Source organism: Ischnura elegans, chromosome 2 (assembly GCF_921293095.1).
Source record: "Ischnura elegans chromosome 2, ioIscEleg1.1, whole genome shotgun sequence".
Taxonomy (NCBI): domain Eukaryota; kingdom Metazoa; phylum Arthropoda; class Insecta; order Odonata; family Coenagrionidae; genus Ischnura; species Ischnura elegans.
In genome coordinates, this window is record NC_060247.1 from 92,518,013 (window position 1) to 92,590,101 (window position 72,089).

The 72,089-nt window shown below is 37.8% G+C and overlaps 1 protein-coding gene across 1 annotated transcript; it reads left to right on the forward strand.

Annotated features, from left to right (window-relative positions):
• The first annotated feature begins 4,617 nt into the window (after positions 1 to 4,617).
• LOC124153209 (alpha-2B adrenergic receptor-like) lies at positions 4,618 to 58,496 on the forward strand. The gene is made up of 4 exons (XM_046526308.1): positions 4,618 to 4,704; positions 49,067 to 49,521; positions 51,418 to 51,859; positions 55,680 to 58,496. Exons 1-4 carry the CDS (start codon positions 4,618 to 4,620, stop codon positions 56,106 to 56,108), a joined length of 1,413 nt encoding a protein of 470 aa, XP_046382264.1. The 3' UTR covers positions 56,109 to 58,496.
• Positions 58,497 to 72,089: the final 13,593 nt, after the last annotated feature.

Here is a 72,089-nt window from a genome sequence, read left to right on the forward strand (position 1 = left end):
GGCCTCTTTATTCTCCAGGTCAAGTCCCAGTGCGGATAAGGTACTTTAGTGTGTTCCTCATGCGGGATCGCTGCTCGTTTTTTTTAGAGTTTATCCGTCGCTGCTTTCATGCTCAAATAAAGTTTATCTCTAGGCATGCGCCGCTGATAACATTTGTGATATCAAAAGCCTGAAAATAGCTGCAAGATATCCTAGAGAGGCCTTTTGATAGGGGCATAATTTACTCCCCTGGGTGAACGTTTAGCAGGAATCAATAGCGTAGTCTACTTAAAAAAAAAAAAACAATTTACTTTTCAGGCCTTAAGGCCGTTGATTTTCCTATACCGCGTTATCTATATGAAGTCGTAGTAAAAATTGAAAACCAAGAATTCTTTGCCTTCACAGATATAAATCCGAGTACTTGCAATTAGGTGAGATATAACAGGTGAAACGATTCCTCTTGTCATATGAACCAATATAGTAAATACAGCCGTATAACTAAAACATGAGTACTAAGCCTCATGTGTCTCAAAACAGTTAATTTCAGCGTACTAGAATTGCTTTCATTACTCTATTGCCTGGCACTTGAACAGGACCATTCAGTGCTTACGAAGAGACAAAATTTGAAAAGGTTGAATTACAAGAAAAATTGTGATCAGCTGTGGTTGCACATTGAAGTTCTAATACCTTCTGATATTGAAATAACCACGTTGCTATCAGTGAATACTCTTTTCTTTACTCACTTTCAAATTCGTAAAATTCTCATAGTTTAAAATTATAAAACGTACAAGCACATGCATATTGAAAATTACCTTGCAAATTCTTTTGAATACCATCAATCGAAACGTTGGGATAAATTTTTAACCCCGCTTTAGACTAAAATCTGCACAAAATCTATGCAATTGTTTTTCTTATCTATATACCTTTTTCATGTTAACTTTGTTCAAGTGAAGCTGTATGAGCTGAAATTTCCCTAAAACTATCGCATTATACTTTTTTTCAATGTTGTGTGCTATTTGATGCATTTCATTCCAAAGGATAATGCATTATCCTTTGAGGAGTTATTCCACAAGTTTTAATAGGTCACGGAGAATAAAAACACAAAAAAGTCAGTTTCAGTCCGTTTTCCTGTGTTTTCGAACACTGGAAATTTAGTACAGTGACTTCATTGGTACACACACGACTATTTTTGGCAGTCAATTTCTCCTTTTTGAAACTTTAAAACTTTCACTTTTAAAACTTTCCATCTTTTTCCTGAACAGAATTTTAGCTGAGCATATTTATAGCTCATATAACCCTATTTTTGACCTTTATATCTTTAAGAAGAAACGTTTTATTAATTCTAATATAGAAATTGCTCAAAAATTTTCATCTAAAGTTGGGGTTGTTGTCCATGTTAGTGCACCCAATCTCTTCCAAACATTTTTATCGTTCTTTTTAACTTAATTCGATCGAAATTGGCCTTTCAAAAAATGCGAACTTTCCACCTCATTTTGGGTTTTAAATATTTTGAATGCTTTTGTTGCAACATTGGGAGAGGGTTTATTTTCTCTTCGATTAAGTATTAATGAGCGTTATTGCTTGTCTGAATAGCTCTCCACAGTGAGATATGAAAACATTAACATCCTGTCATCTGCATCGCGTTAAGTGGATATCTCAGTCTTTATTCTCTTTCTGCGAATATTTAAATCGAAAAATCCTTGCTTGCATGAAAACATTCTAGTCAGTTCCCAAGACTGGAAGACACCTACTGATAAAAAAGGGAAAATAAACATCAAGACACCATTTTAAGGTATCAGTTCAAGATATATTTTTAAGTGTTTACATCATCAAAATAGAAATCGTTAGTATGGAAAATCCGTACACTCCCTATGTTTGTCGTAATTTGAAATGTTCTATAAAAATATTGGCCGGAGAGAAAATTTGATGCAAGCTACTTTTACTTTAGAAGTATTATAAAAGATAAATGAGAGGGAATATTAGTATTTAAAATTGAAAATTTGGAAATTTTTTGTGTGTAGGTTGTTATTAAATAAAATAAAATATTCATTGAAAAACAGGTTGACATTGAAATGTTGTGAAAACTTGAAGAATTCATAATAAAGTAGGATTATTAGTGAATGAAACATTTTATTTCGTGATTTTATGCACCATGACGACGCGTCGCACTTGACATATACCCTAAACCACGTTAGTGATAAGACATTGACTTCGATTGAGGAATCGGCTATGATTTTGCCATATCTAATTTTAAAGGTCACTTTTTCATCAATACTGAGTTCCGTTAGAGGATTTAAAAAATCGATTATTCAGAAGATTCCATCACTCACTATTTCTACTCTTCGTGTAATAATAGCAGTAAATTCACGTCCATTTTCACTGTACAGCTGTGTACAGTGTGCACTTTAAATGGTTCCCATTGTGATGGATAGATATCAGGGTCATTCAATTTTCCTTCGTTTCACCAACCTCTCATCAGACATCATCGTTCGCGGCTGGCGTTCCTGGCGTGCCTCTTACACATGAATACAGTACAGCGTGAGCAAATTCTTGCACGCCTCTTCATGAGTTACATCAGAATTGTTTTCTTTTTAAATATATTCCTCAACTATTTCTCACATATTAGCTGGAAACACTTTATAGTCACAGTCTTTTCCATTTTCACGTAATGGTTGAGAAAATACACACTGCATAGTGTGAATTTAAGGAACCTTACCTTCTAACAAGAATAAATAAGGCAGATACTCGTGGCTGGTAATTTAATTGCTAATTTATTGTTTGAGGTTTTTCAGCAACAGTAACTTCTCTGAATGTTTTCAGTCTAGTTACAACATATTAGCCTCAAAGACCATACAGCCACGAGGTACGGCATCATTACTTTTACTTTTTAATACTTTTCTTACTTCCATTAGCTCTCCAACGCATACAATCATAAGACTTATGATGCATTGCATCAAAATGCAACCCAAGACTATAATGCTGCAATAACTAAGATTGTGGATATATTATTACATGCTGATACACATAACAATTGGAAAAATAATTCCAAAGCTGGTGTTCCAACTCCAAGTAGCTCTCCATAGTGTAATTCATTCCGCTTTGTTTTTTGAATTTCACGAATTTGGCCACCAGTCTTATCAATATCAGTCTTCGACACGCTGGCTCCCGGGAATCCTCAGGTACCGGCGAAGTTGCGGCCCGTTGGGCGCCACCTGCGAGCACAAAGTCGATTCGTCCTTGTTTAGACTTTCATTTGGATCCCAAAGAAAATCCAAAGGTCACACTGGATTGCGAGGGCGTAAAATATGTGGTGGTTTCTCTGCTGACCAGGGAGACTGGGTTGGAAAGAGAACGTGCTCTGCAAGGATAGGGGAGATCTATGATCCGCCGGATGAAGCTTAAGGAGAAAGAACCCTTCGACCGCTTCGGCACTCGCACCATTGGCTGGTTCAGGATTTTCACCCACCGCCGCATAGTGGGCCGATATGGAAATAAAAACCTGGCCGAAAATATTTGTAGTCGTAATAATTGATAATTTAATCGAAATATCTAAGAATTATCTATTCAAAGGATGCATGTAAACTTATTAGGGTGAGCTAGAACATATTAACAGATAGAGGGGCACTAAAAGCTAAACAATTGCCTTAATTGTTGCGGGAATGAATAGCTGAAGTAAAGAGGGAAGTATAACAGTGGGATTTACATTATGAATTTATACCTACTGAAATAAACTACTACACCGAATTTTTTTTTAAGGGACAAAAGATCGGAGCGGCACGATGTCTAATGTTGTACCAGTATTCGTCTTATTTTTAATGTGGTAATAACGTTAAGGTAATTATGCGTAGGAGATGATGCTATTTTTTTTAAACTTATAGTTGAAATGAAGTTCAAAAGCCGTCGTTTATTTTTCTTACTACATATCCTCGAACATTTATTTACAATTCATTATACATGGGTTACCCAGTTGTTTACGATTGGCCTGAAATTATATTTTGGGCTGGCAGCATTGCGTCTAAGGGGGTTGAGATCTTGTAATTATCAAGTTTTTGCACTACAATTATGCGCTATATACATCATCATTGAATAAAAGCAGTTAATTTTGACAGTTTTAAAACGAGATGTGTTGGTTGAAGAGTTTTAGCCGTCCCACGATCTCCGCACTTGGTAAGATCCATGACAATTTCATGGCTTTTTCGACAAATATTTACCACGTTTTAGTGTATCAAAAATGACCACCGGAAATTGAAATTTTTAGCAAGAAGAATATTTCCATTTCTTCTACAAGTTACAATAACTATTAAATAAGCCCAAAAGAACAGAAATTTTTTGCTCTAAGTTGTTTTTCGCACACGGGTATGACAAAGTTTTTCAGTTCTTACTATCAGTCAAAGTGGCATCTTGATGACGATTTCCACTAGGCTACCCAAATGATTGAACCCCCCCAAGGTGACTGACTCGCTCGCATACTGCTTGAAGCTAGGCCTGCACACACCCACAGATACTCCTCCCACCCTTCCTGTACAGATAACTCTCCCATGCCTCCCAGCCGCCAGTGAAAGTTTCAGGAAGGGAGAACGTAGGCTTTTGGGGTTAAGGTTCGGGCGCCCAACCTCGATGTCGGATGGGTGATCCATAATGGAAAGGCGAGTTGGCATCGAAGTTATGAAGGGCGGGAGGGGCGCTGGAGGCGGAAGCAAGCAGGAACTGGGCTTTAGGGGGCAGGTGAGGTTTGAACGGCGGTGGAGATGGCTTTCGGGTCAGGGTTGGGGAACGGAAAGGATGGATCAAGGGTGGCACATGTGCAGACCCGGATAAAGCCGTAAGCTAGTAAGGTAATGCGGGAGTATTATCAGGGTAAATATGAAGGAAAGCGATCAAGATAGCTGGGCAGTAGCGAAAAATACGTTGAAGCATACGTTTAAAGTCCGATATTTAAGTCCCCCAATCTTAGTACAAGCATGGTGAATGGAAATAAGTTAGTACGCGAAATACGTAATAATTGGTATTATTAAATTCCTGATATTTCTCTTCCTCTTTTAGCGTTAAATATTATGTAATTAATATTTTTAGTTGAAAGTTTCAATACATAAACAAACTATAATGTTCGAATTAGCTAATCAGTAATCAGTCTTTATCAGAGAGAAGGTCATCTGGCCAGACTTTGCCATTACTATCTTGGTCGCACGAGCAGAGAATAAATTTCCTCTATTTAATATTTATTCAGGGGAAAATCCATGGTTTTAGGAAATTAAGTAATGTATTTGAAACAGTAACGAACTGTAGAATTTCATTCGAACCCCTAAAAGAGCAACGAATACCTCAAAAAAACAGCTGGCGTTAGAAGAAGACTGACCGTTTTACACGCTGATTCCTTAAATTATAATAGACGATGCTCACGTATAATAAGCAATGAATACGTTTGAAAGAATGAAAGCGCATGATTTTGTAATTATTAAAGTCACTGCGGTATGTAATCTGTTCACGATCGAACTTGAATATATGTCCACATAGTTTGACAGGTTGATACGTTTAAAATAAAATCATTTTATTTTCAGAATAAACTAAAGCAAGCTTCTCTGAAAAGTTGGGAGAATAGTAACATTGAACACGATAGTGACAAGTAAGAAACGAATTATACTGCGTTCACCACAGATAACCAAATTTATGGCAGAGAATTTCCTGCCATTAAGATTCATCTTCTTCGTCAGCTTGTCAAACCTTTAAAAATTAAAAATGAAGACATTTTATGAGTATCATCAAAGTATACCAAAAAAAGACTTTCCTGAATTGAGAAATTCACGCTAATGATTCGAGTCACTTTCGTTTTCTTAAAAACTAACCGGACATAAAATTTAATGAGTTTCTCTTCCGTTTAAAAGTTAACCAATTTCCTCTAAAAATTGCTTTCATAAGTTTTAATCACTTTTATCATAAACCAATCCCTTATCAAGTAAGAAAGGCATTGCTTTTCAAGGAAGTGATTATTAAATAGAGGGTAGATTGAAAATTTGATTTGATTCTTAAGGTTTTTTTTAGTTTCCTCGGTCCCTTAATATCTCCGAGGTGAATGGTTTTACTTCAACTCCGGGCCTTTTTTGAGTTAGACCTGGTGAACCCGCACCAAAGGCTCTAAAGATAGCTGAATCCGGTTCTGAATGTGGAAGATGTGAGGATCCTCTCTCTAAAAACGAAGGTACGGAAAGTGGCGCTGAAGAGGAAGACTCTTCCGAACAAGTTACAGTGGAAGGAGTTGCAAGGTGACGACGTGGCATCCCTTCCCAACATTCGCCCTCTAATATTCCGTTTAAGCGAGGCGCATCGCCCTCGTAACTTTCCAACCAGTTTGGGCGTGTGAGCTTTTATTCTGCAAAGTCAAAGTGACTTGACGGGCTTGAGTAAACTTAGAGCGGCACGAACTTTCCGACATTCGAATTCATATTTAACTTAAGAAGACTGTAACTCTCTGGATTGCGGAGTTAAGACTCTCCAAGTGTGACCTCAGCATGAAGGTCTCAGCAACGATGATTACATTAAAATGCTTGATGTACATGTATTTTTCCTGGTAAACTATAAATAGTTACCCGCTTCTTTACCTATCGCCAATGAAGATGTAGTAAAAGTAAAGTTAATGTTGTCCGAATTTGGTCTTCAGGCTAAAAAAAATAACTTCAACCTCAAAAAAAATTTATTCTCAGTTTTAACAGATTCATGTCAATCTCGGATGTTAAAATCAACAACCAACAAAGCATATAGTAGTTCATAAAAGAGAAGGAAGAAAAACGTAAAATATAATAATACTTCTGTCCAAGAAAAATAAAAATAGAAATTGCACACATAAGCCAATGTAGTTAATGTCCTAATTAGTAGCAGTGATGTTGAAAATTCTATCGGTGACAATCATTTGACTTCAAATGGACTCAAGCTGGGATTCCTAGAAATAGCACCGTACTTTCTACCCCTTAAAAAGGCCCATTAGAACTCGTTCAGGTAGGCTTTTTTCTTGGAGTTCAACATCTACTTAAGCTGAATTTTAAAATTATAATTCGAAGTTCCAGGCAAGTTTTTCCAGGCATGATTTATTCATTTTTTTTTTTTAGATTTATGCGAATAGACATTGAAGTCAACTAACGTTTTGGACACGTAAAGAAACACGTCACGACAAAAAAAATACAGACAAATGATCCGGAGTCTTGTGGTCCCATAAGGAAAATTTAGGGATTTTTGTTAGTGTTTGAAGTGCTATAACTCGTCAAAAACTCTCTATTTTTTAAATGCCTGTGCAAGTTTTACCACTCATTCCGCAGACAAATATTCCCAAACTAGTATTACACTCTATGTGATGGAGATTTTCTCTCACTTGCTGGTTAGAAACTACATTACAACGGCTACGTAGTTAATGATATCTCTTGCCATCTCTACAGAAAGGTACCGTGTGCTGTTGAAAAAGTGGTAATGATATTCCGTTGCTGTTATTGTGATTTTAGAAAATAATAGCTGCGCGAAAGCAGTTCGAATGCACTTTCGCCGACATTCGGTTCGCGAATTCAGAGGGCTTGCACTGCGAGAGCATTGTGAAGAGCGTGTACTCCCGTGCACAACAGAGTGGGAGCTACAATCCCATCGAGGAGTCAATGGGTACGTGAAACCCACGTTTCCCCGTGTTCTACGCGATCATTTGACGCGCTCGAGTTCACAAAATGTTAAGCGACGTCAAACAGGAATTACCTTCCCTCGTTCAAAATCCTCGTCGGCGAGCGATCTCCGCATTAAAAGGCTTATGAATGTTCGCCGGAAAGTATCAACCCAGCCGTTGGTGGTTATGTATTCGTGGAAAATTATACGGCAAGGAAATGTCCCTGCGTTGTGTGGTGTGAATATAATGTCATGGATGAAACATTTCCTAATGAATGACATTGCAACTTTTCATACAGTTGCGCTCATAAATTGACGCTTCGCCCATTGGTGTACCTTATGAAGATGCTTGTCGCTAATTTTCAAGCAAAGAATCACGTGGGAATAGATCTATATGGAAACGAAATTACTGCAGGATTCATTAAATTAATATTATTGACATAGCTTGGCCAGTGTATAGGTAACATGTTTTTAAGGGTAATCATTCTGTAAGAATCTAAGGAAATGTTACTTTTCTGGTAAATTCTTATTATTTGTGGATGAAAATATATTTTCTGTTCATTAAAGACAATAAAAAACATGTGACATCATGCTTTATGATGTAATACGCTCCATAATGACTCATTTACACCATAAGTGAAGACATCAATGAATACGTAATAGTAATTTAATGCATTCAACCTTTAATGCTTCATTATAACATAGGTAAATTTTGAAAATGAATTTAAATATTTCATTGCAAGAGTAAAGAATTGTCGAGGAGTTTTTCCCGCAGTTTTAAATCCTCATCAATATTCCATAATAAACTTTTAAAACAAAAACATAAATGCATGGTTACTTACGTTTTCTGTGCTGGCGACAGTAAATTTCCTTCCGGAAGTTCATGACTGCGCTTAAATGAATTAATATCGAAAATAAAGCAAACTTACGTCCTAATTAATATTTTGCAAGCTTTAGATAGAGATTTGTATTCTAAAATTATTCATACATTACTCAAGGTATAATTACGTCTTAATTAAAAATATTAAAGACATTTATTTTTAGTGTAGATCTATTCCTTGCCATATGTCGTGGTTTTTTAAATTTTTAGTCCTAACTTTTTCAATGCTTTGCGGGTGAGCGAGAACGCATTGTAAGGTATAGTATGAAAATATCCGCCAAGTAATCTCAGAGCTGCTAATCAATTGGTCACAATACGTTGTAATGAATTGACAATGAAACATTCATTTGCATTCCTATTTATCAAAGATATGACTATGACGTTATAACTATAACTTGAAAGGACATATTTGCTTAACAGCAATGTATCCCTAAAATTCAGCTTCCTTGTAATTTTTATAATTAATTGCACGCTTGATGTATTCCATCACAACCAGTATTGAGCAAGAAGGGACGTGATTATAGATGACGCTTCCGATTACCGCGGTCTAAATCAATTTGACATTAAAATATTGAGTTAACAGCTAAATTAATGATTTCACAATTCTTCGGCTGTCATTCGTACCTGACTGTGAAGTTTTGTATTCATTAAAATATGCACGAGATTTTACCGCGCAGAGCCCTCTCTCATTAATTATCTCACACTCTGCCCGTAATGATCACGACTCCTCTCGTCAAAATCCATTTCTCTTGATATGTTTTTTTATATCCTTCCTGTTATAATGTTGAAAAGACGCTGATCTAATCGGGAGCTTTTAGGTGAAGTTTTAACTGTTTGCCATTAATATGATTCTAAATGAAAAGCTGGCCTAATGCTTTCTATCAATTTATCAAATATTCTTGAGAGAAAATTATGTATGGGCAATGACAGTGGCTGAAACAGTTGTAAAACGTTTGCAAGGCAGTTATTAATACACTACCATCTGTAAATTTGATAGCCCTAAGGGTGGGGGTGTTTAGGGGGCTCTGTTTGGCCTCATCCACCACAGACTATATAAAATTTATTAAGCCCTCGCCCCTTGAAGTAATAGTACTCTCAATGACCCCTGATGAGCTAAATGACTGAGAAGAGAATTAGCTTTTCTTCAAACGAATACCGACGTATTTTTGCTCATTTTTATGAATAAAAGTGGCTATTTTTCCTGTGATAATATTTTTCTGAATAACTCACTAAACTTATAGAAAAAATTTAGCTGAATAATATGGAATTTTTCCATGGATGCTCGGTGATGGGGCTTCATAGCACTCTTGGGTTTGAACGACGGCTGAGTGATGAAAATTAGAGAAAAACTAACAATTTAAGAAACAGATAATTTCAAAAGTATATAATTTTGGTACCTTAATACCTCACTTAATCTGGATTTATATTTGAACGCGTACCAATGCTCTCATTTTTTCGCGTAAAATGAGCTATTTAATGTATGTACGATAATAAGTTTGGAATGATCTATTAAAATTATTTTTAGAAATAGAGTTTCATAGAATTGAATTCTCCCATGGATAACAAATAATGGGATTTATTCCCTGTCCTGGCTGCAAGCCGTAAATTGAACTGCGATTTAGTGGTGTAAGTAAGGTGGGAAGGAATAAGTAAAAGATAACTTTATTAAATATTTACTTTACTTATTTTTTTTTAATTTAACCTCTCCATTTAATCCGGATTAATATTTAACCGTATAATAATGCTAATGTTCTAATTTTTTTGAAAAATTACCTATTTTTCATGTGATAACAAGTTTAGAATGACCGAGTGAACTTCTTTACTGGAAGTAGATTGGAATGGAATTCTCCCTTGAATAACAAATAATGGGGTTTAATCGTCTTGGCTGTAAGCCGTGAATCAAACAACGGTTGAGTGGTTGAAATATGGTTAGAAGGAACAAGTTAGGTAAAAGAAAAAATATTTAAAATGTTATCCACTCCACTAAATTCGGATTGATATTTAGATGTGCATCAATTCCATGGTTTAATAGCTCATTTTATCAGTGTAATGAGAAATTTAACATGTGATAATAAGTTTATAATGGCCAAGTAAAATTCTTTACCTGAAATACAGTTGAATTGAATGGAATTCTCCCTTGGATAACAAATAATGGGATTTCATCCCCTTCCTGGCTGTAAGCCGTGAATTGAACTACGGTTGAGTGGTGGGAATAAGGTGAGAAGAAACAAGTTAAGTGGATTTTCAAGAGGGGGAGGCACTTACACGGCCCAAAAGAGCCCAAGCTGACCTCCTTAGCCCTCGTCCCAATTCCCACTCGTTATCCACCTCAGCTGCGTCTATCCACCTGAACACTCCCCTTGCCCTCAAGTCACATACACGGTTAGTCAACCACCGAAGAGGAGAGAGAAGAAAAAAAGACGGCGGAGAAGCGAGTGTCTCCACTCGTAGCCAAGTGAGCAGCGGTCAGCGTGAGACAACCCTCCTCCACCCTCCCCCCCTTCATCTTAGCTGTGGAGAGAGACTCAATTCTTCGTAATTACGCCACTAAATGTAAGATACCACCACCTGCACTACCTGCATTTCTGCTTCTGAACCCGCCTCTTTCGCTTCATTCTCGTTTTTAATCATTACTAATTAGCGCTCATTGTACATGATCCATTAATTAAGAGAATGCAATTGTCGTTCTACCGGTCTCTCCTTCTCGAAGTCTTAAGAGTTTAAGTACTAAATTATCATTTCAAAGTTTTAGAATATATAGAGTTTGCCCTTATCAAGAATTATTTGTCGAATATTCGGTATTTAATAGAATTTATTTCCATTTTTTAACATATACTTTACCATTCCATTCTTCCTACTAATATCGGCATTATTAGGATGGTTTAAGTATAGGTCATACGTTTCGGCTACTGAGTCACGCGCTATGTCTCCGTCTCTATATGGTAACTTTGAATGAGTAGCCAGTCGAGGGAAAATTTCCCTCGGATGAGGGTTCCAGAAGCTCCTTTACCCCCAATTCCTTAGCTCTAGTTGGCTGTGTCCTCCACTTTGTGACCTCGTCCGGTCACCCAAGCGCGGCGATAAACCCAACTACTCAGCCCCAAATTGGGAAGCACACAGTGCACTTGATGAGACGTAATCGTCCTCAAGGCATCGAGTAAATTTCTCTCGGGAAACTCATCCAAGGCGTGGGTTAAGAAAAAGTCTCACGTTAAAATTGGGTGCATTGTGTGGCTTAATTTTGTTTGACTGCGTGCCTAGAGATCTCATCAGAGCCGAAAGAAGGTAGAAAAGGGTCGCATGGAGCAACAAATAGATTTCTTCCAATAAGAGCAGCGAGGTAGTTTGATGGATGAGAGCGCCAAGTAATCAATTAAAATCTAATGGAGAGATTTTGTCAAAAGAAGCCCCAGTAAATAAAGAATAGAAACATATTGGAGTAGATTTAAAAGTCATAAAATACGAGGTATATTAATTATAAAAAGCGTGCTGTTACTAGCTTGGAACAGGACATAAACCTTTCATTTTCTACCTAGTAATTTATGCATGGCATTCTGCAACCATGAAATTGATAGCGGTGGAAAAAAGAGGCTCACTGCACCCCTGCAAATGAGAACAAAGCAAGGCAATGGCTTTATGATATTGCCAGCTAAATTCATTAATTTCCAGATAATTTATCCGCAGGTGACAATGGATTATTTTAATTTTGTGAAATTATTATAGCTAATAAGTTTAGAAATAATTTTAGCCATTACTTTTTATTCACATGAACTTTTATAATGACAAACGGTACACTAGATACTCGGGCCTCACAAAATTGAAATTATGGGCATACCATACCTTTAAAATCCAAACTGTGATCTTGAAAACTAAAAAATAGTATAATAAGTAGGCTAAAGTTGTTTTCTCTATATGATAAGCTATATTAAATGAAGATGAAAATATACTGGTCAAAGTGTCCTGTATAATGGTGCAAAGAGTATGACTGAATAACTCATAAACACATTTAATGAAATTACAATCCATTTTCGGGTGTACATCTGCGTGCTTAATATTTTTGAAGTCGACGTATCGTTCCACCTGCGGGACGTTACCATGTGACGTTACCATGTGACGTCACCATGTGACGTTACGTCGTAAAATCTGGTTGATTTTTCACGTAAGTCCAGACAAGGGAAATACTCCAACCGTCGGTCACATGCTGGATCAGGGTAAGACTCCACAAACAGAAAAAACAGCTCACAAGAAAAAGGTAGCCAAAAACAATTTACGAGTTATTACCGTACGATATCTATTCAAAGTAGAGTATTCAAAAAATCAGAAGTATTACAGAAAACAATGATAGTAAATTCATGATCCCAAAGGAAACATTACCAGCAGAAAATTGCTCTAAAAATCTCATGGCTCACAAGACATGTGACTCCCAGCAGGTCTCGACCAGAAAGAGGGCTTGCCTATGCAAGGCGAGACAGCATTTGAGGGGAGGGCTTCTTCCAGGGAGTGGAGGGGTAGCCAGGCGAATTCAACAACCGCCCACTGATGCGTCACTGCCCCTGCAGAAACGGCCGCTCCACAAAACACCATTCCCTGGTTTTGAGACAACAGCCAGCACCCAGAATTTTCCCCTCAACTTCTGGGTTGAGACATCAGAGGAATCGTTCATTGGAACACATGGAGGGGAAGGAGATACTGGGGTGAGGTGTTGGAGGGAGAGAGAGTTTGTGATAGGACAATGGTAAAACTTCTCACTCCAAGTGCAATACTAAGGCCTTAGCACCGATTTCCCCTTGCTTGCCAAGGAGAAGTATTTCTCCGCAGTAGTCCTATATAAGTCTTGCATTGCAGGTAGGTTGGTTCGGGGTTGGTTCGGGGTTGTTTCGGGGCTGTTTCAGAGGCTGATTCCAGAGGCTGAGTTTCCAGAGGCAGGGTTTTCAGAGACAGGATTTTCCAGAGACAGGATTTTGCAGAGACAGGATTTTGCTACAGGCCTTTTGCGCGAAAAATCCTTTGCGCGAAAAAACCTTAGCGCGAAAAGTTCTTGGCGGGAGAAGTTCTGCGGATAAGTTCGGAGGAAGTTCGAGGAATTTCTGGGGGGGGGGGGTACCAGAAATTTTTGGGGGGGGGGGACACTAAAAAATGCCACATCCTCTGTGGGAAAATGACCACAAAAATTGCTTGAACTTGTGGACAAAGACACGTCCACCAAGAACTGATTAATGCCTAGAAAACTTATCGAGGCATCACAGGTCCACTGGTTTTCACTGGATGAACCCCCACTGTTTAACCCCCATGAATTTCACAAAAACCATTATTCAGTGGTTAGAATTGAACTGAATATAAAAAGTTTATTGATTGAGACAATAGTATTCAAGAAATATCACTCAAAAATAGTTTTGACAAGAACATACATTTTTATCACTCTGTAAATAATAACCTCAGAAGTGATGTTTGGAATTCAACAGAATTCTTAAGTGAGTAACATGACATAATTACAAGAGTGAGACAAGAAATATTGCTGAATTGATATAGAGTAGATTAATTAGTATTACATAGCAAGAAAATGAAATTAATAATCAATATGTCATAATGTGATGCTTGTTTCGGTGAACAGTGAATCAAAATTACAAATAATTATCATCAGCGACCAGAAGGAACTGGGAAGATTTTTATTGGTATAACACCAGGATATCTTTACCAAACTCAAATGTTCCTTTTCTCATCAGAGATATTTTGTGGTTTTTTTTAAAACCAAGTAAAGCAATACAATAACCAACCACTTAGTAAATGGGCAAGATTGGGTTGGTGAAGCAGTTGGGTTCATCAGAACCCTGGGTTGTCCCATTAGTTGGGTTCAACCACCTTATCAAAAATCAACGATTGACAAAAATGGGTTTTAACTTCTACCCAAAATTCATATTGCAACCCAAGAGAAAGTTAGGGTCGACCAACAAAATATATGCCCCATATTATATAATCATTAAGTACAAGTTTATTCAAAAATACGGTTATTCACTAAATAATTATTAGTTATCAAAATACCAGCAAAAATATTCAGCATAATATGTGTCTCACTTAATTAATATACATTGGCATTAGTATTTCTCCCATTTAAACCCTCCATGTTTGTAAATATTATCAGTCCATAATTAATTATCAATAAAGAATCCTCCAAAATTCAACAAGATTACGTAAATGACAAATAGATTGCACTAAATTCCTCGATTTTCCAATAATTATTAACAATTTATAAGGCATAAGGTATTCATGTCAGCTATTGAACAAGTACTGACTAAATTTAATCAAGATGTGTATATATATCTCTCAGTATTAATTAAACAAGTCAAAAAAGAATCATAGGCGATGCTAACAAAATGAGAACTGCATATTGCATCAACAAAAGAAATCACTAAATTTCACTCTTCAATTAACAATAGAAATGAGAGCTACATGCTGGTTGCGACAAGATGAAAGTTCATACTTGTCGGGCGATGAAGGTCGCAACTCAACGCCAAAACCACACTAAAACACAGTAGGCAGTCTTAAGATCAGCTGATCAATTCAATCACTCAGCCATCGATAGAATATTGAACACTGCAAAATCACGACACTTATCACTGTCCAGAATTGTGAGAATGTCCATAAAGTCTTGGTGGAGGAAAGGTGACACAAAACACAATTGAATCTTAATAACTGGGGCCACCTCCACAGCTTATCTGGAAACGAGCCATCTCGGGGATTTCCCCCCAAGTTAATCTCCCGTCCTCTCCCTCCAAGCACCCATAATTCCTCCACCTTACCCCATCTCACAATCACAGTAGACCAACACTAAATTACATGAGTGAATTAAGCAGATGAGAATAAGCAAGTACAATACAATATTTCAGAACAATTTCAATTACAAGCATAGAAATAGACTTATTATTCATTAATCAAAACAATATTATTAGGAATCAAGAGAAATTCAACACCGAAATCAAGCATCAAATAGTATTTGAGAAAGCAAACATTAGCATTCATTGAAAAAAAAAAAAGAATAAAAAAAAAATCAATGATATTTCTCTCCTTTTAATTACTGGAATTACCAATGCCATCATGATATGCCTTTAAATGAGAAACATGACAAATTTTCTCTTTCCCAGGAGAAACTTCCAGAATAACTGTTACAGGAGAGAGATACTTTTTAAGGACGAAAGGTCCATTCCACAGAGGTTCCAGTTTTGCCATTTTCTGTTCACCTTTAGAACTGATAGGATGGTTTTTGCAGAGAACAAGATCTCCCACACAGAAAGTGATTTGGGAGTGAGATTTATTATAGGATTCTTTATACCTGTTTCTGGCCTTTTTTAAATTAGCAATAACATGATTCAGGCAGGCTTGTCTGTCATTATCGCTGAGATCATTCTCGAATAAAGATTTTGGAATGTCCCACTGATTAATTAAAGGATGCTTAAGTTCTCTGCCGAAAATTATTTTGGCAGGAGAATAACCACTGCTCTCATGAGAGGCAGTGTTCAAGGCAAAATTTAAGTCAGCAAGCATAGAGTCCCACATATGGTGAGCATTATTGCACAAAATAGCAAGTGCAGATTTTAGATTTCTATGCAATCTCTCTACCTGATTAGAACAGGGATAGTATGGAGAAACAAAAATTTGCTTAACCCCCAGTTGCAAACACATCTCCTTAACGGCATGAGATTTGAAAACTTGTGCATTATCAGAAACCAAATATTTTGGAAAACCGAATTTTGGAAACACTCTTTGAGTGAGTATTGAAACAACCGAACCGGCCGTAGCCTTGCGAACTGGCTCAAGAAAACAAAACTTAGAAAATCCATCAATAAGAGAAAGTACATATTGGTGTCCACCTTTAGTCAGAGGTAAAGGACCCACAAAGTCAATATAAAGTCTTTCCCAAACATCAGAAGGATTGTGCGACGATAGCATGCCAGGAGGTGGAGCATTTCTGGGTTTACAAGTTTGACACAGATGGCATTTTCTGACCATGTCATAAACCTCTCTTTTCATATCCTTCCACCAAAAGTGTCTGCTAATCTTATCATAAGTTTTAGCCATGCCCAAGTGAGCAGACATACTAGAGCAGTGAAAATATTGAAAAATCATAGGCCTCAAGACCGTAGGCAAAACAGCTCTTCCTCGCTTAATTTTAGAATTCCCATAACATAATAGCTGTCCCTTCAGAAAATAGTTTTTGTCGTTCAAGGAATTATTATTAATCTGATTGAAAATATCCTTTAGAACGAGATCAGTTTCTTGGTGTTTTCGAATGTCGACAAATGACAAAGGCAATTTATGTAACACACAAGAATAAGGAACAGCTGACTCCTTATGAGTGTTAGATTCCACATCTAAATGACTATTTGTAGATGAGGATGGCTCAATGCGAGAAAGACAATCTGCGACAGAATTAGATGCTCCTCGAACATGATGCACAGTGAATTTATAAGAGGATAATTTAAGAACCATCCTGCCTAGTTTGCCCAACTGCTTAGGATGAGAGAAAAGCCATGTCAAGGCACCATTATCAGTGTACAAGTGAAATGGTTTTACTTGTAAGTAAACACTGAATTTTTGAATTCCAAAATGAATTGCGTGACACTCCAATTCATAAGAAGAAAATTTACGTTCATGTTCCAAGAGTGCCTTACTAGCGAAAGCCACAGGGACAAAATCACCATTTACTTTGTGATTCAAAACGGCACCAACCGCCAAATTACTGGCATCGACAAATAAATGAAATTCCTCGTCAAATCGAGGGAAAGATAACACTGGTGGATTGGTGAGAGCTTTCTTCAACTGGCAGAAAGCCTCATTTTCAACGGCTGTCCATTGAAAAGGAACATTTTTACGTTTCAAGCGATTCAGTGGCATAGAGATTTCAGAATACCTTGGAATAAACTTGCAGTAAAACCCACAAAGTCCAATGAATCTGGCCACTTCCTTCACATTTCTGGGAACTGGGAATTGTTCAATTGGTCTCACTCTCTCAGGATCAACTTGCAAGGTTCCATTTGTGATGAGATGGCCCAGAAAAGTGAGTGATTCCACACCAAGCTTAACCTTGTCCTCGCACACCGTCAAACCGGCACTGCGTAGTTTGTTGAGGACAGCATTAACATGAGATACATGGTCTTCAGCAGACTTGGAATAGATACACAAGTCATCAATATATGGGTAAACACATGAATATTTCAAATCGCCCAATACTTCATTAATGAGACGAGTGAATATTTGAGGAGAATTTACAAAACCAAATGGCAATCTATTATACTGGTACACTCCGAACGGCGTCACAAAAGCAGTTAATTTCTTAGAATTCTCAGATAATGGTATTTGATGAAAGGCAGAATTGAGATCAAGAACAGTAAAATATTTTGCATCAGCAAGATATTGGAATGCATGTTCAACAGAAGGTGTAGGATAACCGTCCGATTTAACAACTTTGTTCAACTTACGGTAATCAACCACTAATCTTTCAGATCCATCCTTTTTAGGCACTAGAAAAGCTGGCGAACACCAGTTTGAATTGGAAACCTCAATCACTTTCTTATCAAGTAAAGATTGGATGTGCTTCTTCATTAAATTTGCCTTTGGAGGTGACAATGAATAAGGATGGGATCGAATCGGAGTAGAATCTAGCAGTTCAATTTCGTAGGTCATAACAGATGTGACCCCCAATTCTTGAGAAATCACATCAGGATACTTTGACAATAAACCCTTCAACTTATCACACAGCGTGAATTCAGTGGACGACAGAACATGTGATTCGGATGAGTTACTAACTGGCGCCGATTTAAACGCTTCGCAATTGTCCGTAAAAGAAAAAAGAGAATTCGGGGCAATTTCAAAACTGACGTTCGCCGGACGAATAATCATCTTTGAATTACAAATGAAATCCACACCCAGTAACACGGGAAACGGGATTTTAGCTAGATAAAACACGTGGTTCCAAGAAAACTTGCCTATTTGAACCTTGAGTGAGACAGAGGAATTAATATGAAAAGGCTGCCCCGACACAGTGATTAAATCGACGTCAACATTCTTACGAATAACCTTTCTCCGGCAACATTTCAGAGAATCAAAGAAATCTTCATCACACAGTGAAACTGAACACCCAGTGTCAATTAAAGCCTGGCATGGCATAGAATGAAGATTAATAGATAATATTGGCAATCGAGTCGAACACTTGTCACGGACGCTCATCAAACTCACGGCAGGCTGAGTAAATCGTCGTCTTTTGCGACACTCGTTCACTTTGTGGCCAGGTTTATGACAGTAAGAACAATTAATAGGAAAAGAAACTTCCCTAGGCGCACTGGAAGAGGCAACAGAAGACGGATTCCTAGAGATACGATGGAAAGTGTTGGAATATTCAGCACAGTCCATTAAATGTTTAGAAGCCTGCGTGATAACAGAGTCCAATTCTACAAATGTGTTAGGCTGATTTGAGAACATAATTGCAGATTTTGTTAAAGGATTTAACCCTTGAATAATGAGTCGCACAATAGAAGACTCGGAATACTGCAAACCCAGCACCTGAGTGGCATTACGCACAGAACACACGAAATCGTGGGGCGTTTCGCGAGGGAACTGAAATCTCTTAACTTTCGTAGTAATCAAGCGATCAAACTCTCTGTCACTAACAATTCTAGCCCAAACTTTTTCTGTGATTTGAGACCATGCGAGATTCAAGTTTAACATAGACAACCAAAAATGACGAGAGCTGGCAGGAAGTTTAGATACTACAAGGTACAATAACGTTGACAGAGGAACCAAAGACAAAGAAACGATTTCATTAACTTTTAACATGAAATTAAACCAATTCTCACTGTTTGACACTTCAAATGGCGGAAAATCACTGAGTAATTGTTTGACAATCACTAACCCTTCAGAAACTGGCAATGTCTGAGAAGCAGACATTTCGTGAGAGACGTGAACATCACAGCTTTCCTCGTGCGTTGGGCGAGGTGGAACAACTTCTAAAGAAGATTCCCGTTCATTATTAGAAACTTCACTTCCTACGGACACATTAGCCGTACCCCTGGCCTTACGATCCTCGCCCGTGGTTAAATAAGTTTTTTCGTACGGGTTGTCAGTATTACCTCCAGGCATTTTGAGAAGTGAAGTGACGACAACGAGAAAAAGAGAGAGAAAGAGCGAGATTTAAAACTATCTATCTCTGCTGGAAGAGTCCAATCACCAAAAATAGTGCGAGAATAACGAGCTGCTATCCAAATTATCAAGAACATTACGAGCATTACGAACATTAATGTCAAATGGCATATGACCACGAGGAAAAGTCGGCAACACTAGTCACGTAATCCCACACGAACCAAAAAGCACTTAATGGAACATAAAATAACTCACTTTTAAGAGGAGAAACAACCAGAAACTGCAAAAAGTGGAGAAATAGTGGAGAAATGTCACCATTGTCCAGCACTCGGGAGACCTCGACGAAAGGACAGGAAATCGAACCTCAACTCTGCTACCAAAATGTGACGTTACGTCGTAAAATCTGGTTGATTTTTCACGTAAGTCCAGACAAGGGAAATACTCCAACCGTCGGTCACATGCTGGATCAGGGTAAGACTCCACAAACAGAAAAAACAGCTCACAAGAAAAAGGTAGCCAAAAACAATTTACGAGTTATTACCGTACGATATCTATTCAAAGTAGAGTATTCAAAAAATCAGAAGTATTACAGAAAACAATGATAGTAAATTCATGATCCCAAAGGAAACATTACCAGCAGAAAATTGCTCTAAAAATCTCATGGCTCACAAGACATGTGACTCCCAGCAGGTCTCGACCAGAAAGAGGGCTTGCCTATGCAAGGCGAGACAGCATTTGAGGGGAGGGCTTCTTCCAGGGAGTGGAGGGGTAGCCAGGCGAATTCAACAACCGCCCACTGATGCGTCACTGCCCCTGCAGAAACGGCCGCTCCACAAAACACCATTCCCTGGTTTTGAGACAACAGCCAGCACCCAGAATTTTCCCCTCAACTTCTGGGTTGAGACATCAGAGGAATCGTTCATTGGAACACATGGAGGGGAAGGAGATACTGGGGTGAGGTGTTGGAGGGAGAGAGAGTTTGTGATAGGACAATGGTAAAACTTCTCACTCCAAGTGCAATACTAAGGCCTTAGCACCGATTTCCCCTTGCTTGCCAAGGAGAAGTATTTCTCCGCAGTAGTCCTATATAAGTCTTGCATTGCAGGTAGGTTGGTTCGGGGTTGTTTCGGGGCTGTTTCAGAGGCTGAGTTTCCAGAGGCAGGGTTTTCAGAGACAGGATTTTCCAGAGACAGGATTTTGCAGAGACAGGATTTTGCTACAGGCCTTTTGCGCGAAAAATCCTTTGCGCGAAAAGTTCTTGGCGGGAGAAGTTCTGCGGATAAGTTCGGAGGAAGTTCGAGGAATTTCTGGGGGGGGGGGTACCAGAAATTTTTGGGGGGGGGGGGGACACTAAAAAATGCCACAATCAGTAGACTGAAGATTTAAATATTTTGATGATGATGCAAGAACATCTGCATATTATCCAAGGCTAATTAGAAAGGTGATAGGAATTTCTAAACGGGCTATGAATTTTTATAGGGATGATGGATATAATTTAAGCCATATGTGGAAGAGATATCTCTCTTTCAAAAAATTGAATAACAACATTCTAATACTCTCCCCCCCATTTTTATAGTTGACGTTTTAAAGAAATTGTTTTTATTTAATTTTATTTTTATTTTCTGTTCAAAACCCTTGACAACAATGCACCAGTATTCCAACGGTACGAGAGAAAAATGTTTACATCTTCAGTCTCCTGACGACGTTCCCAGAATGAGGAACGAAACGTCGAGTTTAAATATTAAGTACGCAGACGTAAAGCCGAAATTAGACTGTAATAGTGCATCTAATCGCTGCGGAAACCTTGAAACCAAAACATGTAATGTAATTTCACAATGCATGTTACGATTGGTGAAAACAACCCGCAGTTGTAATTGGAACCACAATGGCATGTTGAATGCTGGGCGGATTCCAAATAAGGATGGGCACATAATGGCGAGGTTCGTCTGCATCCTTTCATCGGAGGATGTGATGCTGAGCGAAGGGAGGGAGGATAAGGAGAGATATGGACAGATAAAAAGAGTGAGAGAGGAAGAGGAGAAAAGATGAGGCCCCTTATTGACATTTCACACAAAGAGATGAAAAAGTAGAGGGCGGAAGGACAATTGAAAGGAAAAAGTGAAGGGATGTTATGCAGTGGACGCCGTATGAGAGAGAAGCGAGTGGCTGGAGACCAATGGAAAACTCGCTTCCCTACACCGGAGTGGCGGACAGGAAGAAGAAATAATTACTGCCGCCCTTGACGTCTTGCTTGAATAAAAGGGAAGTCCGTCGGGGTCGAAGGAGGATGTCTTGATTTCGCCCTATCCATGTGGGCTGTACGCCTCGGTGGGCTCAGGGCTTCTCCTCATCTCGCAGGGATGATTCCATGGTGAAACAACGAAGAGGACTCATTTTATCTTAAATTATTCTTTGTAATGGACTACTATGTTCAAAGGTGCCCAATAAATTTTAAGCCTGAGACGTGTCATTTTATTGCACTTTTTCACATTGCACAGTGTGCATAAGTTTTTGACGATTTCATCTAATAATCCACTGGACGACTGAAAAATTTGCTGTTGTAGTATTCGTGGTAGCATCACAGGGTAACATTCCATAATTTGTAAGAAATCAAACATAATTTACCATTTCCATGGCTGCTACGCCATTATTTTTAAGGAGGCATTGAGGTCACTCCCAGTAATAAAATCATTGTTGTGAAACCACCTCTCAATTAAGAAATGGGAAATCTATAATGGAGGAGACCAAATTAATAAGGAAAAAAAAATCCTCGAATCGAATCCAGTCAATCGAATGAGACTTTAATTCTTCGTTAAAACTTTCGCGGGTACTCGTCATGTTAACTAAAAACTTTTGGGCTATATCACCGCGACATTTTTTTGGTAGCGCCAACATTTCCCGACCGATGCTGGTCGCTTTCTCAAGGGAATCTGAATCTACGTCATCAGATATCCTTGAGAAAGCCACCAGCATCGGTCGGGAAACGTTGAGGCCACCCTAAAATTGAAGTGGTGGCATAGCCCAAAAGTTTTCATTTAAAATGAGACCTTATTGAAATTGTCTTCCATAGGCTTGAAATGGATGAGAAACTGTAACTAGCTGAAAACTTGGTCACTATTTTCCACGAATATATATGTGATGTATAGCCCGTTGCTACAAATTTATGGTCGGAAATGCCTTAAAATGGCTGATTTAGTCAAATTGCATTTCATTACGACTAGCATGATTTCGTGAAATGCGATGCTTATAAATGAATGTAGAAACTTTGAAATCAGATTTTCGCAGCTAATTTCAGCGCTGAGGCGTCAAACGCCCGAACTTAATTAATTCCAAGGCACCTTATTACTAAAAGTAAGCAATTAGTAATTAAACACAGGATTAAAAGTTATTTGATGTGTTATTTTGTGTAGCTAGTACAAGATCAGAAAGGATTAAAATTGTCTAAATTCTCCAGCTCACAGCATGAAGCAAGGTACCTACTTAAACTCCGCAGGAGTATCTTACAATTAATCTTTGTCAATAGTCATAACAACAGCTGAAGTAGTTTTCCACACAACATTATTGGCTCAACCGGTTTCGCTTTATTCAGACAGCTCTTGATAATAACGTTTAAACGTTGAAACCGGTTTTTTTTTAATAAAATAGTGTAGAAAATCACGACTGCTGTTTGAGTCTTATTCCCATGTATTTCCACAAAGTGAATATGTCAGCAATTGATCTGAATAGTCAGTGGTTTTACGTTGATTTGTAGCATTCGTTTGGACAAGAGAGTCGGATGAGCATCCGAGACGGATGAGGTAAGTGAGGAGGCGATCGAGATGGATACACGCCATGCGTCGCTGTCGTCGTCCAGGTCAGCGAGGAAGAATGGCAAGTACTCAGTCACCTCGGCAGAGGAAGACTGTGCAAACTGGGGAACTGCTCTGAAGGAGGAGGTTTCGTTCTCTTCTCGACGCTCTCTAGGGGAAGGAATTCGTATCCCGAATGGAGAAAAATGGGGCCGGACGGTTGGAATGAAGGCATTGGAGGCCTATACAAACCCATATTTCTCTTAGGAAGGCTGGACCTCTGCTCGACTCGCGCCCTCTTGAACCTAGACGTTAGACGTAGAAATTCAGGCGGAAGACTTTCAGGAATACTTCAGTGGAAAATATTTTACTTACAAAAACTAGTATCTAGTTTGACAGCATTAGGAGAAAGGAATTCGTGTGTGTTATGCGCAAGATATTTTGTAAAATTAGAAAATCGAATTGCTCACCATACCGGTAAATGAAATTCACGGAATGGTTAGCATATTTTCTGCATCAATTAGCGATGTTTGGGAAAAAATCAAGCCAAAATGTATACATTCAATCAAATAATTTCTTCATCAAACGTTCGGCTAAGACAATCCAAAATAATTAATAACTTTCATCAAATTTTGTCTTTCCTAGTACACCCTAGAATAAGGCGTATTTATCTTAAAAATTTAATTGAAAAACACTTTTTAGATTATTGCCAAATTATGATACCTTATGATGAGTGGACGAAGATGAAAATATTTTCTGCCATTTGGAAGATTCTCGCCATTTTCTGAATATAAGTAAGATCGCAAAATAGTAATACGCATGACTGTTTTCCATGTTTTTCTTCTTTTCCGTCTAAGTCACTTCTAAAGAACTAAGTTTTACTCACAATCAGTATAAAAGCCATAAATTAATTACTTTTTTCGTTAGAACCCCCATTAGTAAGTGATAACCTTTTTAAATCGCCAATAGTTAGGCGTTGATGTGAATATCATAATTGTGGTAAGAAAAATGCAGCCTGTGACCAAGTAATTACATTTAGGGCTACATTACAATTATATTTACAATTACAAAAGGGGGCTCTATTGAGTCCTTAATTTATGTTCAAAATTGCTCTTGCTTATCGTCAGCGGAAAATATTCCATGATTTTTGGATCTAAAATATTTTGAAACCACTGGAAATTTTGAATTTATTGAAATGAGGCACGTGTCAAATTAAGTTTTTGAGAGATAATGTTGGAAATATGTCCGATTCAATTAACTCGTGCTTGTCATCCATCAATATGAATCCAAGCTTCTTCATTTCAAAAGACAGCAAACATTAATTCGCAAAACATACTGATGTACGCTGCTCTCAATAAACAAATATGTCATTCAAAAATTCAAATCAATTGATAGCTGTTGACACATAAATTCTGGATGTAATGCACACTCCCGGAATTGAGTCCGTCCAAGCAAATTATTTCATTTTGAACAGTAAACTTTCGTGATCTTAGACTGCCTAGAAAAGGAATATTTGTAAATTATCAATTACCCAGTTCATTTTTGTGCGTGGAAGCGCGCCCATTGCTTGGAATACGTTTCGTAAATACATCTTTTTTTCTTCTCGTTCAAAACATCGAGATGTTGAAAGAGGTCATTTATTCTCCTGTTTAAAAGAGCCAACTAATCATCATTATTAAAAGCGTCCAAACTGTTATCAAAATCGTGTTAATATCCTCACTGGTTCAGAAGTTATTATTCCGATGCCTTTTTCTAACACTCTTAGAAGTGAAATTTGCGTTGAGAGTTTGGTATAAGAATACTGTCCTTTAACTGTTTAGTGCATTATAACTATGAAAATTTTTCCCTCAGCCCATTTTTTTAAATAGATGAAAAACAAATACTTAATTATAAATTCATATTGAATTATCTAGGCACATTTTTTTCGTAAAATTCTTGACTAAGGAGCATTTAAAGGATAGGGTAAACATATCAAGAACCTGAGTTTACAGCGAAAATGGTCGAGTAGGTACTTTAAGGGAAAAGTGGTAAGGTTCGGTGATTGAAAAACTGTCCCCAGCAGTTGCTTCTGAAACGATTTTTGATGATTGTTTTGAAAATCCATCGAACAAGTAAGCATATGCAAATTTATTGGTATTTATTTATTTAACCAGTATAGGAGGAACGGAATGGGATGTAGTGCTGTCACCAATGAGAAATTTTCAAACTGCTAAAACTCTATTCTAACTGTATTCATTGACAGTCTCGCTCTTCAGACTAATTGAACTGTCTGCTACAAATGCTTTGGATACTATATTTAAAAGATGCGAAAAATGCTGTTCACTATTATTTTGATTTTTTAAGGATTGAAAAACGCAGATCACAATTAAAATGTGACTATCGTTTTTCCATAAAATTTCAATTAGATAAGCTTTTTCATAGAAGTCTTGGTAATGAAAAAAATAGGAAGGAAATTTTGCTACTTGCTACACCTGACTTATTACACATAAAAGCTGCAAAATATTTTGATGCCAATGAAAATCGTAGTGCATTCGACTAAAAAGATAGGGCGTAACTGCTTATGTCACATGATTGTATTCCTGTTCCGTTAGCTTGACTTATTTTTTCCTTACTTTTTACCTGGTTTTTACATGTAAACTTTCCATTTTTTTAAAGTAATTTACATTGGAGTCCACGTAAAATTCCAATCGACGTAAAATTTACTCCTGCATTTCCGTGTACATTGCAAGTAAATAACTGTAGTAGACTAAAATTTAATATTTATAATTTTTTCGAATTTATTCCACGATATTTGATATTTTTCTATGCCCTATTATGATTTTGTGGTAATATATTTTGTTGATATAATGCCATCTCAACACCACATTTTAAGGTAGATATATACCCTATGAATACCTCTTTAGATATACCGTCCACCTCTTTGGATATATTACATGGTATGAAGTTCCATATTACTTACAATCGGCGCGAAAAGGGTAGAATGCTTAATTTAAGCATTTGTATAAACTCCTACCGCAGTTCCATAGGGTGGTGTCATATGTCATTTTACTCATTGTTTACAATAATAAATCATTAAACATTATTAAGACGTAAAAGTGTAGCTTCTACGGCCAAAAGAGTGAAGAAGAACGCTTGAAAAACTATGAGAATAGCAAAACGGTCGTCTTCTTCGTCTTGTGTCTGGCAAAATATTTTATTTGTGCACTTCATTGTAATTTTTGTGGAGATAACAACATCTTCGCATTTTAAGTAGCATCTTAAAATTAAATTTTATCCATTATTTTATTTTTTTAATTTCCGGAAGGTAGATTTCGATATCCGAAGTGTGGAAGAGGAAATGAATATCGAAGTAAGGTATGCTAGTAAAAAAAAGAATATGAAAAATTATTTCTAAACTTTTCATGCAAGAAAATGTTTATATTGTTCCTCTCACTCAAAATAAACAAAAAAAACGATAAACGTCATTTTGGCGTGGTGCGTTGCCGCTGGGGATTTTCGTCTTTTTGGTTCACTTTGATTAAGAGGAACGATATAAACATTAATAATTCAAAATAAACCAAAAAGACGAAAATGCCCAGCGGAAATGCACCACGCCAAAACGACGATTTTCGTCTTTTTTGTTTATGCTTAGTGAGAGGAACAATGTAAACATTTCTTTATTTGAAAAGTTTAGAATTATTTTTTTACACATAGCATTCTCAACTTTAATATTCATTTCCTTTTCTACACCTCGGAAATTGAAATCTACCTGTCGGCGATTTAAAAAATAAAATAATGGGTTAAATTTAATTTTTAAGCTATTTTAGTGAGAAGATGTTATCATCTCTACAAAAATTACAATGAAGAGCACAAATTAAATATTTTGACCGTGACGAGATGAAGAACACGATAGTTCCGCCGTTCTCATAGTTTTTGGCGTGGTCTTCTTCACTCTTTCGATCGTAGAAGCTAAACGTTTACGTTTTAATAATGTTTAATGATTTATTGTTGTATTCGATTAAACAATGAGTCAATAAATATTTGACACGACCCTATGGAGCACCGGCAGAATTTCACACAAATGCTTAAAGTTCAGCCTTCTACCTTTTTTTGCGCCGATAGTAGTGTAGTGTTATGTAATAGTAAGCTATATGTTAAATCAATTTTCAAGAACGCATCCCCTCCAAAAACCAGGGCCCTTATCTGCCATTTACTATCGATATCATCAGGTCTTAATTAGCTGTTAATTGATAAATCAATTTGCAGCCCTTATTTCTCTCGATAAATGGGTTGATCCTGGCTTTTTAACATCCTAAACTCATACTTGAACGTAGAAACAATTAACCACGAAAGCAGCAGGTACCTTAAGTAAATGAGATATTTATTTACTTGACCATTAAGCTATAATCTACCCGGACACAATCTCTACGATTTCAAGTGACTTAATTTGATTTTTTATGTAGCCAACGCTTTTATTAATGTAGGTACCATAACAGCTTCAAAATATTTTTCGCTACATATTTTTTATGCTAAACGATAACAGAAGAATGAATGCATATTCCTTTCACGTATGATTATAACGGTACTCATAGTGATATATATTACAGTGTGTCGTTCCTTATTAAGTGTGTGCACTATAGATATACTCAACTAATCTTGTGAAGCCCTGGCGAAGCCTGCGAAAAGATGCAAAATATTAGCACAGAATATAAATATTTAATTTCCAAAAAAAATGCCTGAGCAACTGCTCGAGATCACGTTCAGGTAAATTATTTTTTTCTTGATTTTTACGAAAATTTATCAAATTTGCTTTTAAGTCTACGGTCTTGGCGTAACCTCGTTAACGCACTATCCACGTTGGTCGCCGGCGGGAAGATCCTCCGGGATATTGGAGCGTACGCTTAAGCAGTCTTGGTCGACTGCACTTCCCCTCCCGTGTACGCGGGGAACATGGAACATGAAGGCAGTGGGTGCGTGATAAAGTGCACCACGTGGTAAAGAGGTTGTGATCACCCCTGTCCCCTTGTTTTAATTAAGATAATGAGGCGCGGGAAGGGGGATTGACATCGACAGGCACTCACAGTGACGTCACAGTGAGGAGTGGGTATTCAAGAGGATGTTGGATAAGGGGTAAGAGGTGGAGTGAGGTGACGTAAGGGATAAGCGAGTGTTGGTTCGCTCTCGCTTGGGAGAATCGATAACCACCGCGTAACATAAAGTTTGATTTTCGCGTTGGGTCAGAAATGTTGGGGGGTGGGAAACGCCGCCCTTGGGGACGGTGAAAATATAATGAAATGAAAACTCTCGAGCGTGAGGAAAATATAGGGATTCCCGCTTTTAATATTACACCTCTCGCGCGGCGCGGAGATCGAAAAATATGATCGCTTGAATTCCTAAAACTACGTGCCAAGAGTTTAAATTATCGAGTAACGTTCCGCGTACACAACACCTCCTATCTTTTTTTTCGTTTTTTTTACCATTTCTGTTTTCCGAGTTCATGAGCAGGCGTCACGTTAAGTAGTGGACGAAGATGAGATTGCAAAAATTGTGGTTGTAATTTAAAATTTTCAGGATTATCGAACCTCTATTCGAATGTTCAAAATAGATGAAAAGCAGGTCACGGCCAAATCGCAATACTTAAGTTGTATAATAATTTATAATATCCATCTAACATATGAATAACTATAATTCCAAATTTTGCACAATGCTAATCATTGCCGTGAAAAAAACTCGTGAACAGATACCCAATCAAGTAAAAAACGTGAAATCAAATTCCTGAAGAGAAATTAAAATAGGCAAGGAAGCCTAGCGGTAGCGATCAACTCAAAAACTAATTTAGTTCAATTTTCCACTCTTCCCTACACTGTTTGAAGTTGGCTCATTTTTTATTGCGTCTTGAACAAAAAAATGTGATTTATGCTGGAAATATACTGGTATTAGCCTTTAAACAAAATAGTTATAAAAATGTCCAGTGATTTTTCTGTAGCACAGAATCTTTACGTGATTTGCATAACCTGACAAAGTTTTCCCACCAAATTATGAGCATTACTCAAAAACAGATCAAAGCATGAACCTTTTACTCATTAAATTTATGTTTAATTTCCAGATAAAATAAGTTCAAATATAGATCTTCATGTTGTATACCGAGCAACTGAGTCGAATATTTCACCCAGAGATACCATTTCAAAAATTTCTGGCTCGTCACTTGTTATACAGCCGTCGAAAAATAAAATTCAACGCAATACGTGTACCTTTTCCACTTGGGCTAGGAATGGCATTTTATTCCGTTCACACCCGACCTTGGCATGTATTTATTTGCAAAACATATCCGGAGTCAGTTTTCGTCCTCACCGCGACAATATCCAAATCGCATCCGAAATGGAAGTGACGGCGAATTTCAGCTGACGCAAGGACGATACCATTTAAGAGCACCTTTCTCTTCGCGACGGAGCTTGAAAGCACCTGAAAACCACGGCGGAGTAATTCAAATCAGAGAGAGAGAGGATGGAATTCCGATTTGTGAGCGCGGAATTTTAATCAAAAGCCGTGCGGTGTGTGTAGATCCCGGATTCTGTGGAGAGTGCGGTGCTGGAGCGGTAGAAGAAAAGTAAAGGGAAACAATATGGCGACAATGGTGTGGGATGGGAGTGAAGGGAGAAAAAGCAGGGGGAGGAATATACAGATAGACTGGGGATTCTACTTGCCGCTGGATTCTGAATCAAGGAGTCCCAATGACCAAATTTCCGCTGACTCAGCCTCGTGAAATATGTTTTGGTTCTTTCCCAGCGAGTTATATTCAGGAACTTCTCCGTGGTTTTCAGCCGGGCCATGGCCTCCTTATTTTCGGCGCCCGAATCTTTTTCTCGGTTTTCACCAGAAATATCTTATCCTTACCCAAGTTTCAAGGCCAATCATTTGAGGGGATGGCATGGATTTCCAAGGGCTGCGCTGAACCAGAAACACCTAGAAGTGAAATAAATATTTTATTATTATAAACAGTAATTTTATCAGTGTGAACTATCGGTGTGGAGTTAAAAAATAGTAATACTTCTCAAATTAGAAATCTACTTTCTCTATCGACGTTTCCCGAACTGGAATACATATAGTTTGGTAGTGTACCCGATCCTGGTCCGAATCGAGAAGGCCCGATTCCCATGTTTCCGCTGATTCAGTCTCCGGAATATAAAAACTACGCGAAATATGATTTGCTGCTCTCCCGGCGAGTAATATTCATGCTTTTATCGTGGGAGGAATAGCATAAGAATTTAAATAACCATTTTATTATTATCAATAGCAATGTAAGACTGTGAATCACGGATATGTAATAAGCTAAATATTAGTATTTATCGAATTGGAATTCCAATTGCTCGTACGACGGTGCCCGAATTGTAAAATATATACTGCGATATTGGACACTATCTGGGTTCCAAATCAAGAAGTTCTAATGACCAAACTTCCGCTGACTCAGTCTCGGGAATATAAAAGCTACGTCAAATATGATTTGTCTCGTTCCTGGCGAGTGATATTCAGGTTTTAAGCCAGAACTTCTCTCATGTTTTCAGCTGGGTCAATGTCTCCATGGCCTCCAAAATATTGTCTCCCTACCTCCTCAATTTTCGCTATAAATATCGTATTCTTATCCAGGTTTCAACGGTAACATTAGCAATCATGTGAGTAAATTGAAAAGATTTCCTAGGTCTGCGGTGAACCAGAAAAATCTAAAATGTAAATTTCAGCTGCTAATATCAGTTGAAAGGAGGCTTTAACCGTGGGAGGAAAAGCATAAGAAGCGAAATAAATATTATAGTTTACAACCCAGCATTCTGCCCACCCCATTTCTCCTTCTTCTTCCCCATGGCCCCCCTCTCCTATCCCCTCCCCTTTTTCCCCTGAGCATACCACTATTTAATGTATGAATTTTTAAAACTTTGCCAGAAGATTGAATTGAAACCGACCGCAAGGGAATAAATTATGAGGAACTAGCCAAGCCTTATTCTTTTCTGACAGCCATGAGGGAGTACCATCAAGTAATGCCTCAGGGCATTGTATTTTAGTTTGGTTTAGGTTAGTTTAGCCGGTTCAACAGCGTGAGCCATGACTGTGGAATTAGCAAAAAAATAGTACTTTTCAAATTGAAGTTCTCACTTCCCTATGTACGCCGTACAGTGTGGAAGTTGGGAGCCAAAACGTAGCATGCCATGGAAAAATTGATCCAACTGAGTACCCGAGAGAAGTCCCCGAATAAAATCTACGCGTCAATAGTAGGCCCACCGGGACGAACACAGTGCAATGAAAGCTAAAATGGACCGGGACATGAAAGCTAAAATGATACCAGGAGAAAATATTCTATTATCGCGTGATATACGGGTAAAAATCAATGCTATGACTTTAGAAAAAATACGTGAAATTCCCAAAATCAGTATTCAATTCTGTCCTAAGAGCCCGCTTAAACCTCTCGATTTCATGATTTTAGTTTCGTTCCAATTTGCTGAGTAATTTGCACGTATGGTTGAGTGGGAATTCACCTAACTATCAAATAATTTTATACCCATAGTCGTCCTTCGATGATGTGGGGGTTTTTGTACCAAGAAAAGGGCATGGAAAGTGCACAGTTTATTTGCCATGTAAAATATATCATCGATAATACTCCATTCAGCCCATAATTCTTGAAATAACACTTCGTAGGTACTTTGTCATTTGAAGTTCATCTCCAGAAAAATACTCATATTGATAAAGTGAAAAGAAAAATTCTATACAAATAGACACTTTGACTCCAATTTGAGAAGTAGTTACTATTATTTACCAATTCCAATGCCATGGATCACATAATTACACTTTTGTTTGTAGCTGAATAACTCTTTTACTTCTGATGCCATAGCTCCCACGGCTAAAGATACGTCAACTGCTATTAGCGGGTGAAATGTTCGCTTTAAATCTGTTAGATTCAGCAATCCCTTTGGAAACCTATGTGATCCACTCTAATATATCATTCCCCTGAAACTGAATAATATGACTTTTTTATGATAAACAGCTTGAAATATTTTGCTAAGAGTCAATAACTGACACATTCAAAGATGTGTCAACAGGGAAAGAAAATAAAATTTATGTATTCTACTCAAACTTAATTGATGCACAGCTGGACACCGCCGTCAAACGATTATTGGATGCATACAAGGAGATTAAATTTCATTGCTTTCATTCATGATTAAGGAACACCTAGTGACAAGAAAGACGTGGGCAATCTGGTAGCGAAAAAAAGGAAATGACCGATTAGATGATGACTTTTTTACCAAACAGCCAGCATTACAAAGCCAGTAAGATTAATAATTTTCAATTTCTTTTCCGTCATTGAAAAACCGCAAGAAGTGTACACCAAGTAATATATATTTTTTAATATGAAATGACATAGGATTTAAAATTCTTCTTCCTGAAAGGGATTAAATTTTAAAAATAAACACGTAAATGTATTTCCATGTATCTCATGTAACACACATAACGCACAGACCGTAAAATTTTATTTCGTTTCAAAGGGTTGAGGTGTATGCTAGTAATAATTAGTGATGAGCACTTTTTTCTGGCCATCCAGTGTCCTGTACACATGCGAAAAGGATATAATGTGACTAATATGTGGTCAAAATTCAGGGGTCAAGTGAAAGCGAAAGAGACTTGCTAGGAGTGGGTACAGTGTAAGACGACTAAAAGGTGCCGTAATTGGCAGGAGTGAGTCGACTATTTTCCGATCGTCTCCGGCGCGAAATTGGAATGGTAATTTGGGTGTGGCATTACAACGGGAGACCTTAATTGTGGTTTCCGCATAAAAATAGCCTTTCGAAAAAGAAATAAGGGAAATAAAGGAGGCTTGAGAGATATTTCCTATTACTTGGAAATGTTCACGCGTCCATTTCGATAAATTTACAGCTAAAAATAGAATGGCTCCGCTAGAGAACTATTGAAGAGTCCATGGCGAAACGTGGAATACTTGGATTAAGATTTCAAATAGGTAAACCTGTGTGAGTTAATCTACAATGCCACTTTTTTCCTTCCCACTCCATTCCTTTCTTTACACATTCCCAGACCATGGTTCTATTATTTATCGAAATAAATAATATTAAGCGTTTGGTAAGTTCTAGCCTCAAAACAGCATTATTTGTAAACCTATTCTTAATATTTTTATCAATAGAATGAACTTCTTATCATTTTTTTTCTCAGAACTGTCAGCTCAAATATATGCAAATATTAACACTCAGTTGAAGAATTTCAGCGAATATTCACGAATGATTCATAAACCTTTTTCACCATCACTAAGAACATGATTAGTCTATTTACACTTCTATCGCATATACTTCCCTCATGGATTTTTTCTCTCTCTTTCGCAGCTTAATTTTGATTGTAAAAGCGAATAATTTTCATACTATTCTGCTAACAATATTTCATACACACCTCCTCCGCCATGCGGCAACTTCAGCTGTAGTACCTAATTTCACACTAGCTATTTTCACGCCCTTCAGTGAAAATCCAATTTCAAAAATTTAATGCCAATGTGAATTCAAGAAATTCAATTTATTTAGAAAATAAATATTTGTTTGGTAACCACGAGATGCAAAAATAACTCATGTGCAATCATGAAAAAATGGGTTCATGTACAGCCATGAAATGAAAAGGCCAGATTTAATTTTGATCAAGGAGCTAGAGACCTCTTTTTGTTTTTGTAAATAAATTTATCGCGCAAAATTGAGGGTGCGTAAGGGAATGTCTGTTCATTACAGAATCCAGGAACTGTTCAGCGCATGGCATACCTCTTCTTTTGTTTGTTCGCCTCCAATCCGCGTTTCCCATCTGCGCCCAATCTGCCGCCATCACACGAACATTCTCCAAACTCCTCAATCACTTACGTTCATTCATAAAAAGGCGCTCTTTTTTTCTCTCTCCACTCCCATCCTCATTCGTTCCAATTTCGTTCCGCGTGTTTCCTCGTTCACCTGGTCCCCCGCGGCATTTCCCGCCGTTCCCAAATGGGAAAGAACCTCGACGAGACGGCCAGAAATCAAAAGCATCGCGATGATGAGCCCGCACGATCGTTCTCGTGGGTGGCGGGAATCCCTTACGGCCTTCCCCGTCTCCATCAACGACTGTCCCGGGCACAACTTCCGCAATTTTTTATTTTTTTTTAATAATGCGTGCTACATTCCGGGAGTCACTCATATTTTTATTTTAGGTACCAGCCTCCCTCCTTTGTATCAAGGGCCCCTTCATCCTCGTTTTATTTTTTATTTTCCGTCAATTCCGTCGCTCATAGATATTACTTCCAATTTAACCTTGCGAGATGACTTTTGAAGAGAGAAAGCTGCAAATGGCACAGATATTAGGGTAGAGAATAAAAAATAAAGAATACAAGGTAGGCCTAAAATAGCATCCATAATCACGCAAATCACTAATTCAACCTAAGTTATGGATCGGCAAGGGAAAACTAGAGCTAAACTAAGCCGTAGGAGCTAAAATACTATCAAAAACTTCTGGATACAGAGGGATTGTTCGTATTTCTGGGTCACCTTCTTCTGCGAGGAATTTTATTTGACGGGTTTTTGCAGGCTTTACCAGAGTTTTGATATTGTGCACATTAGCTCACTAGGCAAGCGCTTGACTACAATACAACGAAGCTATTTTCTTTACTATACCACGAGATATGTCTTATCTTAGCTTAAAGGCTGGCTTCTATGATGAGAGCCCACGTTCAAATTGCAATCTATGCAGCGAAGTTTTGCAAGGAGCAAATTCCTCCGATAAATCCTTTCAAGTAATCAATTCAGTTGGGATTTTTCAATTTCAATGTAAGTACTCTAAAATACTTAGTTCCTTATTAAATTCACCTTAAGCCCTAAATACTTGATGCATTTATTGTTACCTAAACCTATAAATTTGGTGAGTTTCCATGAAAACAAAAATCTAAGGCAAAGCAAAAAATAAAGTGAAAGTTCTTTTCACACTTGTATATCACGTGATTAAATTTCATCGCAAGGCACAGAACTAATATCTCAAAAATCATAGTCAATGACTTTTTTAAACTGTGAGTTCATATAATTAAGACAAAAATTTTATATGATCAAAAGATATGAATTAGAAGCGTGTATCATGCATCGGAAGACCAATCCTAGTTAAGCTATTTATTTTGACAAACGCTATAAAAAAGTAATTTAGGGCCACTATAATTACATTTATTTGTCGCTGTATTCATCATTTTCATGTTTACTCATCTTACAAATCCAATTTCTTGTTTAATCAAATATGGTCGAGAAAAATACACATTTCTCAATTTGGCAATTTTTGTCAAATCACCTTCGATAGCTATAAATGATAAAAAAATTTGATTAATTTCTACCATAAGTTATTGTATTTAATATTTTCTGATAACTTTTTCACTGTCCAGACTGTAATTGTTATCCAATCCATTTGCATTTAGTATGTGCGCTGCCACTGCTATTCCTGTCACCCACGTCCCTCAAACTTCGCCATTCCTTCAGTGCACGTTATCTCTCGGTCATTAAAGTTTGTAGACAAAGCGTGTTAAATGCGCTGAGCCGATATCGTATCGTTATCGTTGCAAAGGGAATGTTTTTCGCCATAAATTCCCGCCGCTCTACCTCCGAAGCGGGTCTCAGTGGACCGCGTATGGGTTCAAATGAAACCTTGCCCCGACAATAACCCTTGTAGCCTTGCTATAACCCTAACATTAAAGGTTTTTAGGGCTGAACCCTTCTGAAGACGCCTCCGCACGTGCTAGGGTCGACTCTATAGGGATGACGCTACCGTTGTATGTGCAAACAACTTCCGAGAATTATTGGTACGTGTTAGCAAGAAAAGTGTCTGAGGGTTCCGTCCCGGGCGGGACATTACTCCCCCTAAACTAAAGCATCACCCTCCCCCGTATTTTTTTTTTTTACTTCTCACGCCACAACTTGAGCTTTCCTCTCAGCAAATTCACGAAATGTCGAATAGGCTTTCATTAACCTGTTAACGCCTAGCGGTACCAAATGGTACCAGTTGGTAGTGCAGTGATAAGCGTAACTTTTTTTTATTATTTTTGATAATTTATTAGGGTTTTTTGAGAAATTTAAATTGCTGAGAACATATTTAATGACATTTTCTGGAAATGTTGGTATTTTAAAGCTGTATTTAACGAATTAAGAGGCGTTTGAATTTTGAGAATTATCAACCAGCCCAAAGAAACGGAATTTTTTAGAGCAAGCATTTCATTTTCTTTCAAGCCTGTATATCTCGTATAAAGTATGATTATTTGATGTGAGCCTAATATTTGGGATGTTATGATGCAAAATGTGTAGGTGGTACCATATGGTACCGCAAGGCGTAACTCTTGGTGGTACAAGAATCAATTTTGCACCTAATGACTCAGAGTTTCATTGACATTTAGATAAATGATGATGGCCACAAAAAATCGCAGAAACTTTTTAATTCAGGCGTTACCGGGTTAACATATACCTGTATCTCAAGTATGAAATTTTACCTTGAAGCTGTGACGGCTTCACGTTCGTGGATTTACTTTTTGTAACCACGAAATAGGAATTTCACCTTGTACGCTCCACACTGATTATGCATGATTATCATAAAAGAAAAAGGCTGTTTCAGCAGTTGAGAAATTTCGGTTTCACAACTTGCAACAACAACGAAACAAAGCAACAACAAAATAGAGCTACCATTAACGAAGAAATGTTAAATAATTTTTGGGCAGTAATTGAGCATCATTTAGACATTTGTCGAGCAACTAAGGGAAAATATATTTAAATGTATTAATTATGTAAAAAATGTTTTTAGAGGAAAAGTTTGAAAAATATGGACTGAAATATGAAATTTTAACGGAAACTAATTGAACATTTTGTTTCCGTTAAAAACCAAAACCGCACCGCTAACTATAGCTTAAATCATGCGTAGTAGATGAAAATGATTTTTTTATTTCATCATAGATGAGCTTTCGAGCAAATAGACATATTTTATCTCTACTATGAATGCCGAGCTCAGTTAAAATCAGTTCACGGCGAAAATAGTTGATTCTTTTCTGTGACCAATCTGCATTTGCAATATACTACGCCCCTTTCTAAGAAAGTATAGAAGGATAAAACTCTATACCCACAAGTAATATCCTCTTTACTGTTCTTATAAAATCCAAATCTGCTGTAACCTTCACCGTTCTTATATAATAACCCTGTATTATGATTTAAGGTAGTATTCAAGTAAGGTATGTCTGGGGAACATACCAAGTGGATTTCCTATCTCTGACTACTAGACGTGGGAGTTTCAATTTATTTTGTGGATTCGGTTCACGTGACTTGATTCATCACATTGATTTGTTTCTTCAAATCGTTTATTTTGAGCTAAATCATGCCTATTCACGGATTTTTGGCCTGAACCGAATCTAAGAACCCATAACTCATGCGTAGTAGATGAAAGTGATTTTTTTATTTCATCGTAGATGAGCTTTCGAGCAAATAGACATATTTTATCTCTACTATGAATGCCGAGCTCAGTTAAAATCAGTTCACGGCGAAAATAGTTGATTCTTTTCTGTGACCAACCTGCATTTCCAATATCCCACGCCCCTTTCTAAGAAAGTATAGAGGGATAAAACTCTATACCCACAAGTAATATCCTCTTTACTGTTCTTACAAAATCCAAATCTGCTGTAACCTTCATCCGTTAAATATAAATATGATATAAAATATAACCGGCGGTTTCCACTAGAAGCTTTCACAACTTAATTCCCTAGCAACGCGGTGAACCACATTCAACTCTTTAACTCTATTGGATTCAGTTTGGTTATGCATAAAAGAAATCTCAGCAAAAGCCGTAGAAAAATCCGAAGACAAGCAGCACAATAACTTACAATGGTGATTAACATATTCAGTAATATATATTCTACAAAATTATAACTATGCTGAATGTATTGAAATGCACAAATTAATATTATCCTTAAGTTATTCAGAAAATTGGTAAAATAACTTTTGAAATTGAGAATAAATGTACGGTCAAATAAGAATACCTACTGTTCGCTTCAGATAGCAGCACATAGCCTATCCTAGCATCTATTAGATAGTGTTCAATATCTGACATCGGTTGCGAGAATGAAATTCTTCCATATTCTAATATAGACTTTTTTTCTCCTCCATAAAATGAATTTTCAGTGCGTAGGTACTTTGAAAGAATTCCCGAATACCATAGGGCGATATATTGACCGGGCCTTACTTTTTCCCTCTCCCCGATATATTTCGCCTCGTCCAGCCTCCACTCCCATCCTCTTATTGCATTCCTATTTCACCCCCAAAAAGTCCAACCCCAACCCCTATTCCTATCCCTATCCACAACACCCCCCCCCCAAACCCTTTCCAGCCGTCCAGGATACCTCCCTCTCCCCCTCAGAAGAGATCCCTTTTCGAATTCCTTTCTTCTGCACCCACCTCACTCCATCACGGAAAAATCTCTCCCAACCCTTTCCACAGTCGCCCCCAACTCTCTCCCTCTCTCTCTCTCTCGCACCATAAGCTCGCCTTTCTCGCCTTTTAGGGTGTGGCCACCACCGGCAGATGTTACGTCACGGGGCTGATCCATCGAGAGGCCAAAATGGTCGAACATTCCTACCCTTCGAAGAGGGTAGTGATGCTAATAAGGCCCTGTGTCGGGAAACTTCCATCATTTATTGGTGGAATCGGTAAAAGTCGGGTAGTAAAAAATTCTCGGACAGAAAATGATAACATTTCAAAACAAGCATCAGAAAAAAACTATTAAAATAAAACTATTTGCTGACTTTAGTGGGCAATGATTTTGGAGCGTTGTGTGGAGACTATTAAGATGCAGTAATCAATCTTAAAACTTTTTCCTTTGGCTTCACCTCTGCTTTCTTTTTAAGCATAATTAAACCTAGGAATAATAACTTCACTATTAGTTATTTATAATAAAGTTATAATAAAAAAGGAAAATAGCAAATAACAAAGGATAATAAGGAAATAGTAAAGTTATTGTTCCTTCTGCTCCTACGATTAAGCATTTCCACCAAGTTACGTACGCTGCTATTTATTACATAATTAAACCGTAAGCAACAAGAGTTGAAAAGGTAGATTTTGATGCAATGACAAAATTGCATCAGCTGGAAGACTTAAGTAAAGAAGTGAGTGATCTCAGTCTTCACATAAGGAAGGAAAAGAGTTAATTCACGCTATCTGGAAGAAATAAATAAAAAATGGTTGAAAATTACTACCCTTCGAGGAGGATATTGATGCTAATAAGGGCCTGCGTCAGAAATTTTCCATCATTATTGGCAGAATAGGTAAAGATAGGGTCTAACTCAATTTCGCAAAAGAAAAATGAGACATCATCAAAAGAGAAAACATCAAAAAAACAAGCGTCAGAAATAAAACTATTATAATAAAACTATTATCTGTAGTTAGTGGTGAGAGTTATGAGGAGCCTTTTTAAGATTGAACCATGAATCTTAAAATCTTTTCTTTGGCTTCACCTGTACCTTCTTTTTAATCATAACTAAACCGTAAGCACGGAGTTGAAAAGGGAGATTATTACAAAGATAGATAAAAGGAAGATACTATTATACATAATATGTTGAAAGAGAGATATAATTACAAAATCGTATAAACTGGGTGTCTGAAGTAAAGATGTGAGAGTTATATCTTTATATGAGGAAGCAATAAATTTAATTCACAGTACCTGGATGAGGTAGCCAAATATATACTAATGTTATTCTTCATGGTGACATTTTCATATCTGTGGAGAAGTTGTCGAATTTTGTATAGGTAGAAAATGGGGAGGTGATTAAAACAAGTGAAATTTAAAAAATACTAGTGAAAGGAGGAAGTTTTTGTCAGATAATATATGAGGGGTTTGAGGAGCCAAGGGATACAAGTGATATTTTTCTCAACAGAGTGAGGTAAAGTCAATTGCTAGAAGAAATACACCAAAATTGATCGACTAGGGATACGAATGAGTCTCGGTTCTGTGCTGACAACTAGTGGAAAATAAAATGCACTTCATCAAATATCTAAATCATCTCGTTTGTTTTCTATACCAACTGTACTAATTACTCTCACTACTAACTAACTAATACTCGTACTAATTTCTGTACCTAACTGTGCATTGAAAAAAGAAACCACTTGTACCCCTTAGCTTCCAAACCACTCATATCATCCAGTATGGACCAAGATAATACCACAGAAGCAAAGTTTATTATTGGTATACATTATTATGGCTTTAACAATGATTATGTTATAGATTTTAATTTGGAACAAAAATATTGCAGATTGATTCAGGACGGGAATAGAAAATGATAACGTCTGTTTTTCTGTTTTATTTACCATTTCGAATGCCTTTCGGATCATCCATGCTTTCTAAAATATATACATACGGTTTATTTGAGAAAAATTCAATTTTGTAAAGCAGAAATTGTGGCTGAATGTTGGATTTGTATTACACCATAGGTATTAGTAAATAAAACTAATCGCTTCAACTATAATTATTTTGAATATATTATAATTAAATAAACTGGCTATTTTCTAAAAGAAAAATTTAATCGACCAGTTTAAATTTACAATTTCTTCAAATCTTCAAATCCATATTACTAGCTGACCAAATACTAATTTGGGAATACTACCATTTCATAAACATGAGTGCAAATGAATAGGAAAAAGGAAACTTAAATTAATTTTGGATGGATGTTGAAGGAGGAATCATGATAATCGACCAGTTTCAATGCACTACGTTATCTTCAAATCCATCTTTCTAGTCAACCAAATACTAATTTGGGAATTCCACTGTTTTATGGACATCAATGCAAATGAATGGGTAAGGGGAGGATAAAATTAATTGAGGAGAAATATCAAAGAGAAGGGACAAGTCGATAGATGAGATTTTAGAGTGGAAATTCGTCCTCTTCCTGGAGAGAAAGCGAAGGGCACACACAATTCGGGGTTCGATTGGGGTTCAACCGTCCAGATTGACAGATGCTCATTTCGCCGCGACGGCGCGGCGTCTGTCACTTGTCGGAAAGATGGCGCCCCTTCTCCTTGAGATCTTTCTTTGCATTTGTGTGATATACCAATTGCCACACCGCTCATTGTCAGTCATGTTTCAGATCGTCAACGTGGCAGGCAGCTCAAGAGGATTCCCTTTCACTTTTATGACAGGGAATCCATTACATGGCGTTTCTGAAACTGTGATGTATTATTTCAACAGACACCGTTCATTGCGTTTTAAATGCGTGCTAGAAGGTTAATTAAATAACTTCTTCTCAGGTTTGACACGTGAAGGATTTCTTTAATCGTCGTTCGGCAAGAAACTTGCAATCTCTTCACAGGAAAAATGCTGTTGAGTGAAATCATTGATCGCTGAAGCGTGAACTGAAAATCCTAACTATGTGGCAAAAGGCAAGTTTTCATTCAAACTGAACACACAGATCCCGATATCATTTTCCAATTTCATTATTCGAGGTATCGTGATAAAATTTATATCCAACCGGTACAAATAGTTACAGTAGTCAATTTTAATATGGTGCTTAATATAGTTGATATATTTTGAATTTCCATTAAGATAACAAAATTTATGAGACTGCGTTGTTTGTTTCACCTTATAGTAAAATAATTACACCCATAATCATTACCATTGTATATGCCGTTTTAGCAATAGCATTAGAAATGAGGTTGGTAACAGACGTGAATAGTAATCAACAGTATGTAAACGCTGCCAATCGTAATCGTAAAATACTAAACATGAACATTAGAAAGGCATACCATTTGATAAACTGGTCGATGCCGTGTCCTATGGGTATGAATTACAAAATCACTGGGCTAAGCTGGCTTCCACTTTTGTAAAGCTGCTGCAAGAAGTGACTGGTTTAATTATAATGTGCGATTATAACTAAAGAATAGAAAAAGTTTAATGACGGCATAGTAGATCGAGCAAATAGTAAACACTAATTACTCGACCTTCATTATTTCAACGATAGAATTATTCCAAATAAAGTCATGGTCCTTGAAAATGAAGCAATGAGTTGAAACCTGGGTCGGTTGTTGAGTTTTGGAATAAAAAAGTGTATAAATTACCATTTGTGCTCTTTCATCAAGGTCATTATTACCTCATTTGGCTAAAACCAAGATATCCAGAATAAGAAATGTTTTTTTCCTGAAAAGTTTGAAACCATCGTGATTTCTCGACTTGATGGTAATGAAATCCCCAGTAAGATAGTGAAATAAGATTTTATTAAATATATTGCATTATAAATTGGATGCTTGTTTTAATATTCCAAATTTTAATCCAATATTCAAAAAAAATGGCAGTAGTCGAGTACCTACCTGGCATAAAATTCAAGCATACATTATGATAACCCTCTTTTCATATGGCACGAAATTGAAAATATACCAAACCGTCAAGTAAGGTTACCATCCTCAATCGTATTAGCGTCAAAAACATTTCTTGCATCATCTGCTAGGGAGTACATCATATCTTAAAAAAAAAACTGCAGAGCTCTATACCTTCCATACAAAACACATTTTATTTTTAATAAAAAACAACAATTAAGATAGGTTAGTAGATGCATACCATGAATGGCAGCGATCGCAATGAATAGTATTCATCATTCAAATTAGTATTCATCGCCTCATCGCGTAGGTGCATTTGGATTGAACTGGTGGGAAATGAGCCGTGCTCGGTGGCCTGTGTCTTCGGAATAGCTCACCGACTGATTATTTCCTTTTTTCCCCCGAACTTGTTTTTGCCTTTGTCTGCGGTCGCCCTTTCACCGAGCGCATGCTATCTGGTCGATAAGCAGGGATGCAGAAATTGAAAGCGGAGAAATCAGGAAGGGAATTTGTGAAATTTTTATCGATCAATCATGCATGGTGAATTCACTCGCTCAAATCGAAATCCCATTGGTATTCTGGATCTCGACAAGATTTTTATCATTCCGTTCAGATTAAACCTTCATTCTCCGACAGAATAAGAAAATGCTTAAAAATATATGCTAAATGAAATAAAATTTGTTCGTTAATGAAAGTCCAATTCACAGTAATGATACGTTTTATCCGTTTTCAGTGTATTTTAAATTTCTTTTTAATTAATGTTATCACTACTATTCTCGGAAATATTACAAGCTAATTGATTGTAGAAAATTCATTACTAGTGACGACTTAAGCTTTCAATTCCATTTCGCGTTGAAAGAGTTGATGTGACTCAACCAGTGATTAAACCCAAAGGTTGGTTTGGACATTTAGTGGGTGAGGGTAAAGTTCAACCCAGACTCAGCTTAAGCCATGTGAACATTACGCATTCCGGGTAAATGGCTAGTGAGCCACCTCGTACTTCGATGATTTCAATTGGGGGTGTCCGAAGGATTCACCCAGGATATGAACCCAGAAGCATTTGGTCAGCAGCCAAGTGCTCCACCAACTAAGCTACCACGTCCCCTGAAAGAGCTAATGTCATTTATAAATATCACATTGGGTCATTTTTTTCCACCAAGTTAGGCGGTTGTAAATTTATTTCATGGAACCGATTAGGGAATTCTTTTCGAAATCCGATATCTAATCCATTTTGAATAACCTCGATACATCTCTGCTGTCCAAATTTTGGGGAGGGACTCCATAATATATCCTTTATTTTTCAAATTCTGATTAAGCTCATATTTTATTTATCCATTTTTTTCCACTATAAATCTCTATCTTTAATATGTATTGGGTGAGCCACATAATCCATTATCAATTGCTATAATATATCACAGCACCCTGCTCATTTGAGTTTTTTATTTGACAATGTAATTAGCGCCATTAAAATTTATGACGTCAAAGCATATCAAGCACTAAACCAATGCTGAAAAAAACGTAGGTATTTATCCGAAAGATGACATTATTGTTAAAACTTACGATGTGGTAAGGTTAAAGCTCATCGGATAAATAAATGTGAGTAAAAATATACCTGTTTCCAGGTTGTTAAAGGGCGGTATTGAGTGTTTGCAAAATTATCCATCGGGCCAAAGAATTCCCGTTTTCCCTTATGAAATTTCCATCATTTCTCACAAAAAACAGAGGATATCATGAGTATTTAATTGAATTGTCAGGATTAGGAGCTGCCAGTTGTGGAGGTGGGTGCGCCAATTGGCCAGATCGTAGCAGTTCAAATCTTGAGCGTAGATGTTTCGAGGAAAAAAGATGGCCTCAGTGGCAAAGGTTTTAACTTGGGCGTATAATTCGGACACCCGTAAGCCGTGCCTATTGTTTAGCCATGTATAAGCCTAACGTAGCTAAATTGCAATACATCTACTGCATGTGGTACATGTCCAAATGTTCGAAGTGTGGTTAAAAATATTCGAAGGAGTCTAGATACTCTGATGTGCAAAGCAAGCAGAATGCACAGCAATTTATTCCCGTCCCATCTGTCGAGGTTCCGGATTAAGGCTCCGGCAATCGGATAATAAATTCCTGATCTTCATATCATTGGATGAAATTTTTTAGTTGTCATAGGCGAGTAATTGGGTATTAATGAGTGCTTAAAATGGATAAATTGAAGGACGCTTGGTAGCAAAAATATAAATGCAAGAAATATAAATGAGGTTAAACGAAAAATGTAGGGGTTTATAGATGAAATTAACGTGGACTGAACGCTATCAATCATTTCTTTTCAGAACTACAGTATAACAGCAAATTACCTCGCATATGTTATTTAATTATGCACAATGTGAAGGTAACACTAGGCCCGTATACTTTTTGTGCCATTTGTCCTCTTAGTGAGTTTCATACGCACGGCCATTCTTGCTGGAGAGGTGGTATTATACGCGTCACCAGGTAGCTCTGTCCTCCGCATAAATACCGGGAAGAAATTTGGAGGACATCGTTGTCTTATGGCATTGAAATTGAGTTGTTCCTTAGCTGCATCGATGTCTTTTCCGGAGTTTATTTCCTTATTCCGCAATCACCTCCACGTTGTTTTTCATGTCGAGGTGTCTTCTTCTGCGATTCACAATTCGAATTGAGAAAACACGGATGCAAAACGCATGAAAAAAAATGACTACGACATTGCGTCTCCCAACGTTTCAAGCTACTTTTCGCGTCAATTCAAAAACGACAAAACCATACGCTAATTTCAACAGGTTTTGTTCAATTTTTTTCTATTAACACCGCCGTTGACGTCTGGGAACTCTCACGCTAATCTCACGCTAAGATAATTTATTGCAATTTTTTTCCGTAAACCGGCCCCGAGAGTTACGGGTTGGACATTCGGTTCGGGATCCGCCGTTCGCTGCAGCCCAGCCCTGCTGCCTGAGTGGGAGGAGAAGGGCTGTGCAGCCGCGTCGCACCCGCTGCCACTCTCCGCAGGATCGATGGCGGGGAATGGCCAGGGCCCGAGGGCTCGCGAAGGCCCCTCCGCCACACCCCCGCTCGCTGCACACGCCCCGTAGCCTTGAATAACCTCTCACCAGACCTCCATCCACCCAATGCAACCGACGGACATTTTCGACGCATTTCTACGAGGTGGAGGGAGAGTATTTCGATGGCATTCACTTTTGCGTGATACTTCGCAAACGTGCAACTTTGTGTTTTCTCGGGATAAAATTTAAATTAATTATGATTCACCGTGTTACTTTTAATTTCTATATACTGCATATTTAACATGCATCCACTTGTAGCTTACGTTAACCAATTTTTCAAATATGAACGAACAAGTATTCGTCTAAGTACCATATAATTAGAAAATTGTAATTTTTAAAGATCTATAGATAATCAAGGAACTTTACCGATTAAAGGTATCGTAAATATATGTTTTTTGTTACTTTTGCTGATGCCAGGGGCCACTTCTTTATTTGCTTCTACTACTACTAGATCAATGAGTCTTTTATTGTGAGTCTTACTTAATTGCTCTGAGTAGATTGGACGAGGAAAAAAGATAGACGGAAATGCTATTCAACGCGAAGGTATCAATGAACTATTGATTATGATATTTAGCCCGATATCACTTAATTTCTTTGGAATCCCTACTCGGTGTATATTCCTGTGAAAGACTGAGCTATGAGTCACTTATTCATTGATGCCTATAATTCAAATTCTATTTTCTGATTTCAAGCGTATTTTTGACGGCCTTTGAACAGGGGGGTATAACTGTGCGTAGGTACTGTGATGAAAATATTGTTACCCATGGAATCACTTCTCTTTAGTCTGAATTATTGTCGCCTATACTCCGGATATTCTGCACTGACTGTTGAAAATATGGAATATTAAATAGGTACTTCTCTTTAACTTCAAGTATCGCTGAAGACTAGGTGGTATCAAGAAGTTAAATTGAAAAGTGTAAAATTTCTTCGCAACATATGGACGAACAAATCGTCTTCTAAGTAACATATAATTAGAAAATTATAATTGGTATAGATCTAAAGACAAATAAGGAACTTTAGCGATTAAATGTATCGTGGTAAATACTGTTAAAAAATATATTTTATCCCAGATACATGAAACATTCTTTGAAGAAAATTATACAACACAACCTTAATTGCGGTGATAGCACAAAAATCATCAAATGGTATGAATTGCAAGGCAGTGAAAGGCAGAGGGAATCTCCAAGCACATCCTCCAATCCGTCCAAAAGCGGCTGTCTCGCGTCCCGCCTCGAAAGGATTCCCATGTCCTCTTTTCCATTTTTTCCGAGTCCGATTAAAACCCAATTTCGCTTCCTTTAAAAACCGCGCATCAAACGGGCTCTCAAATGCTGCTGCTGCTGCTGCTCCCGCCGCACAAAAGGCACGCCGGGTTTACTCGTCGCAACCCGCGGACAAAGCGGACTCCCCGTTTGCCATCGGCCGGCCCTTGTCCTCCGTCGCCACTGTGAGGGACACACACAAGCAGCAGCCCAGCCGTCTTCCCGGTAGATGGGGACACAAAGGCGCGCGGAGACGGGACATGGATCGCCGGACTCGCGAATCCGGGTTGAAAAGAAGAGACTCGGGTGTTTTTGCGAGGACGCCTTGCTGCTGCTTAACTGTCTCCGTTGCGGGATTTTCAGCCACGCCTCCACGCCCTGCCTTTACTTACCCTTTTATCTCCCTTCACCCTGTGTTCTTCCCATCCTTTACCCGCTACCGTCCCTCCACCCACCCTGTCGCCTGTTGCATGTTCCCCGGAAAGCACCCTTTAGTTCGAGACGGTGTAGCAGATCTTGGTCCACCATATCATTTCAGTAAATCTTTGAGATAAATTGAAATTTTTTTCAGTTATTCGATTATATTTTATAATTTTTTCGAGGATTTCATCGACTCTTAAAGCAATCATCATCCCTCAAATACCCTCATACAGACCAGCCTGTAACAAGTTCCGCGTAAGGATTGGAAAATCTATTACGATTTTAATCGAAAATCGATTATTTCACTTCGATTTTCGGTAAATCAAAGTCGAATTTTTGTTTGAAAAGTTAATCAAAATCCATTCCTCCCGATCCATTTTAGACTTCCTACAGGATTTTAATTTTGCTGCCTCGCTTTGCAAAATGTGCCCTACTTCAGAGAAGAAAACAATATTTTTACAACCATCGTCTCAATTATGTTTCATGCACATCTCATCATAAGGAGGAGTGCTATACTTTGGAAATCACTTAATGGTCGAACAAAGAGGAAGAAATTACTAAATTATCTGCTGTCATTTCCTCAACAGCAGCATTGTATGAATCTCATGAAAACCCTCCAACGAACTGCTGTCATAAACAATACTGTCAGGGCAAGATGCGGCTTTCCCCTCAATGCGCTTTAAATGATCCAATGAATGTCCATTTCATTCTTTGGTACGAATGGTACACTAATTAGAGCAATAGGCTTCAGAAATTACTATTTCCTTAAAAATTTTCAATAAGAGATCCTTTTCGTCACTTGGCTCTCATTGTGAACGCAAAGCCATTTTCAGCTGCAAGGGAAGCCATCTCCATCGTGTTCTTCTGCTGCTTGCCGACGGCGCAGCAGCAGAAGAACACGATGGAGATGGCGACCATCGTGGCGCATCGGGCCCCCGGAAGACTGAATATGAAAGGAGTGAATCGATTTCCTCGGTGCTTACTGACTTCAAACTCATCTTTGAAAATACTCAACCTTGCATCAATTATATTATCTGATATTGAATGACTTCGTTAGATTAAGAGTCTCCAATTGATTGATAACTATAATTTACACTAATTTTTATAATATCTTTGAAAGTGAGCAAGTTTCAGGCCGAGTAAGCTACATGGAATTTTTTCTGACCAAGAGAAGAATATCCTCGCAAGAAATCTTCTCTTAAGGCCAGGCTAGACGGTGTATTATCGCGCTCGAGTTTATTTGTAAATGCATGAGAAAGTAGATGAATGCAAATATGCACTGTATGCACACACAACTTGTGCGAATGCATGGGCAGAAAATATAACCTGATCCAATTTCGTTCTTGCATTCATACATGTACCGATCCACCCCAATAGTCCATGAATTCACGCATTAACTGGTTCGAGTCATTTACCGGTTAACCATGCAATTAGATTTCAAACATACAGAGTGTTTTTGATTGGAGTATTTCCCTCAGCGCTTAAGATAGCTTTTTTGGTACATATAACTGCAACTTCAACCCATCAACTGACGCATTTTTCTCTCTTTCTTTTGGGAACGCAGTTAAGTGAAGACATCGGCTACGTCCTTTACTCCGCCCTCGGCTCCTTCTACATCCCGAGCTGCATCATGGTCTTCGTCTACATCCGCATCTACTTCGCGGCGAAGGCGCGGGCGCGGCGCGGCATCCGGAAGCGGCCCAAGCCGACGGCTCCGACGGCGCAGCAGCAGAAGAACACGATGGAGATGGCGACCATCGTGGCGCATCGGGCCCCCGGGGGCGGGGACGGGCCTCCGGGGGCGGGGGGCAAGCACGTCCGCCTCTCCACGTCACTCTCCGCCCCCAACAACCCGCCCCCCGTCATCATCTCCATCCCCGTCGTCACGTGCGACTACGCATCCGACATGAGCACGAGCGACCAGGGCGGAGGCGGCGGTGGAGACGCAGGCAACGGCCTCTACCTGGAGGCCCCCGCCTCCGGGACCGTCCTCACGCAGGGCAGCATCAAAGCGTCCAGGTGAGGAAAATCCAACAAACTACCCTCTAGGAACACTGAAAACCGCACAGTGGATCAGTTTGCGGGCAATCTTGCCCATTTTTTCGAAATCATCTAGGAATAAACGTTTTTTTTTAATGAATTCCGGATAATACAGATATTTTCTCGTTATATCCAGAGTGACATGAATTATTTAACAATAATGAAAAAAATTCATGAGTAATTTCAGGTGTTTGAATGGATGAGTAAGGAGGTAAAAATACAAAGTGATTAAAATGAGTATAGCACTGGTATAAATATTCCCCAAGGACAAGAAACTCTGTTACACCACTGAAATAAAAATTCAACTTATTTCGAGAAAATTCCGATGTGAAAATGTTAAATTACAAATAATATATACACATAATGCCAAAAATTCGATTTTAAATATTCAATTTTAAATACTAATTTATCAATTTTTATCTTCGGGTTTCTGCATACTTCACATAATACTTCCTAATTTACTGAAAATTTCCTTTCTTTTACTATTTTTTCGAAACTAACTTGGAGAGAAATTTTTTTACGATTTCGGGCAATAATTATTCGATATATTCAGGAAAGCATGAAATTTTCCACCATGCATAGAATTGGTATTGTTCACTGACTATTGATATGACAGCAAAACGAGTGAGTGAAGTCATCCTCATTGTTCGGATGCCATGTTATAGAATATACTGCAGAAACGAAACATTTCTTACAGAGGTGGTGAAGGCAGAAGTAGTTATTTACAATAGCATATCGTGGTCAATGTTGGCTTGGATGAAAGTCTTTTCATTTCATGGTCAATGAATATAAACTACACATCAAAATTTCTAATTAATTAGATTTTTTATCAGCCTTTCTCATCTTAGATCTTCACAAAAATGCGAATCGTATATGGAATCTTTGCGATGGAAGATCTCTGCGCAGTACCTCGGTGTTCATTTAGCTTGATAAATTCTACTCTTCAGAGATCCTTCGTTAGCAGTGAGCTTAGGGCGAATACATTACACAGCTAATGCTCAAAATTCCACGCACAACCCTAGCTCTCAGCTTTGTGCCGTAACTCAGGAAAAAAAACAAGAAAATGTCGTGCAATATCTTCAATAATAAACCATTTTAATTGAACTCCTGATTTTTTTAACCAATGCAAACTGTGGGTCCAGAATTTCCAATGCGTTAATTTCTGTTCGCGTTGTTTCATATAGCATAATTTGATCTACCCATCTGTTCTTTCTATTGTTTTCTTCACAAAATTTTTACCAAATATCAATTACTATCATATTTTTCTTTCGGGTACATATCAAGGTGATTAGAGAATACATAAATGGTGGAGTGATAGTGAAAACATATTAAAAAAAAGTAATTGGTATTAATGTCGTGTGGTACAACTTCGAATAAACTTTCATTAACGTCCGGGCGTATTAAAACAGCTTGTTGCATCCACAGTTCTGGTCCCTTAAATAAATATAAGTTGCATTAAGCACATAAATTTTATTCTACTTCAAATAATTCATTAAAGAATAAACGATTTTATTGCTGCTCTTTCATCTGAAATCATAACAATTTATCATTTTTGCTCAATGAAGAAATATACTGAGAGTTTGCAGCTTCGAAATAACAGCCACAATTTGTATCACTATTCTCTTAGGAGCATTATGTTTATATTTATTGATATTATTATAGTTATTATTTTGTTCCATTTGGGGGTTTGGGGGACAGCCCCCCTGAGTCCCACCCTTATAAATGCCCCTGCAACAACTATAACATTGAAAACGAGGAATTTCCCAAAAAACAATGTTTTTTAATATTATTGCAAATGAACTCCCAGGAATGTACCCCCTTTTATGCTTGATATTTTTGGTGCTAATAAAAATTTTCGCCCACCACGAACTTCAGGCCGGACCAGGACCATCCGATGGCGAGCCCGTTCCGCGATTCGACCCTCTCCGTCAACGGCGACGTGCAGGGTCGTCGTGCCAAGGGCGAGGAGAGTAACGGTGGCGCCACGGCGGCGGTCTCCTCAACCTCGTCCTCCTCAGCCAAGGGCTCTTCGTCGACGACGGCCGCGCTCTGCGTCCCCGCCGTCATCGAGACGGACATGGTGAGCGAATTCGACCCTTCGTCCTCCGACTCGGGCGTCGTCAGCCGCTGCGCCGTCGTCAAGCCGCTCAAGCTGCGCCTCTGCCAGCCCATCTTCGGGAGACGGTCCGCCGCCGCGCTCGGCGGCGCCGCCTCGTCAAAGGCGAAGCGCGAAGTGGTGGACACGGGACGGCGGTTGTCCACTCAGGGCCCCGCCGACGGAGACCCCGCCAACCGGGGCAGAAAGGACTCGCTCAAGGTGAGAATGTTTAAAGCCTCTTTAGCAACAATTCAGCAGCGAATATAGGAGTATTTGGGGGAGCAATACCAATAATAATAAATTAGTAATCACAATATATTTCTACATTATTTTTTGGTTCCTAAATTCAAGAAGTAAATAAAAATATTCGTAGGTCCATTCATAAAATGCTATTGTTTAAAAAGGAATTAATGGGAATTTGTACCACTATTTACTCATGAGAATTATGTTTATATTTATTTATATTATTATAGTTATTATTTTTAGCATTTGGGGGTTTGGGGAGCAACCCTCCTGATCCCCTCCCTTATAGTCGCCCACGACTATAATATTGAAAACGGGGAGTTGTGGTATACGACCTCAAAGATTATATGGAAAGATTAGACTCAAATGGCCGTAAGACTATGAATTTTATCAATTATTATTAATATGATTATAATAACCCGTAAAATTGGTGTCAATCGGCAGAATTATTGTCAATTTTATCAATCAATAATGACTACACGGCCATTTAAGTCTTTCTTTCCATAGTTCAATTATGAGATAAAGTAATGCAATTCATTCATTGTTAAATCGTGCATATTTATTTTAAAATTTCCAGGGCACTACATTGAGAGGACCTTTTTCCAGAATTTGCTTGGTTCTCAAATATTTCATTCAAATGAAAGCATTTGTAAAACATGATGATGGGTTATTGTAAAATATGAGAGGTATTCAAATGCTTTCAATATAATATCTATTAGCTTCTGAGAAACTTTCAGGTAGACAGAATTTTCTTTTGCGAGTAATAACTTACGAAAACAAATTCTTGTCAAGCGTCCTCCCAATGATATTCCAGAAAAGCACAGGATCTTCATTTTGGAGTGTGCCAAAAGTAATCACTCCTTGTGGATTGAACAACCGCATGATTACTTGGTTGCTCCGATACTCATTCTTCCTCACCTCAATGCCATGCAGTAACATTTTCACCCGACCTTCACGGTTGCCTCTATAAATTTTGCACATCAATTAACCCTAGCAACTCATGAGAGAGGGAAAGCAAAATTTTAGTGGTAGCGGGATCAAGTATCGGGAAATTTTCTGAATTCAGAATTTCCATCTGGCGTGGATACCTTATTTCACATACAATTTGGCCGAGAAAATTCATAGAACTTTAAATATATATATATCCAAAGTAGCCCGAAGTATGGCATTCTGGGGTATTCACTGCTGAACCCGAATCCTCGGCTATTATTTATTACGCTTGGGTATTCATAACAATCACTTAATATTAAAAATCATCAACAGTACTCAACATGTGGGTAATCAAGAACAGTTCAATTATCTAAATTACAATTCCAGTTCTCGCTTAGCAATGAGTGAATTATTTGTACCACTCCACATTCAACCAATGAAAGAAACATCGACCCTCATCTATTCTATTGCAATGGGTTTCATATGTCTCGAAACTGGTAATTTCAGGTTTTGCTGACGATATCTCGTGCCACTTAATTACGGCACCAGAATATCCTTTCCCCACCTCTCTGAACGTATCCCAACCGTGGCGAATTTGTCGTGCTCCATAAATTCAGAGTTGCAAAATACTAATAGGGAACATGTGAAAGGCGCTCAAATATTAATATTATCAAACATATATCACGTCTATACCAAGCTCTCTAATTCATTTCCGTTTTCCAAACCCGTTCCCATTAGAAAGGCAGTTTAATTTTAGACCGAGCTTCAAGATCGTTACCTCGAGGAATCGAAAGACACCTGATTTCATTGTAAAATCAGCTATTTTAAGCACCGGCAAGTCATTCTGATGAGCACTATTGCCGCATCCTACATTTTTGTGAGTGAGGACATCATAAATACAAGTCCGTTGGCCTTTCATGTTTCGGTTTTTGGCTTGGGAACGCACTTACAGAAAGAAAAAGCATACTTGTTAATTGGCAGCTCCACTGCCGATTCAAGGACAATACTGCGACACAAATGGAGGAAAAGTACATGAAAAATTCATATTAGATTAACTAAAAATACGGTTGCCAAAAAATTTCAATGTCTAGCATAAAATTTAGAAAATAATTAAATCGTGAGAAATTTTATTTACTTTGATTTTATTATGTAAAAACTAAACAAATTTTGATGAAACGAGCTCCAATAATTACATGCATTGCATGGAAGGAAGAAAATAAAGGTTCCTAATGATTCCTGGGAATAGGATTCCTAAAAATACCTAAAGATGCCGAGAGATGAAAGAAAAATCTATCAGAGGAAAAAACCGTATCATGACAAAATGAGATTCGAGAATTCGTAATAGAAGAAGAAACAAACTGGAGGTTCTGGTTATTCGTCTAGCATTGGGCATGCTAAAGATTTTGGAAAGGATTTCCAAGACCAAATTAGAGAAATCAAATGAGACGATGAATATTAATGGCAATCAATCTAAGTCACGAAAATTACACTTGTCGTAAGATTTTTGACAATATTTTTGTTAGACGTTAACCTGTAAGCTGATGATGGAAACAAAGACTGAGCAGGAAATAAAACTGAGTCATAGAGCATGCAAAAGGCAAACAATTTAGGTGGTATTTTAGGTGGTATACAATTCATAATTGAATGGTGCTGATATGTGATCATATATGAGTTGCAGAACTTGGATCATATGAAAGGGTCATAATTATGATTATTATCAAGCTTATATTTCTTGCTACATCAAGGATAAGTTATGAATGAAAATAAAGATAAATAAAAGTCCTTAACACTTTGCGTGCCAAGGACGTAATATTACGTCTTAGTAATATCATTGAAGATTGCGTAGTACGTAATATTGAATGTGAAACAACATTTTTTATATTGAACACATTAAAAAAATCCAATGCATTTAATGGCTGTAGGTCAATTGTTTCAACTTCTTTTATTTTTCTAAAGCAGTATGTTTTCATAGTTACATGATATAGAAATGTTAAAAATCAGCAAATAATTTTATTCATAATTCATTCATAAATTAAAACCAAAGTTCCTTTTTATTCAAATACTCCTCTTAATAAATACAAATTTTCTGCTGATGTCTGAGAAAATTATGCAAACATAGTCAAATGGCCGGATTTTTCAGAAAGGCTTTTAAATTAGCGACTGGCGACTCAAAGTGTTAATAAAAGAATTATTAATATTTTTCATCAATAAAGGACGAAAAAACTACAGTTTCACATTATAAATTTGAAAGACTATCAGCTCATAGAAGATAAATCTTTGCCTCCGATGGCCTTCATAAGAAATCTGGTGATGACGCTCGAAATGAAGTGATATATTCTGAACCAAAAGGTTTCGTAACTTTTGACCCCATTTGAGTGTTGATTCTACATTACACCTCACAACCATTCAACCCCTCTCCGAAACAAATTCTCGGCATCGTCCCTGCTTATATCGTCCCCGCACAGCCCTCTTTTTATTTCTTTATTTATTCATAATTCAAGTTCACCCAACTTGAAAACACAAAAATTGAGTACACCAATTTCACAATTAATCATAATTACAATCAAAACGCAAAAAGAACTTTATTCACTAACATCACAGTCAACTACTAAAATAGCCCAGGCCAGCTGAATGCCGTGTAAAGATTCTGTACAAATTTAAAATGTCGCTAACACCGACGATATCTGTCCGCAAAACATTTCTTCGGGCAATTTTATATTTAATTCAATTTAAAGCCCATTGAATGAGATACACATTCTATTAATAGGTGCATTTACACAATTATTTGTTTTACACCTCTTGTATGGCCCTTTGTAGTCTTATTTTCTTTACTTCTAACTCTTACATATCTGTTCCCCTCTCCTAGGGCGGCCTGACGCCCAAGTCTGTGATGGCATCGACGGACGCCATCTCGACGGCGTCGGCGGACGGCGTGGAGGAGGTGGGCGGCGGTAGCGGCAGGGGCGGCAGGAACAGGCCCGGCGGCGGCCACCACCACGCGGCGCCCGCGCCCAAGCCTCGGGACCCTGAGCGCGAGAAGCGGAGGATCGCCCGCAAGAAGGAGAAGCGGGCCACGCTGATCCTGGGTCTCATCATGGGCTCCTTCATCGCCTGCTGGCTTCCCTTCTTCTTCCTCTACATCCTGACGCCCATGTGTCCCGTGTGCCACATACCCGGCAGCGCCTTCTCCACCGCCTTCTGGCTCGGATACATGAACTCCGCGCTCAATCCCGTCATCTACACTATCTTCAACAAGGACTTCCGTCGTGCTTTCCGTAGGATACTCTTCAAGTGAGAGAGCTCTTTCTCTACCTCTGTCGCGAACCGAAACGATATACCGGAGCACGGTGGGTCCTTCTCTAATGCCCAAGTCGCGGTGTTCACCCATTTCGAGCGGCTATCTTGGCATCATATGCGTCGCATGACTTCAGCATACCGCTACTGTTCAGCCATCCTCACTTTCTGCGGGATAAATTACGCTCTGAAACATCTCGGTCATGGTTGCCCAAACTCCAACGGGGTAGTATACCATTTCGAGAAACTTTCTAGCTATGGCTTACCGCTAAAAATCTGCTAGTACTATTCTGTATTACCGCATTGATTTTAAGAATAACTCCACTCTTTAGTTATTCTCACATTCTGGGGAAGAAAACATCGCGATCTTTGTTACTCACGCTCCACCAGGATAATACACCATTCAGTCTAAACCTTGTGGCAGTGAGTAATGTCTTGCGGCAAAAATGTGGTCTCTGTGTTGGCTTGACTACCATGCTGTTTGTTTGCACTATTCTGAAATACCGCATTGGTATCAGGATAACGCCACTCTTCAGCTATGCTCACTTTCTGTGGAAGAAATCAATTTCTAACCATTTCGGTCTTTGTTACTTACGCTCCACCAGGAAATTATACAACTTTTTAGAACTCTGCGGCAGTGAGTAATGGCTTGCGGTTAAATTGCGGTCTGTGTGTTGTCTTAACTAACACGCTTTGGTAAATTCTGCGATATGATGCCAATGTTTTTGCCGTGATGAAAGAAATGAGCGCGCCTTGAGCGAGAGACATGCTCCTTGTGCTCCGGTCAGTGGACCAATACAGAGGAGGGCGGTGTTCGAGTCCCGGCCCGGTGCTTCGGTGCGCTCCGGGTCGAACATTCGTGGTAGAGCGCCGCAGTGCCATTTGTGTTTCCGACAGTTTTTTTTCAGTTTCTCCATTATGCTCTGTCAAGTTTATTATGGTGCTTCGCTTAGATATGGCTCCAAGAAGAAGTTAAAATTGATAAAAGCGTACAAGAATCTCAGAATTCGCATTCCTCAAGTTTCGTCGAGTGAGCACCAGTTGGATCTGTATTTCCCCTGGAGGATGTTAGGCTGTACTCGTCTCTTCAAAAAAACGAATGGTCTTCTTAGCTATTAAGTATCGCAGTAAATTAACACCTTTCATCACATACATTTCACCCTTCAAAATTCGTTTCATTTGTAAAAGAAGGGATTCATAATTCCTCCAAAGAAACTTAAACCTATAGAATTATATTTATGATTAAGTAGGTATGTCAATCCTGTGGTATAACCCAGTACCTCACCTTGGTCCTCGGTACTAACGGCATGAATGTCTTTCATGCAATCAATTTAAACTTTGGTAAGTTATTATGTACTTCTTATGCCTTTTTCGGGTTCAGAATGATTTAAGTTTCCTTTACTGCACAAAAGTGTTATGCTCTCCGCTGAAATCTTGAATTGTCTCTTACAATTTTCAAAACAATTTGGAAATCCTACTCATAATTTTTCTGCCTAAAAAAATTTAGCCACCTTGACTAAAATTTGACGTTGGTAATGCGATAGGAGTATTAGCCTTACGGTAAAAAAAATCTCGTCTCTCCCGTCACCCTGAGGTTTAACTTACAGCTAAATGTAAGAGTAAGGATACTTTCAATAACAAGTACGCCATATCCAGATCAAACTTTTTTTTCAGTTTTCCATTCCAGCCTTCCGAGTTACGTAAGCCATTATCCAAGCAATTTAGTCGGGTTTTTTATCTCAATAAAATTTGATTGGACCAAGTAATACTCATAACAAAGGATTGAGAACTATATCATTATTAAATATGTCAGTTGTGTTGTCCATTGCATATTTGAGAGCAAGTTATAAATAAGTTTATAAATAAGGCACGAAATAAACAATTCCGTTACCCACAGTACCTCCTACGGCCGGTAAGCACACATAATCATAATTGAAGCCGTGTAATGAGGACCTTTTGTAGCTCCACCAATTTACATTCCTGTGATTGATTCCTGTTTCAACAATAACACCAATCTTACGAATTAGTGTGACGTTTGAAAGAACTGGTTTAGGGCCGGTTCCCCATTGAAAATGCAAAATTGAATTTTCATTCGTATCGAAAATTGACGGGCGACAATTATAATTGAATAAATTCTTTTAAACACCTTTGGAGTTACGATTTTGAGTGAAGCCGGAATCGAAAGCCTTCAATTTCGAACCTGGAATCAACGCTTTGTATCTCCGAAGGACCCTAAATTTAGCATGTCATGTAAAGACGTTTTCTTTATTTCTTTGGAGAGAAATCAATTAATTCGGCCTCCCTGAGCACTTTAAACAGCTTCGTGAGCCTTGAGCTGTCGCTATCCCTGAAGTTTTATCTCATCTCGGCAAAAGCATTCCCAATAATCTGTATGTGGGAAAAAAAAGTTCGGTTTCGTCGTGAGTATAGGAATTCTTCATTCTGTCCATATCCCCCCGAAGAACCTCAAGGCATCGGAATGGAACAAGGGGCTGAGGGAAGGGGAAGAAAGGAGAATGATAAAGGAGGGTGGGAAAGAAAAAGAGAGAGACGGGAGGAAAATAGATGAAGCAAAAAATTGTAATGTCACTGATAAAGTATCCAATAAAAGAGGTTTGAGGGGGGAGCCGCGGCGGTTGATAGGTTCCTGATGTGGCGGAAGAAGCTTTTGATGGGATAGAGGACCATAGGGGTGGGAAGAGAACAGGGTAGGGGGGTGGAAAAATAGGGGTAGAAAATAGGGGAGGTAGTAGGTGAGCAGAGGAGAAGGAGGGGAAGGAAAAGGGGGGGAGGGGTTTGCTGGGGAAAATAAACGGGCGTCAACCGTCGAGTACATATATATGGGGGATGAAAGTTGAAGGGTGGGCGTGCGAAATGAGTTCTTTGGTCGGAGACACAATCGTGCTGATGGAAGGGATGGGTGGGGGGGAGGGAAGAGGAGCTGGGGGAGCGAAGGTCGCGAAGGAAACTTTACCGCTCACATCTCGTCCGGGAAAAGGAGGAAAAAAAACAGTCTTATTTATTCTGAGATGCTGATGGAGTTCCATTCACAAAACGCAGTGCACCATAAAATGTAACATCCATATTTTCCCATCCTTTTGTTCACCTTTGGAACGCTGCTGCTTTCGATAGCGGTCTCCGCGCAGATAAATGCTGTGAGATATTTCCGTGGTGCACTATCTATTCGAACACAAGAAAACTTTCGCTTTCATTCCGCCATGAACACAAGCAGTTGTATCATGAGAATTTTAGTATGCTTCTGCTATAGCTTTGGGTGTAACATTAAAGATTGATATGGAGTTTATTCCCAATCTAAAGACACGTTTTGTTTTTTTAATGAAATATATTATTCGCGATATTCACCGTCAAAATATGTTTTTGGTATAATACGAATCGTAAATAAATCAAAGTCATCCATAGCAAAACCTCAGTAAACAGTCAAAATAGCTTGAGCTTTATAAAATGCCGGAATGCTTCAATGAAGTGTTGCCACACAAGTATTCAGGAATTTAATTAACATAATGTCCGGATTACCATTGAAATGGCATTAAACTGTAAAGCGTGCGTGGGAAAATTATTTGATGAGTGAATGGCGGCGAGTATTAGGTTTTATGTATCAGGTAAAACATGCTAACACCAATATTTCTTGAGATTTAAGAAGGCTTACTTTTCAAGTGGCACTCTACCGTTAAACATAAAATTATTAATAATAATACGAGGTTGTTGAAAACACTACCGAATTTCCCAAATCCATTTGTAGTTACAATCCAGTGACCTTTTGAAGACCGGAAGAATAATAAAATCAGGCAGAGAACGACATGTTTGGTTGTATCTCTGGATATTTGCAAAGTATTATATTAAAACTGTGATATCAAAACGCTTATGACACCGAAATGTTTAAATTTTCTTCCTCTCTTTTCTACTCCACATCCATGAACGCCATGTTGCAAGTTTTCTTCTCAGTTCATAAAATTTACTGTCCTCTTATGTTCTACTTTGTGTGTTTCAAAATGTGTATCTTGGTGTATACTAGGCTAAAGTTCCAAATATCTGTTATTTTGGCAGAAATTACACAATGTTTTACTTTCATTGCCCCTTATCATAAAGAGCTTAAGTTCTCTCATAATATAATATTAATCAGCCAAACTTCTTCAAATATGACATCAAAATCTCATTAATTTTTATTTATACAAAAATCAAGTTGCCTCAAGGGGAATAATCTAATTCATTTACACACGGTTTAGAGTTCTATTCCTGTTTTCGAAACAGCCATTTATTGTGCAGATAAGAAATGAACCATTTGCTGACATGGTCTATTTATTTTTAGTTGGACCTCCAATCCTGTTGATTTTCACTACTTTGAAACCTATATTTACTATTGGTTTAATTCGCAGACAGTATAATTTAAATCACTTCATTGATAAATTCATCAGTTGTATTTCTTGGGTTAAAGCCATCGATTTTTAGTCTTTACGATAGATTATCAATTTGTTAATCGTCTACAGTTAGGTACATCCAATCGCAATCCATTTGCGTGCTAAAAAAATCTTACTCGTACTTAAAGTCTCTCCAAAATATATTCTTTACCGTAGTGACATGAGAAGACCAATGCATTCTGTATTCAATTATTTAACATACATGATGAATTTCGTTCCAAAATCTTATGACTCGGACTATTTAATAATCACAGTACAAGAACGAACGTTGCACCTATGAAATTTTCTTAAGATATCGCCATCGATTCAGCAAAATGTTTTAAGACCCTACCCTTCACAGTTTAGTGATGTATTTTGATATTTTTTGTTTCTCTATGCCATTTGATAACGATTTTGTTATTTTTTTAATTGCGGACACAGAATACTTATTTAACAGCAAATCATCTCCAATTAGGGCTCTAACCCAGGAAAATACATCCTTTCAACACTTGAAATGCATACTGATATACTTATCAACTCTTCCTTTTGACTCTTTCATCAGCATTTCAAAATTCATAAGGAAGCTTTTCACCTGTTCTGTATTAGCATAAAAGTATTTTTGCAACGAAAACATGTGGTGCTACCCCGATAGTGTTATTTTGTGAGGTTCTAGTGTTTGTGTGCGAATTTCGCCAGATGCTCATCATTTTGGCGCGCTGAGATATTAAATGAAAAAAAAAGTTAAATAAGCCGTTTTCTACCAATAGTTCATCATTGAAGAGAGGAGTTCATCATGAATATTTCCCGACGGCCACGGCACACTATTCGTACGAATTTTAGTGAATTTCTCGCGAGTAGTATAAAGTGTTCGTTGACGCGTGACTGTGTAGCGTGAAATTGCGCGTGTGTATATGCGTTTGTTTGCATGCGTGAGAATGTGTGACAGTTTTGAACGGGCGAATGAAATTAAAAGAGAACGTCGTCAGATAGGTTGAACTCTATTTAATGGATGATTCGCGTGTGTTAGATTTTAATGTTAGGGTGGGGGCCTTCTCTTCGAAAGCGCTTAATAACGACGGACGGGAGTGGATAATAGACCGAGGGCCCCCTTTCGTGAGTGTTTGGAACACGAATGTCTGCGCATGCGCATTAGGGCCTATTTCGTGGTCGATGATAAGGTCAAAACGGGTATTGAGCAAATTGAATATTTGACAATCCCCTTCGTCGTTCGATTGATTAATATTGTATGAAGTATAATATTTAAAAAAAAAGTATATGAATATATTTGGTGTGCATTCAGTGAAAAGTCTATATTCTTTTTATCTCTTCACAAAAACTTGTATTCCTCGATTGTGTAATTTAACAAAAATATGCAAAAAAATGATTAAAAAACAAAAAAGCTCTCATCGCTATTTCACGTTACAAGTAAAGATTTTGTAGCATAATTGGCCAAATGACCATTATTATCGATGTATCGACTCTGTGTGTAGACAAGTGTAAAAAATATCGTTCGTAAATGTCATTAAGGATTTGATTTTTCGAGGAAAATGATTACGTCCTGCTCTCGTCGTAAAACGTCTGTCAAAACTTCTCCCCTCCAAGCCGAATGTTACTTCGAGTACCATAGTAAGGCTGGCCCTGAAACCCTATAGATAGATTCAATGCTATTTACGAGCATGCGTCAAAAAGTATATACCTACGTTTCGAAATTTAGGAGGAGATAACAAAACAAACCGTCATCAATCAAATCTTTAAAAAATCAGAGACCGTTGTATTAGGTGACAGTACGTGTCGTATACATAAACTTCTATCGAAGCTGTTCGTTTCCGAGCGGGGAAATCATTGTGCGAGGAAACGCAGAAAACGATGAAAATTAATAAAATAGTGACAGAGCGAGAGAAAAAATAAGTTGATGTGTTGAATTATTATCCTTTCCGGGAGAGATTCTATTTAGGTTAATATTAAAAAGACAAATGATAGCCGCTAGTTGCACGCGCACGCAATCTATCGTGAGAAAGACAAAATGTGAGGATAGAAAATATAAGTTTAATCTCATGTGGGCAATGTTCTATCCCTATTCATGGGTCAGAACGCCTTCACTGCAGTCAATGCCAAAGCCTTTTCTTCACCCATCTACCCCTTTCTGTGAGTCTGTGAACGCTTTCCTTCAGAAAGTGTTCAGTGAGGGATCGTCCGGAAGTTTTTTTAGAGGGATGAACTTCCGGACGATGTTTAGTTTAGATCCTTATTTAGAGTTTCCCATGATCTTTCCCATGATAGGATGAGTGAAGAAAAATACCCGAATCCGTTTTTCCCCATATCCCACGGCAAAAATACGAAACCTCGACCCGACGGCAGAACTTACTTTTTAAGTCGAGTTATCCATAGTGTATGCATGTATGTGTGTTATCTGGTTCACTCCATCGAAGAGCAAAATGTGCGTTCCGCTAGCGTTGAGAGCCGAGTCCCGCTGAGCCCCGGGAACGTCTCCCATAGCTGTGGAAAATTAAGGATCACATTTCGTTCTCTCTGCAGACGATTGATACAAAATCGCCCGTACACTCAGCCAAAGAATTTTTGTAAATCCACCGATGACATCCCTTTCTCGTATTCGTATGGTATGCAGTCTAATTATTATTATAAATTAATCAGGTTCTATATTTTCTTATACAAAAACATTGCATCGTTTGAGTGGATGTGCTAAACAGGACAAAAAAATCAAATTTCAGTAGCTGTTGAGATGAAACTCCAGTCTAAATCATGGATGTACTGCGGTATTCCCTTTATCCTAGATGATCAAAGTAATATCCTATACGAGTATTGTTGTTATCATCATCATCATCAAGTCTATCACCCTTAGAAATAGGTAAAAAAAATGACCAACAAGGTAACAAGATGTGTCAACATGATCGCACATATAATGTGCCGATCATTAAACAAATGAAGAGGAGACAAGGAGATGTGTCACTGTCCATAAATGAGTAAACCTTAAAAAAAAGCCACTTCTTGAAAAAAACATTGGGCATTCATTATGGTTTCTTAAAAGTGTTTAAGTACCAACATTTGTTCGCAAAGTTTATCTGTGTCATAAATGCGAATCTGTAAAATATGTGAAAATAAAAATATACATATAAATACATGTACATAGACAAGTATGTTTAGGTTATGAGAAGAAAGTTTTTGTAACAATGCAGTAGTTGCTTCAGCATCTCCAAGTTTATTCCCAAAAATAATGTTGTGTGTGAAAGTGTGAGTGTTTCGTCGTTGTTATTCATTTTTGTCGTTCAAGAAACACACCAACAAACTCCTTAAGACAGATAAATCCCCACTTGATGAAGTGAAAGATACCAAGGAGTTTATAACCCACGTCTTTTGAAGTATATGTACATGGAGAAACTCTTATTGAGTTACGTGCAATTATTTGTGAACCGTTTCTATGCAAGTACGTGTGTAACAAAGTATACTTATAATGTAAAAATCTATCAATAGGTAAGGAAATATTGAATGTATTGCTATTTGAAAACTAACAATAAAGTGACTATATTTCCTGTTTTATATTTTGTTCACCAATCTCGTTATAACGGAATCAGAGACCCTTACCATTGCTTAAAACTATTATCTTAAGTCTTGATCTTAACTTTTCATCCCCTTACTCCATTTATTCCTATCTGGGAGACAATTTACACTACATAGGTTTCATCTCATTTCTTTCTGCTTTTTGCATTCTTACAATCTGAATTTTAACTGATTCCCAAAGTTGTGGACGCAACGTAGGAGTGGCCAGCCAGAAAAACAATCTGATTGCTGGACTTGATTATTCATCATGGCGTGAAGGATAAGTACCATCTTTTACTTCAGTATTCTTAGCTAAAAGTCCTTATTATTAGTATGTAAATAGAAGTACCTAATTGCTTTACACCAACCACCGTTGTACTCGCTCCAAGTACGACGGTGGTCGGTAATATTTTTTCAAGTTGACAGGTAAAATTACATAATTTCATTTATATTTGCTTTTAATTTTAATGTGAGATTAAAGAGAGCTGAAAAGCAGCTGAGAGAGCTGCAAAGCAGCTGAAAACTGAGAGAAATCTCCTAATTTTTATTCTTTAGACATGATAATCCGATTTCCTGGTATCTTATGCATCCACATACACCTTCAAAGTATATTTCACAAGCTAAAATAGGATCATGATGTGCCAGGGCTAAAAAACGCTGCCGAGGATGTGTGGATTCTGGAATATTTGGGAAGGTATCAGTAATTATTTTCCGATTTCGAATTATTGTATCAAGAGATTACGTATGAAATTGTTCTGCAGTAGTTTAACCGACATCTTTTATGTCTCTTTTTTGATACCTTATTAAAATATAAAGCTGAAATCAATTTTTAAAGTTGGCTTAATATATATCTTTAATATGCTCTTTTTCCTCGTTTATACCGAGCTAACTTACAGGGTAAATCATTCAAACCATGAGAAGTAGGTAGTTTGGGAATGATGGAATATGTTCCCTTTCCACACAAGGTTCTGAAATATGACATTCGTTTTTGAAAAAAAAAATCTTGTGAATCTGTCTGATGGTGTAGATAAATACACTGGTTGTGTAGAGGTCGTAAACATGCACTAAGGAAACCGTGCATACACCTGATGAATATTTAAATGTTTTCCTAACCAACTACGGATTCCTCAGCATTTACGAGAGAGAAAAAAGTCTTAAGAGGAGCTTTAAATATAATTTCCTTGAAAATTTCAATCCCTCTTCATTGTGTTCATTCCACTGAAATTTAAACGCCTTATCACGCTATATATTTTTTGTGTCTGTTTTTAGAAAATCGCTGTTTTTTTTACAGAGTTATGTTGTAAGATGCCTGTCTTCGCGTGTAAATATTGAATATTTCGACGAAAATCGCCAGCGTATACGCATTAGATGCGTGGTAGCAGAAGCGAGGTTAAAAATATAGAAATAAATTACTCTAACATATACTATTTAAATTAGTAACTTATAAATCGATGATTTATGGCGAGTTAGCCGCTCGAATGAAAGTGACGCTATAAAATTGGTTAAAACTGGTAGAAACCAAAGTTTTAAGTATATTTACATAGTTTTTTCATAATCTAAAAACTGATTTTGATTTTTAAATCCGATTTTAAGTTTCTAAGAAGATTCCTATTTTTACGAAAATTCCAAATCGTTTTGGCATTTCTTATGTGCCTCGCAGTCTCGTAGGAACTTCCTAAAACGTGCGAAGGCCGGCACAAAGAAGGGTGGCGATGTCACGAACTATTTCAAGAGAGTGCGGCCCACCAAATTACCACTCTTTTGAGGTTGGCAGGCCCCCTGCCTCCTCCTCTTCTTGGGACTCCTTTAGTCCTTTATCCCTTGACCTACTTCCGTAGCGTTGAACTTGCCCGGTCAAGTTCGACGCGTCAGGCTCCTGTCGTCGTCGGCTGCATTTAAAGGCGGCTGCGTCAGAGAGTGCACTCCGCCCGAGGAGAGCGGACAGGGAAGGAATATAAAAAGGGAGGACACAGGAGTAAAGGGGCGGGGGTGATGTGGGGCAGCACTCTCCGGCTCGTTGCGCGCTAAGGGCATCTCGTTGTCGCCGAGAGAGAGAGAGGGAAAGAAAGAGATGGAGCCCCGAAGTTGTTGGAGATCTCTCGTGGCACTCGCAAAGGCCTCTGGCGAGAAGAGAACTTTAATTATTGCCAGATACTTGTTCTACGGAGTGGACCAATGGTCGACTGCTGGTCAAATCGCTTCCTCTGCAAAGTCATGTCTAGTGATGCGCACTGTGCGAGTGAGTCAGTTCAAATGTACGACTCAGCCGATAGAGCTGTGAGGCGAGAGAGTCTTATTTGGTGATGAAGGATCTGGTATTTTCCCGGCGAATCTTGTTGATGAAGTATTCTCGGGAAAACAGCCGGGTCAAGATTGACATTGCTGCCAACTTTTCAATGGCCTTCTCTGGCATCGTCTTCAGGGCGAATGATGGAAATGGTTAGTGCCGGACTTATTTACACTTATAAGAATAAGATTTGTTTTAAAATTCCAAATCATCAGCAAGAATTCTTTACAACGAGATACGTAAAAAAATCGGGAATCGAGACGTGAAGTCGGTTCAAATGTGCGACTCATTGTCAGCTGATAGAGCTGTGAGGCGAGAGTGTCTTATTTGGTGATAGTCCAGGAAATGAAGCATTTTGGCTCGCAATTTTTTCAAACTGAATCGATTTTCTTGAAATTTTCACTATAGGTAGGGAATATACCAAGAATCAAAATCTATATCATGCCGACGGGCGCTTTTACCCTGGGGGTGGTTTCCACCCCATCTCGGGGGTGGAAAATATTAATTATATTTTGACTACAGGAATCGATAGAAAAATAAATTTTATGAATAAAATGTTCTTTCCATTTTTTGCGTAAAATTAATATTTTTCGAGTTATTTGCGATTGAAAGTAACAGTTTTTTCACGAAAAAATCAATGATTTCAATCGATTATAGGCAAATAACTTGAAAAGTATTAATTTTATTAGAAAATTGTGAATTACAAAACTGTAGCTTGTAAAAATTTTTAAACAAATCTTATTTTATATTTCCTTTATGACCAATTCGGACCGAGCTACAACTTGTTGATGGTTATCTATTGTTTGTCATATGCTAAATTTGAAAGATTCAATGTCAAATAGCGGGAAAAATGTAATTTTCGAGGAAAAGTATGTGATCTGTTTAAAAGTGTTTTTAAAAAGCTTTCTTAAAAGGAGAAAAAAATATTTTTTATCATGAAATTTGAGCGAGTTATGATTAAAAATAAGATCAGTCCCTACTTTTTTGTACGAAAAAATCAGTGAAAACAACTCCTTATTACCACAATAGACAAAATTGATCAATGCCCTTCAGTATTTCTCTTTATTTAAGTATTGTTAATTGATCCTAGAAGTTGTTTTAATTTATAGCTCTAAATTTTGAAAAAAATGGAGGAAAAAGTGAAAAGTCATTTTCTACAATTTCGTTAAAAATGCTCTTTTTTTCAAAATAACTCCAAAAAAACTGGAGATATGAAAAAAATGCTAGTGTAACAAATTGTAGCTTCTTTATTTTCAAATATTTTGGTGTGCTTTAATTTTCTATACAATAAATATTTGGTGAGATATTGATAATTAAAACCTCTATTTCCAAGGGAGCTCCACCTTATTTAAACCCTTAAATCCCTCCCCTTTAAAAATAAATGACTCGAAAAAAATTTAATTCACATGACCTTGTAGTCAGTAAAAACCCTACAAAATACAATTTAAATGAACTTTCTATCATAAAAAATAAAGGAGCTATGTTTGAAATATCAATCAAATTTATTTTCGAAAAATTCGAAATCCACAATTCAGAGCATAATATTCCTCATAATCAGCATATACTTTGTGTACTTTACGTTAGAAGTTAACGATACACTCAAATTTGCTACAAAATGAACACGTATACCCATTATATACGTACACATATGTGAGTATGTGTGCTCTCGCTTACAGTGACCTGTGAGCATGCATGTGGTGGGAAGACTGTCCGAAGCCATATAGTCTCCGTTTGATTGTGTTTCATGTAATGTCTACATAAATGTACATTTATTTGTTTATGTTACCATGACGAAGTTTGTTCTGTTTATCCTATTGTTATATCTTTTCTGTGCTGTGATTAACATCATGAGAGAAAAAAGTGAATACATAATAAAAGGAGTTAGAAAGTGAATAAGAAGATACAATTTGATAAATAATTTTTATTTTTAGGGTAAATATTTTTTTTTTACATTAACCCCCAATAAGGGTTGATTATTATGGGTTGAAACGCCTCAAAATTATTTTCCAAACAAAAAAAAATAATTATACAAATAATTTAAACTAAATTTTACCCGTATTTAGCTTTAAAATATAATATTTTAAGTTTCAGCTTTTAGGGGTAGTTTTTACCCCTAAAAAATAAAAGGCTCCCTTCGGCATAATATAGATATTGAAGAAGGGGGTATGATTAGTCTAATCCCAACTATGTATGCAAATCGATTCGGTTTGAAAAACATTTTTATAGGAGATATGATCAGTATAAACACAAGTTGTTATGCAAATCGATTCAGTTTGAAAATTCTTTTTTACATTAACCCCCAATAAGGGTTGATTATTATGGGTTGAAACACCTTAAAATTATTTTCCAAACATAAAAAAATAATTATACATATAATTTAAACTAAATTTGACACGTATTTAGCATTAAAAAATAAGTTTTTAAGTTCCAGCTTTTAGGGGTAGTTTTCACCCCTAAAAAATAAAAAGCGCCCTTCGGCATAATATAGATTTTGAAGTAGGGGGTATAATTAGTCTAATCCCAAATTTGGGTGCAAATCGATTCAGTTTGAAAAAATTGCAAGGTTTTTCACTTTTATGAGCTTCATTTCCTGGACTATGAGTCGCGACTTCCTCCCCTCCGCAGACCGCACATGACTTCTTTCGCGCACACTGCGCGTGTTGGAGTCGTGATCGGTGAATGTCGGACACCATACGCACACGACTCCTTCCACAAACATTTTCCGTGTGAGGCTCATCGCACGTTTGGCGGGTCAAAGGGAGCACATGGCACTTTCGTAGGTAGCCCACTGCTCACCTTTTCACGCCGCTTGAAACATTCTCCTGATTCATTTTCTGGGTATTACTATAAACATGACATTTATGGTAATTCTCTGTCCTGCATGTTTCATTCATTGCGAAAAAAATGGTAGAAGATGCTCTTGTAAAAGTTTTTGGCATCGGTAAATTAATTAATATAATACGGGACAAAAAAATTTTTTCTAACACAAACAATTAAGATTAATCGATGGAATTAATAATGAATCGTAAACATGATCATGTACTTTCGGCGAGAATATTTTGTTAGAACAGATTTTTTTAAATTGCCGTCATCTTCAAGCACGGGAGACGGAATACATTTTTCGTCTTCCATGAAAGACATAACGTATCGGCAGAAATGGTTCCTCGGTTATATCACCTGTTAAACATTGGAACTATGCAGTACGTGATTGATTTTAAAACAATTTTTCAAAATTTAATCTAGAAAATGTTGCGTTTTAAATGCTCATTCAGAAATCTCCCCTCTCCACCTTCCCCTCTTCCACTTTCTTCCACTCCCCTCTTCCCCACTACCCTCAACCTAGTAGCGCTATGCGGAGTCGCACTGCGCGAGTGGCTCTCAGGAGTGTGCAATGAGCGGTGAGGCAGTTCCACAAAAAGAGTCGTTTATGCCATCACTAGTCGTCTCCCCACATCACTCAATGCATTCACTAAATTACTAAGTTCCTTTTCTTTGTCAGTTAATATGATTTTTACCTGAGGCGTAATAGTAGTATTGTCAAACATTTCGACGATACTCTGATTATATTATATAAAATCATGAAGGATAAAGGATATCAAATGATAAAAACCCATAAATTATCTGTGAACACACACACGACTGTGAGATAAGTTAAACTGAGGTGACATACTTCTGATAGTGGCTGTCTGTCACTCCCTTTTACTTAGTAAAATGACGAAGACGACAGGGAGGCAGAAACTGCACTTCCTGCCCAAGGGCGTACCCAGGATCAAAACTGGGGGGGTCCCATGATTTCCTCAGTACATTCAGTAAGTGGAATGGCGCTATTTTTTACAGTTTGTACTGAGGAAATTATGGGACTCCAAAATCATCTGCAGAAAACCCAACTTGTATTTTGCCAATTTTAAACAATAATTTGACACATACTGCCAATGTTATTGCACACTTGGAAATTTTAAACCTAAAAGTGATGAGTTCTTTATTTAGTCAATAAATGCCACTATGTTTGTTTAAGGTGTAAGTTTCTTAGCCCAAACTATCCTAATTATTTTGCGTGTACATAAAAATGGGGTGAAATTTTACCGAAAGGCATAGCCCGTTCAAATTTATCTAATGCAAAAACATTTTTATTTCAATTTTGTTGAGAGCTAAAAGTTTGCTTTCGGCTCTCGCGAAATGATTTTTCCTCTTGAGACAATTTTTTTTCATGTAAATTGTGAGGTAAATAAATGTAAAAAAGCTTTGCAATGTCAGCCGGATTTTTCGAAAATGCGACAACACAAATGATAATAAGGTATTTTTATTGGGACTTCACCGCCGTAGGCGGGTATCTTTCCTCCCTCCTACTTTACTCCACTGCCCTGACCCCATTCCGCGGGACATGTGACACACATACACTTTTAGGGGTGGGACAGGGAACTGTCTTGTCTCATTCCCCTCCTCTTGCGTACGATGCGGCGTTGGGGATTTGAGGATACATCGCAAACTCTTCGGGAAACCCTTATGGAGATAACGGATTCCCGAAAATGGTTGGTGGTTCCTCTCTTGGAAGAAGGACGAGGGAGTAACAGTCTGCCTCTCCATCTCACTGAGAGGAGATACCGGTTAGTTTTTGTTTGAGGTCCTCCTCTAGGGAAAGAGAGCGGAGAGATATATGGTTCTTGGCGACAACAGACTGCGGCAACCGTAGGACACGGATTATAGGAGTGGGGGAGGCAGGCTCGGGGAATTGGAGGGAAGAAGAAGTCCTCGGCAGTGGAATCGCACCAATCCTCTTCACTCCCGCTGGCAGTGGAGAGGGATTAAGGTTAAGAAAGAGTTATCGAGGGGGGACGCGGTTGAGAAGTTGGGACTCAAGTCGGGCCCTCCCAATAGGCGATCTCGGAAAAATGGAACTCTCCCCGAAATTTAAGGCGTCTTGCCTTGTTTTTCCAGGGAATTTCACGATGGATCATCAATTATCTTGCTGCCCTTGCCATGGAGGTAATTAACTTTCAATCTATTTCAAAGTTTTTATCTATACTGAATTTAGTCACGCCCCGTTTCATAACGCATTTTATCAGCATGTATCAATTATGATCAAATTTAATTCTTAATCTTCTCATGATATGCATTCCAATTCAAAAACACCGTTAAATAATTCTGTACCTCGGAGGTAAAGGGCACTATGTCAGTTTTTATAATTTTCATGAGGAGTAGTTATAACATTTTTTTCTTTAACCAGTAATTACTAGAAGGTTGGAAAGAAAGATTTAGACAAGATATTTATTGCTCTAGGACTCTTGTCCTCTAAGAGCAAATACAATTTACTTATACAAAATCATAGAGTAAATTTCAACACATAATTAATGAAACATAAAATCATGAAATCAACTAAATTTACTCATTGTGAGCGATAAACTGCCAGGAAAATATACCAAAAAAGTTCCATTTTACAAAAAAATCATTTCATCATTACACTACAACAACAACAACATTATACAAATAAAAACATATGATATACAATGTTCCAGCGACAAATCACAGAACCAACGAGGAAGAAGTTTTAGGAATAGCAATAAGTAACACGATGAAAAGAACAAACAACCAAAGAAGACCAAGAGATACACATTTTTATTCAATTTACCAATACGTTATTATGGGGCAGTAAGTAATAAGCTATAAACTTTTGACTTGAACGATTTCAAAAACCGAGAATTTTTAACATGATCTGGTTGATTATTCC

Bases quoted from the DNA above. Each gene is read 5' to 3' on its own strand.
- LOC124153209 (XM_046526308.1), top strand. From the start codon at position 4,618: ATGGAAAGGCGAGTTGGCATCGAAGTTATGAAGGGCGGGAGGGGCGCT. The intron at 4,705-49,066 runs GTGAGGTTTGAA...TTGGGAACGCAG, and splicing joins AACTGGGCTTTAGGGGGCAG to TTAAGTGAAGACATCGGCTA. The intron at 49,522-51,417 runs GTGAGGAAAATC...CACGAACTTCAG, and splicing joins GGCAGCATCAAAGCGTCCAG to GCCGGACCAGGACCATCCGA.